Here is a 70909-nt window from a genome sequence, read left to right as displayed (position 1 = left end):
CTAGGAGTCCATGAAAACTTCAATGTAGGGTGGGCAGCTAGTCCAAGGCATGTGGCTGTAGCTGGGCCATGGACAGCTGGTCAGAAGCGGGTAGCAGGAGAGCTCGACAGTCAGTCGTCCATCAGTGTCCAGCTGGACATGTGGGCAGTCGTTTACTCAGAAAAAGGCAGGGAGAGGGAATTAGTTTTATTCTGTCTGTTGTATGTAAAACAGAGAATGTGAACATTTCCAGAGTGTGGCTAACGACTCCGGCAGATCTGACTATAACAGCTTAACTAAAAGGAGAGAACCAGAAGGACACACAGACACGGGAGCACTCTGAAACAATTGCCATCTCTCCGCTCCACCATCCACAGACTTGAGTGACCGCGTGCGAGCAGCGGGACGACAACACCAGCGTCTCAGTTTACTATAATTCCCTGTGTCCATGGACACCTAGATCTGCTGCCTTCATCTAAGGGGAACATTAACTACCAAAAGCTAAACTGAAGTGAGTTTTCAGCCTAGATTTGAAGACTGAGTCCCAAACATTTTCTAGAAGAGCATTCCAGACGGGTGGATCTAGAAAAATATTTATGGAGTGGCGACAGGGGGGCAGGAATTTTTGAGGGGTGCCAACATATGGCAGACATATATATACTGAATTTAATCACAGTTTGATGAGAAATAGTATGTACACACTAAAAAAGGGCACAGGCTGCCATTTACAAACTCATACAGACAAACTTAATATCATGCAATCAATGTCTTGCATTTGAGGTTAGGAATAAGTGACCATACAATGTGATCTCACTTAATAGGAGATAGAAGTACAGTAACACTACTATTGGTGGGGCATTATCAAAGGAAAGGCATTAAGGTAAGACACAGGTGATGAGTGGCAGATGTGTGAGAGGGAAAGCACACAGTTTTTCACTGTGTCAGAGTGGCAGCATTGCAGGCAGCATTTGAACAAGAAGAAACTATCCAAAGAAAAGCTTACCCATGAAGATCTGTGGGCTGAGCTGTACAAGTTGAGCATAAATACACTGTGGAAATAAATGGGTCATAAGCTTCAGCCAATAACAGAACAGCCTCGACTCTCAAAAAAGTTGGACTTGATGGATTTAGTGACAGGATACCCTGCAGAATGTTACAATTTGTGTTAGAAAATCTTCCTATTTCTCCAATCATGTTATCCAGAACTGGATAGTACACAGAGTTACTTGTTGTTGTTACTTTGTTGACATAAATCAAGTGTCTCACTCCACATTTCCTCAAAAGAGGCTTGACTACGCTACTGGACCAGCGTCTCTTTAAGTGCTTCAATAAGTTCAACAGCCTTAGCATAGTCCACTGTTTTAGACTGAAGCACGTCTGATAAAAATTTGGAGTCACTCAGGACCTTTCTGAACAGAACAAGAGATCCAGCAAAATTCAGATCAATTTGAGCCAATATCCCTCTTGCTTCAGCAGCTCTTTGTGGATGGTTCTCAGATGCGATCTCTTCAAGCACCTGTACTATTGCAGGCAACCTGTCCATAACATTGCGACATGCTATGTTCCTACAGGCCCAACGTGTATCACTTAGCTGGTGGAGTTCCCTTGGTGCACCATCAAACATCTCCTGCTGCACTTCCAGCCATTTGTTATGTACATAAGACCCAGGCATGAATACATACAGTTGTTCCAATAATGAGAAGACGTTTCCTGCATCTGCCACACTTTTTACAGCGTCTACTATAACTAAGTTCAAGCAGTGTGCGCTACAGTGAACGTAGAAGGCATCTTTGGCTAATTCTTTTATTTTTGCTTGAACACCTGCATGTGCCCCACGCATCACTGCCGTGCCATCGTAACTCTGGCCTACAAAGTTTTTCTTGTACTCCAGCCCATGCTTCTCAAGGAAGCATAAGCCGGCAGCATCCAGGTGTTCTGCCACTTCAAAGTCCAGAAAGCTCTCATGAATCACCGCTGTGAATATATCTCAGAACAAATGATATTTGCTCTTTTTTCTGAACATCTTTAGTTTCATCAACAATGATTGAAAACTGCTTGCTCTTGAAAACTTCTTGGATGATTCCCTCTTTGACCATTGCAGCCAATCACTCAAGTATTTCATTCTGTATTGTTTTACTGGCGTATTTTGCATTTTTAACTTGTTGTTCAAGTCTTTTTTTTTTAATGACGGGGTTATGGTTACCCAGCAAATCTAACATAGACAGAAAAACACCCTTTTTTTCTGAGTCGAGAGACTCCCTGTGACACTGCGGTGCTATGTTTTCTGTGGCTGTTAGAATGAAAATTTCAGCTAATGTTTTAATGTAGTATTGATTTTCAGCCACCTGCTTCTTTTTTTCTCATCCATTAGTCCAAACATTGAGGTATTTTTATCCATAATTTTCCTGTTCTCTGTCCATGTAAACATTGCATTTATATGGCCTTCAGATCTGGCATGAAACCACTGTCTTTCATTGTAGCCGTTTTCCAGTTACGATAACCCTCAAATGAGGTGAAAACAGTCCTTGGAACATTGGGGAGGGAAAAATGCCTACAAGCAAAACAGTTAGCTGCATCTTTCGATTGTGAGTATTCTAACCAGGGATGAGATTTGCACTAGTCGCTGGGGAAGCTTCTCCTGGCTCCTCCCTGGAGGGTCTTAGGGAAACTCTCTCGCATTGGCTGCACTGGCACCTCACACCTGGACTTGGATACATCTAGAAGATGGAGGGGAGGAAAGATTCAAACAGCATTACATCTGAATCAATTATACAATATAACAACTAGTAAAAACATAATCAATTTGGAACTGTCATTGATTAGTTATAACCATCAGACTGTGTTAACACACACTAACATTTTAGCCTGGGAGAGTATCTTTAGGTTCATTTCTTTAATTTTGGAATTTAACCTGAGCAATAGATGTAAAATACATTGTACACAAAATATTAAAACTCTGTCCCCATCTCATCATACTTACAAGTTTCCTTAATTATCCCTAATTAAGTCTAAGCAATGTCTCTTAAATACACCTTACAGCAAAATGTCCGTTTTTTTGTCACTGGTTGTTCTTATTCATATGTAACTTAGTATACCATACCATGTGGACCAGCCCAACTGGAGATTGTTGGTGAGGGCTCAGGCACTCTCCTTTCCCTTTCATTGTCTGAACCCTGCATGTTATCTTGTCTCTCGCTTTCTCCCTCCTCATCTTGGTTATGCTCTCCCTCCTCCATATCTTCACCACCGTGGTGTTCTCCCACACCCCCCTGTCCCTGGTTGTCTTGGCCTTGTATTCTATCTCTGTCACGTTTCAGTTGCCCTTCTCTCTCTCCGTCCACCTCATCTTTGTCTTCTCTCTCTCCTTCCACCTCTTTTCTCTCTCCTCCCACCTTATCCTTCTCTTCTCTCTCTCCTTCCACCTCGTCTTTGTCTTCTCTCTCTCCTTCCACCTCTTTTCTCTCTCCTCCCACCTTATCCTTCTCTCCTCTCTCTCCTTCCACCTCACATTCGCCGTTTACCTAGCTCAGTTGTTCATTTTCTATTTCTCTCGCCTTTCTCTTTGGTGAGAAAAAACAATGTATGCTATCTTTCCTCTTCATTTCTGTAAGATTCAGCGTAACTTTACAATGTTTTCCTTGACAGACGCTGAATCAATATTAGCTTTTATAGCTTACTTTACACAGAACTAACTACGGTTGCCACCTTTCAGAAATGAAATAAGGGATGCCCACCACAGCTCCTCTGGGCCATGACCACCACGGGCCCGACTCCTGTGGGGCGGGGCGCGCACATCAGTGGTATGTTTTATTTTGTGCCGGTGTCTTTTAGTAAAGGGGTGATCAAGAAAGCATTAGTCATACGTAAAGCTTGGAATGCTTTATTACCAATGAACACATTCTGTTATAAAGTGCAGTTAATTAAATCTTAAATGAAATATGTTTGTGCAGAGTGTGAAACAATGAACTTTTAAAACATAAACGAAATCAATTGAAACTTAATATAACTATCTAGGGACTATCTGTCACGATTGGCCCCTCCAAGTCCTGTCTATGTGTTCATGCTTTGGTTTAGCCCATGTGCGTTTGTTTTGGTTTAGCCCCCTTGTTTCATGACTCCGCCCCTGATTTTCTCCACCTGTTTTCCACCTGTCCCTCGTTTTCCATGTGTATTTAAGCCCTGTGTTTGCCCCTTGTCTTTGCTGGTCTTTGTTTGAATCTCTGTCTGTGTTTGGATATTTATGCCTGTGTTCATTTTGTCATGTCTGTCTCTCCTGCTCTCTGTATTGGCTATTTGAACCTGGACTATGACCCTGGATTTGCCCTTAATAAATCTCGCCTATCTCAGCACATGCGCCCACCTTCTTGCTCCGTGTTACACTATCTTTGAACCCTGGGGACATTTTTACTTAAAGAGGAAAAAAACAAACACTTATAAACTTATCTGCGTATTACGTTCTTACGTGTCTACAGAGTTGCTCTCCTGATGCATGCTGTCTGATGTCAGACAGCATAGCCGTAAACAAATTGTTCGCTAGCTAGCTAGTAACCTCCTCTGAATCGTGTCCTAAGGATTGTAGCGCGCTTCCTTCACCCTTTAGAAAGATAAAGAATACAGCGAGGTGCATAATTGAGAGCCGTCTAGCTACCTGGATGTCACAACTGAGCTAGCTAGTTGGCTAACATCTAGACAGGTATTCTAGAGTTGAGTTCAGTTATAATTGTTGACATACTCGCAAAAAAAAATACAAAAATCCTGAGCAACGTTTTTCTACATGTAGCTAGCTACTCAATGACGGCTAACTAGCTAGCTTGTTAATAACATAATGTTAGCTAAGCTAACTAGCTACATGTCCCTTGGGCACATGGTTAATTTAGCTAGAATGTGCAGAAAATTAATATGCATAACGTTGTCTTTTGATCACTATTGTTAGATTTAGTGCTGATGCGTGTGTGTGACAGACATGTGTATTGAACATTTATGGAAATACGGAACAACATTTAATTGCCAAATAAAGGACGAGTCCATATTTTACGGGACGGGTGGCAACCCTAGAACTAACCTCAGACGTAGCTAACATTACAGTTAGTGAAATAATGTTCTTTAACCTGATTTTTACCATCTCAAAATCAGCATCGCAACTATACTAGCACTGTGCTTTCATTATAATTTCATTTCTTGATAGACAGTTAATCAGTCTTTACCTCTTTCCTCCCATGTCTCCTTTCCTCGCGACTCCTGGCTCCCTACCTTCGCGCCACTCAGTTTTCCAAACAAATCAGTCTCTTGCCACTCTTACGTTATCATGTGCTGCTTTCACTGCAGTTGGATGTGCTCTTAAATGTGAAATTGACCATAACTTTTCTTTTAATTAGTTGCTGCCAACTGGGGTGGCAGAAGGGATGGCTTTCTTTTAGGGTAGCATTTGCCACCCTATGCCACCCCGGTAGATCCGCCCATGATTCCAGAGTTTGGGGGCTTTATAGGAAAAGGCTCTTCCTCAAGCTGCATCCTTCTGAATTCTGGGAACTATTAAAAAGCCAGCACTCTGTGATCTGAGTAATCATGGTGGCTTGCAATAGGAAATAAGGTCTTGCAGGTACTCAGGCCTTGTAGGGCTTTATATGTCAATTAAAGAATTACCTCTTATTTAGAAACAGCATAAAGGAGAAAGCAAACAACAATGAATAGAAAACCATATGACCCAATCCCCAGTGAAGACACTACAGCATAGGTGAACACAGCTGATCAATCAATAGTCTGCCACAGTTTTAATGTGCATTATCATATCTTCAGCCAGTATGTACTGTATCATGGTTGTAAAGTCAGCAATTCTTAAACACTAAAAGTCATTTGGAAACAATTGCTTACATACAGCTGTCATGACTGGCCCCTCCCAGTCCATGTGCTTTTGTTTTGGTTTTAGTCCTGTCCATGTGCTTTTGTTTTGGTTTTAGTCCTGTCCATGTGCTTTTGTTTTGTTTCCCGTTTCTTCCCCCATTGTTTCCAGACCCTGCCCCTGATTGTAACCACCTGTTTTCCACCTATGTCATGTTAACCATCATTATCCTTGCTGCATTTAAGCCCTGTGTTTTCCCCTGTGTGTTTGCTGGTCTTTGTTTCATATGTATTGTTTGATATGGTAGTGTATGTATTGTTTGGTCTATGTTTGATATTTGTTTCTTCCGGTTTCTGTTATTTGTTTATCCTGTGTTTCTTTCGTTATGTCTGTTCCCTGTTCTCTACGTGTTGGCTCTCTGACCCTGGACTGTCTTGACCCTGAATATGGACTTGCCCATAATAAATCTTGCCTCACTCCATGCGTGAGTAAGCCTCATCAACACCCCACAGCATTACAGAAAGACCAGCCAATTAAGGATGCAGTGAGAAATCGAGACTCTGGTATGTGGTTGTTCCGTTGGGACGAAACTCCAACTGTTTCGATGCAGCCTGAATTAGACATGACTCGACGCCACCAAGCCAGAGACAGCAAGTACCCTGGCGCTGAGAGTTCACAAGCTTTATGTCATTCCTGTAAAAAGGCTAAGGACAATCCCATCTTGTATTATGACAACAAGAGCTCAGGTAAGCGCCTAGGGTCCACCCATCTCGAGCAACGCTGCAGGGAGGAGCGACCTGTAGCACAAGATGAGGTGAGACGGAAGGAACATTCAGAAAGCCCTTTCTATGGCACTCGCCTCGGCACACCTGTTCCTGCAACTGCACCCTGCGGCAAGTCTCCTGGCATGCCTGTTCCTGTGGTCGCACCCTGTGGCACGCCAGTTCCCATAGCTGCACCCCACGGCACGCCCCAGCCTCTGGACCTGCCGCCATTTGCCACACCTCTGGACCTGCTGCAGATGTCGCTGCAGGCCCCCCTCAGAGAACATTGCAGCCCCTTTGTTCCCACCCGTCCCGCCCTCGCCTGTGTCTGCTGCCCCCCGTTGGCCTCCTGTTCTGCCTATGTCTGCTGCTCCCCGTGGGCCTCCTGTTCTGCTGTTATGTCCCCTGTTTTGCCCGCTCCTTTGTTTTTGCCCTCCACTGTTCCTGGTGTTGTTTTGTTCCCTACTGTTGTGTCTGTGCCTATGCCCGTTCCTGTTGTGGTTCCTGTTCCTGTCTCTCCTTCTGTTTCTGTCCGGATGTCTGTTTGTGTGTCTGTTTCTGTGCCTGTGTCTGTTTTGGTTCCTGGTACGTTGTTATTTTCCTCGTCCTTTTGTGCCTCTGGTCGTCCCTCGTTCTGTGTTTTCTGTTGTTCCTCCTTGTCTTCCCTCTCAGCATTTGTTTCATACTTGGTCTGTTTCTGTTCCTGTTTCTGTGCCTGTGCCTTTGGCTCCCGTTGTTCCGCGTTCTGCCTCTGCTTCTGTTCCTGTTTCTATTTCAGTGTCTGTGCCCTTGGCTCCTGTTGTTGTTCTGCATTCTCCTCCTTTGTCTGCTCCTGTTTCTTTGCCTGCCCTGTTTCCTGTGCCTGTTCTGTCCTCTGTTCCTTGTGTCCCGTGTCCTGTCTAGTTCTGTCCCTGGTTTTTGGTTCCTTGTGTCTGTGTTTGGTTTTGTTTTGGTTTTTTTTGACACACTTTGGTGCTGCGATATTGTCACAATTGGCCCCTCCCAGTCCCCCATGTGCTTTTTTTATTTTATTTTAGTCCTGTCCATGTGTTTGTTTGTTTTGTTCTCTACATGTTGGCTCTCTGACCCTGGACTGTCTTGACCCTGAATATGGATTTGCCCATAATAATTCTTGCTTCTCTCAGCTCATGCGTCCACCTCATCATTGCTCCACAGCGTTACAACAGCAATAATAATCCGATGACCACTGATAAGGGACTAGAGGACAACTAACAAACTGCATCAACAGATGAGCTTATTACATCCACAAGGACTAGCAAGGTAGGAGCATCTAGAGTGGACAGTGAATGGGCACATTGTTTAAAAACTGTTTATCCTGATTTCAGTGTAAGTGGTGTTTCTTGTACCTTTAAAATCTATCAGCTGTGCACACCCAGAGATGCATTGTGCAAAATATATTTTTGCCAGTGTTTTTGGTCAGCTTCTTGCATCAACCAACCCCTGCTCCCCCATGACCCCCTCCTCCATGACCCCCCTTTGAACAACAAGCTTTGGTACTTGATAAAAGCTCAGTTAGAACTATTTAAGCAACCATAAACAATGTAAACCACAGGCATTTGGGGAGCTTGTGACAGCTCCTCACATCATGCCACAGCAACGCAGTGATGTAATGTCGTATGCAAACAGGCTTAAGTATTTTAAGCAGGCATTCTGAGAAATAAATCTATTAAGCAACAAGAATGTAAGACCATGATGTGTATGAAATAGCTTACAAGAAGGAGGATGTTCTTGTGAACTGTGAAATGCTCTTGTTGAACTAAAACAGCTACTGCAAACTAAAGAAAAAGAGCAAAGCAGGTGAGCTTTTAAATACATAAAATTGTGCTAAAAGATACCGTAAAATATATACAGAATTATATACTAAGATTATGAAGAGCAGCACTGTAACCATTACTACAAATAAAAGTACCCGGGGCAAGCTGCAAGTTCTTATCAGTCGAGAACCAGAAGCAGCAGATGGAAGGCTGTAGGAAGACAACACATTTAGTCAAAGTTTAAAATACTAACTTTAATAATAGAAACAGAGGCATTTTTAAGTCGACTAAAGACTTAAAGACTTTCTAGAAGCACGCAAGTCTCGTAAATCCAGTAAAGGCATTACTTCCAAACCTGAGAAATACTGGTTTATGCAGACAGGGCTTGTTTCCGAGCCTCTGCTTGTAAGACAGGAGCAGCAGGGTGGACGAAGTACACAACCTCTGTGCTTTAGTAAAAGGGAAAATGCTCTGGGTAAAATATTACTTGAGCAAAAGTAATTGATCAATATTTATTCTTGCATTTAAACTACGTAAGTATCAGAAGTAAAAGAACTAAGCTATTAAAGAAGTTCTATAATTTTGATAAATACTTTGCAATAAGGAGAGGAACAGTTAACTATAATGCCTGCAACCACACAGGCTTCCTTAACAGAAAGTAATAAAAACAGAACTGCAATAGTTATGAATAAATAAAAGTACTTTTAGTTAAGATAACTTGGTGAAATACAAGCACTGTTGCCTCACAGCAAGAAGGGCCTGGGTTCGATTCCCCGGTCGGGCGACCAGCGTCTTCTCTGTGTGGAGTTTGCATGCTCTCCCCATGTCTGCGTGGGTTTCCTCCCACAGTCCAAAGACATGCAGTCAGGCCATTTGGACATGCTAAATTGCTCCTAGGTGTGAGTAAATCTGTCTGTCCGCCCCCTGCGATGGACTGGCGACCTGTCCAAGGTGTATCCTGCCTTCCGCCCAATGAGCGCTGGGATAGGCTCCAGCACCCTTCCGTGACCCTGAGGTAGAAGAGGCTTGGAAGATGTGTGTGTGTGTATGTGTGTGTGTGATGAAATACATTTGAAGTCAACCTGAAATCAAACCGGAACCTTACCTTTGTTAGTTCATATTTACTTCGGTTATCATCGTCATAGTAATTCACCACAACATAATTCTTATTTTACCTTACCTAAAAAGGTTATTACTGTTCCAAAAATAACCAAATAAATAAAGCACTAATACCTTTTTAGTGCATTACAAGGTCAGATTTAACTTGCTTTTGTACATTAATTCAGGTAAAATGTATAAATAGAACACGTCTACTTTAAGATTTCCTACTTTCACTCAAGTGCAGACGTTTTGTACTACTCAGCTACTCCTGTAGCTTAAAATGTGATGAGTTAATAGGGAGCATAGACGTAAAAGAGGAACAAAAGACAACGAAACTGACTTACAGTCAGTCAACAGGCATCATGAAAGGAAAGAGACATACTCATGTTGACATATGGCTAAAGTACACTATATTCGCTCGTCTGCCGTCACACGCATATGAACTTGAGTGAGATCCCATTCTTAATCCATAGGGTTTATTATGATGTCCACCCTTTGCAGCTATAACAGCTTCAACTCATCTGGGAAGGCTTTCCACAAAGTTTAGGAGTGTGTTTAGGCCACATCACAGCACTGACACAGCTCTAGTTAAGACAACTAATGATCTTCTTCTTGCCTCTATTCAAGGCTACGTATCCCTGTTAGCGCTACTTGACCTCAGCGCAGCTTTCAATACAATAGACCACAATATTCTCCTTGAATGGTTAGAAAACATGGTTGGAATCACAGGGACTATCATAGTTCAAATCTTACCTAACAGAAGGTTATCAGTTCGTCAGTGTAAACAATTTATCTTTTTATTTATCCAATTATTCAAATGTAAGATCTGGAATTCTGCAAGGCTCTATTTTAGGACCATTATTATTTACACTATACATGTTAGGCACAGTTATAAGTGATCATGGCATTAAATTTCATTGTTACGTAGATGATATGCGACTGTACATACCAGCCAAGCCTGATGAAAAATACAGATTAAAGAAAATAGAGGACTGTGTAAAAGACGTGAAATGCTGGATGTTACGGAACTTCCTCCTACTAAACAGTAATAAAACAGAGGTTCTCCTTCTGGATCCAAAATTGGCAAGAAATAAATGACCAGATTTAATTTTAAATCTCGCTGACTTTCCAGCTACACCTGGCTCAGCAGCAAAAAATCGTCCTATCCCTGCATGATGCAGAAACACTAGTACATGCCTTTATTAATTCTAGGCTAAACTATTATGATGCACTACTGTCAGGATGTACGAGCAGCAGTCTAAACAAACTTCAACTAGTCCAAAACGCTGCAGCCAGAGTCCATCATATCAGTCCAGTGCTATCATCACTTCAATGGCTGCCTGTTAAATACTGTATTGATTATAAAATCCTTTAATTGACTTATAAAGCCCTACATGGGCTCACACCTGAGTACCTGCAAGACTTTATTTCCTATTATGAGCCATCACAACTACTGAGATCCCAGAGTGCTGGCTTATTAATAGTTCCTAGAATTCATAAGGCTGCAGCTGGGGGAAGAGCTTTTCTTATAAAGCCCCCAAACTCTGGAATGATCTTCTGGAAAATGTTCGGGACTCAGACTCTAGACTCCTAGCTATTACTAATACTAATACTACTGCTATTAATATTAGTACTATAATCACTTGTAGGTAGTCTGACCAGAGGAGGATGGGTTTTTGACATGATTTGTTTATGGGAATTTTGACCGTTTTATCAGAAAAGCATTTGTGAGGTCAGACCCACAGTCAGAGGTCAGGACTCTGTGCAGGCCAGTCAAGTTCTTCAACACCAAACTTGCTCATCCATGTCTTTATGGACCTCGCTTTGTGCACTGGTGCACAGTCATGTTGGAACATGAAGAGGCCATCCCTAAACTGCTCCCACAAAAGCTGGGAACATGAAATTGTCCAAAATCTGTTCAAAGACTGTTCCATCGGATTGCCAGATGGAGAAGCATGATTCATCACTCCAGAGAACACGTTTCCACTGCTCTAGAGTCCCGTGGCGGTGCTTTATACCACTGCATTCAACGCCTTGCGTTTGGTGATGTAAGGCTTGGATGCAGCTGCTCGGCCATGGAAACCCATTCCATAAAGCTCTCTACACTGTTCTTGAGCTAATCTGAAGGCTACATGAAGTTTGGAGGTCCTTAGTGATTGACTCTGCAGAAAGTTGGTGACCTCTGCGCATTATGCGCCTTAGCATCCGCTGACCCTTCGGTGATTTTACGTGGCCGACCACTTTGTGGCCAAGTTGCTATCGTTTCCAATCGCTTCCATTTTGTTATAATACCACTGACAGTTAACTGTGGAATATTTAGTAGCAAGGAAATTTCACGACTGGTATCCTATCACGGTACCATGCTGGAATTCATGGGATCTGGGGATCTTGCCCTTCCAGCTATATGTTATTTAACGGTATTAAAATGAATCAGACATATATATAATCATTACAAGAGTTATTTTAAAATGTGCCACTGTGTAGATGTTCTTTTGTGCTTAGAGCTTATCTATTCGATGTTCAAGCCTGTTGAGCTCAAGGGGAAGATATCAGGACACACAGACATACATACACTCACACTCACACTCACACACACACATATAAGATGTACAAAACCTATGCGCAAATAGATTAGAGGGGCGACTATCACTTCAATTGATGACACTTCAACGCTTATTGACAATGAGGGTCTGTCTGGAGGGGGTTATAAAATTAGAGAGAGAGAGGGAGGGTGTCTGGCTTTGGAGAAGGCACAGGACTCAGTTGTTTTTGGACGGAAAAGGCCACGGAAAGGATTGACAGATGGTTAGCTCTCTCTCAATTCTGGGGTGATGGGCGCCCTAAAGGCTCTCAAGCCTATTTTTTCCATTTTATTTCACTTTTGTTAAACTTTTCATATTTAGCATGATTTTTCTGTCTTGATTTCTATTTTTCATATTTCCTTCATTATCATAAAAATTGTTTTGTCCAGCAGTTTCATCCAATAAACTGGCAAAACTCCTTTTTTGGACTCAGGCTGGGTTTTTTTTACACTTCAACAGACATTTTTTCGCAATCTTACAACAGACATTCTTTCCTTGGAAGATTACACTGGCAGAAAAATGAGTGAAAACAAAGCAGCAACCCAGCTGAAAAGGAAATAAAAGTTGTTTCCATACCTAACAGATGGTAGATGAAGGACATGCAGGTGACCACAAGAAGAAAGGAAGTAGTGACAGTCACGACAGAGTGAAATAGGATTTCAGAAAGATTCTTCTGGCTGAAGCTCTAGTCAGTCATGCAGTGATTTCTTGTATTAACAACAACTGTTTTTATTCTGCTTACTATACATACATTAATATGCTCAAAAAGTGGATGCTCAAACTTCAGTTTATACAACAATGGGGCAAGAAGTAGCCAAGTTCTAGCTCAGTTAGCATAATTAATAAAGGAGAATCAGGAGAAAAACTTCCTGAATAATGTAGATTGAATGTAGACATGTGGCTGCAGAGTCATGCAGAGTGGTTTGATGTGAAATGCTTCATTGTAGGGAAGTGTACTGACTCAGATTACTTTATAGTGCTGGTGATAGGAACCAGGGGTCGCCATGTCCACCACACAAAAAAAGCCTTTTTATTTACTACCCAAAACCACCCGTGAACCTATACGTGTGTTTTGTGTAATGTTGATGATGGTGCATGTACTCATCCACCAAAAAGGAATTAAAATGAATTGATTAAAATACATTAAGTCAAAACTTTATCACAAAACTACCATAAATGATGGTAGAGGGGCCTGATAGTGATGGAGCCTGAGAGTGGACGGGCCTCAGAGGGGAGAGGCTTGAGAGTGGAGGGGCCTCACAGGGGAGGGGCTTGAGAGTGGAGGAGCTTCAGAGAGGATTTTCCACTGGAATTACTTTAATGTCACCATAACACCAGTAATACCACAACCTTCTTGAACAACATAGCAACCACCTATCAATACCCTAGCAATCACCTCCAAAACCATAAAAACACATAACACTCTAGTAACCACCAACAGTACCATAGCAACCCACTAGCAACCATCTCTAATACCAAAGAAACTGCACCTTAGCAATCACCTCAAATACCTGAGCAACCATGTAGCTGTACTTGGAACTGCTTAAGCTGCTCACTGTATTTCCTTAGGAACATGTGCTTTTCTAGTTTTATAGCATTTAAAGCCAAATTCTATAAGTATTTAAATCACGTATTATAGTTGTATTCATAAATGATGACAATCAATCTCAATCAACCTTTATATTTAAGGGATTAGAAAGATGCCAAAACTCGATTATTATGCAGACTTTGCAACATTTGTTGTATTTTTCTGTATTGTGATGCTTGCCTGTATTTAATGCCCAAGTATGTTTTTGTGCAATTGTACAATTCAAAAGAATAGAAAAATAAACAAGCCAATTAGAGGTCAAATTAAACAGACAGCTTCAGCGACTTGTTTTCATTGTATTTTTGCGAGACTTCTCAGGACAGTGGCTCAGTCACTAGTTCACGTGCTGTTGTTGGATAATGCATGCTGTCAGGTTTTTTTGTTTTGGATTTTTACTCGAATTTTCTCCCCAGTTCAATCTTCTCCAATTCCACCTGCTAGTTATGACTCCCCCAATCACATGATGCCATCAACACTAGGAGGGTGAAGGCTAACACAGGCTTCCTCCAAGACCTGCCAAACTAGCCACCGCTTCTTTTCAAACTCACGCAACGTCACGGGACGGCCAAACACGCTCGGAGGAAAGCGCCAACCGCCAGATCTGTTATGTCAGCTAAAAGACGCCTGCACTGACTAGCAATGCGTTGAGTGATGGGGGAAAAGGGGGGCCATCCTACCCACCCAGTGAGAGCGAGGCCAATTGTGCTGTCTTGGACTTCCGGGTACGAATGGCTGTGGCATCACCAGGGATGGAACTCGTGATCTCCTGATGATAGTGTCGTTCCTCGACACTTGTTTAATCACCAAGGCTAAGTTCTATCTATGGTTTGTAAAATAAAACGAATTCAATTTGTTGAAAGAATTAAAAAGAATTGAACAAACTATGAAATACGGGAAGTACGAGAAGACTCTTCAGAATTCAGAAGTGCAGGTCCTTTATTTCTTGAGCATGGAGAATGTTTTCCAAAGGCCGTTGGATGACACACCCAAATATACAGAATTTGAACACATGTTTTATACCCTCGGTGAAGGTGGGGTGACATCGCTCCACCTCTTTTTTGTCATCTCCTGGTTTCACAAAACCACCATTATATTCAAATTGACCTTCATATGTCTATCAAATAGGGTCTTGTGTGAACCATTATCTCCCAGTCTTGTCCGAATTCTTTTTTTAAAAAAACATTGTGCCAAGCACATGCTGGTACTTTTCCATCTCGGCTTTTTGGCCTTGAAAGGTTCACAAGTTCATTCGCTCCTTATATAGTATCTGTTTCCTCTCTTGCACCCTACTGAGGTTATTTTAGGGCACTTATTCCAATGTGCTTAGGCCTTATTTATGATCTAGCCTGTGTAATACATGGCATTTTAATTTTGAGAATCTTTAATTTACATCAATAGGGTCAACGCTTAGACAGTTACGCCACTCAGGAGCATGCTCTCAGGTTTTAGGTGATGTTAAGGCTACTGTGTGCTGATTGGTTGGCGAGGTAGTCAGGCTCTATGACATCATTCACTGCTCAGGACGCCTTTACTCCACTACATCTTTGTATAGAAAATAGTTGTTTGCTGTTATATTAATGTTTGAAATATTGAGTTTAGACCCTTTAAAACGTGTTGCCAACTTAATGTAAATGAGGGGTGGGATAAAATTTCAATGCGGCGATTTATCGTCTCGCTTTTTCTTTGCAGTATGTTATTGATACACTGGTTAACGATGTATTTATTGAAACATGCACGCGCTGTAAACACTCTAAACAGACTCCCCCTCCAAGTTCATTTACCGGATTCACTAATTCATGACTCCACATGGTGGTGCTATGGTGATAATCAAATGAATAGGCTAAACCTGCGATGAAAAAGAAACTCACATGGGAGAAGTGGTGGACAGTCAGGGGGGAAGCAAATTAGACAGGCATCGTCCTCTTTCAAGTCAAAGGCCTGGGTCCACTTTGGCTTTTACAGCATTGAAGGGGCAAATGAAACAGACAAAAACTCTGCTGTCGTTAAAATACAGTATACAGGCAATATGATGAATGTGCATAGCCACCTTCATCATCATCCTGATCTGGTTGTTGAAAAAACAACTAACGTTGCCAGAGCTCAAAGTCAGATCATCACTGAGAGGCACATTTTAGTCATATTAAGTCATATTTTTATGAGACATCATATAAAATATGCGGAACACTTTGATGCATCCCACCCTCAGAACTCTCTGGATGCAGTACATTCAGCCTAATCTCTCTCATCTACACAGAGGGGCAAGTAGTCAATTATTCATTCTCTGCATATTAGCTGAGGTTTTGCTCTTGCACGGTTAAAAGGGGCATCCTGTCCTTAAACTAGAATTACATGTTATATAAAGTGACTCCAGTCACCCACACCAGTCTATTTGTTAAACAGATCACTTTATCTATAAGTCTTACGCATCATTTACGTCTAGCAAGTATTCTAGCTGAAGTTTTCAAAAAAGACTTTGGATGCTGGGTTCGGTTGGAGAAAAAAGGCTTTCATTTTTAGTGCATTCAGCCTGGGGATTAGGCTCTAGACCAGGGGTCGGCAACATGCGGCTCTTTTACTGCCCTGTTGTCGCTCCACATCAGAATCAGATTTGTAGGTTAAAATAAAATAATCCTCATTTGCAGTAAAATAAAGCTCTGCTAATCATTCTAACACAGTTTTAACAATTAATGGTGTTAAATGCTGGAGTTAATGTAGAACTACAAATTCACACTTTAACCCTGAAGACTGGCATGCAGACAACATCTTGCCTAGCTAGTAGTTAAAGAAAAGGCGTTGAGAAATAGTAAAGACAACATCAATAATTTGGAGACAAATGGACTTTTTTGCATTTATAATCACTCCAGCTGGTTTTCTGACACGTTTAAAAATTCTTGAAGCTGAAATCAGCTTCTCGTTTGCCAGCATCTTGTTCAAATTTAAGGTGGAACGGGAAAATTAGAACAAGTAGCTGGTGAATGAAAAGCTGACTTCAGCCTCTTAAAATGTCGAATGTTAGAAGACATTTTACAACAAGCTATTCTATTCGTGCAGAAAAGTTTCCTGCCAGAGATGTGAGAAAAGCAGCTACAGCTGAGCTAAAGCAGAGCATTACATTTACAGCATTTGGCAGACACTCTTATCCAGAGCAACTTACAATATGATTTTTTTTTAAAACATAGGTAGTGTTAGGAGTTTTGCCCAAGGACTCTTATTGGTATAGTATAGGGTGCCTGCCCAGGCAGGGATTGAACCCCAGTCTAGAAGGCAGAGGTGTTACCCACTACACTATGCCAACCACTGTTGTACAAAGAGCAAAGAAAGTCTGTGTTTCGTTTATAAGCCTACATTACCACATAGGCATAGACATATTTACAGCCAAGATGGTAAAACTGACATAAAATCTTGTGGCTCCCAAGGTGGTTTGATTTTTGTTGAAAGGACAAAATTGTTCTTACCATTTGGGTTGCCAACCCCTGATCTAAATCCAAATGCGAATACAATGTACAGAGTTCCTTCTTTTTATAGACTTTTCAGAGATGAAGGAATCCGCTCTTTCTCTTTTGATATGTCATAACCAGTTTTCCCCATCATTAAACTCGACCCATTAAAAAAGTCTAGTTATCTTTTTCTTATCTCATCATTAGAAAGGGCAAGCTGCATCTTTGCTCAGATAAAGATGGTACCCAGCACCTCCCTTGGTGCTTATCAAACACCTGTTTATATACTCGCCGCCTTGTTGCTTAAGACTCAAAGGGTTCACTTGAAGGCCTCTGCTGCTTAGAAAAACTCTGGTATTTTCCAACACATAGATAAAGTCTCAGGGGCTTTGCTGTCTTACGTATACTTTCAAATGTCTTATGTATGTACCTTCAATTAATGATGTTCTTTTTCAATCATAATGTTTGAATATTATGTTAGAAATGTTCATTTTATTCCTGCATTATGTAATATTCTGTAGTGCCACACTGCATCCCTCAGCCTCACTGGTTTAACAGAATGTATGATTTTGTATCCTTTTTCATCATCAGTGCTCTCTCGCTACAAAGCCCAGCATGCATTGATCAAATGCATTGGTGGGAATCCCTGCCATGGCCTGGGAAATTTGGTTTTCCTTAATATGGGCACTTAAATTCTAAGGGATAAAGAAATGGGGGTAAAATGGTCATGTAAAAATGAATAATAACTGTTTGTGGTAAACATAAAAACCACACAGAGGTGAAGAGTGGACCTCAGGGGGAAAAGTAGAACACAATAAAAGTGGCATATGGGCCCTTTAGAGTAGCTTGAATATCATCATCCTGCAGTTAGTCCCTTCACATTCACCTGTCACCATCACTTTCTGTCTTTGAGTCTGTTATTATGCAGCAGTGTCTGAGTTTACTGAGCTGTGGCAATAACTCAGCACGCTTATTGAAACTATAGCTTGGTCTGCGTGAGCTGAGTCTAAATCAGTCTTGCCATGTGGTTTGGACAGCTGTGAATGCTACAGGAAGAACTTGTACTTTTACTATTTTTATCTAAAGTCCATGAACAGAATAACAGAAACAGTAGCAATTTAGTTCTAAGAGCATCAGTCAAAGCCCTCCAGTGACAGTTCAGCCAGTTCATGTCATTTTGTCATTTGCTTGTGTTTTACTGCAACCGTAATAGTTTAAAAGTGCTGTTAAAACTATATTTTCAGCATAGAGGGGTTCATTTCTTTGTACAAACCCTATTCCAAAAAGTTGGGACAGTATGTGAAATGCTAATATAAACAGAAAGCAGTGATTAGTAAATTCTGTTTGATCTGTTTTAAAATAAAAAAGGTAAATTTCTAAATATACCTTCCAAATTTGATGCCTGCAGCATGTTCCAAATAAGTTGGAAGAGCATGTTTACCATGTTTGAACACTTAATAATTGTCTGAGGCCTTAAGACACAAACTGGTCCAGTTTTGAAAGTGTAATTTTTTGCCATTCTTTTGTTATACCAGTCTTCAGCTGCGCAACCGAATGGCCTTTGTTGTTGCATTTTAGACTTAATAAGAGACACATTTTCAATGGGAGACAGTCAGCACCCACACTCTCTGGTTATGCAGCCATGCTGTTTAAACACTCTCAGCATGTTCTTTGCCATTGTTATGTTGACATTCCTGAAAAAGAGGAATACAAACTGTGTTCAGTGTTAATGGTGCCTTCACAGATGTGCAAGTTACCTACTAATGCCCCCCATAGCATTACAAATGCTGAGTTTTAAACTTTATGCTGGTATCAGTTTGGACAGAGAACATGGCCTGTTATTTCCATACACAATTGGGGGTTGACTCATCAGAGCACAGGTTTCAATACAGGTTTCAACTGCATCAGTCCATTTCAGATAATCTCAAGCCCAGAGAAGTCGGCGGCGTTTCTGGATGTTGTTGATATATGACTTCCATTTTGCATAGTACAGTGTAAACTTGCATTTGTGGGTGCAGTGATAGACAACGGTTTGTTAAAGTATTTCCAATGCCATGTGGTGATCTCCATCATAGATGAATGCTGGTATTATTTAATGCAGTACTTTTTGTGGGGTCGGAGATCACAAGCTTTCAAAATAGGTCGTCTGCCTTGCCCTTAGAGATTTCTCTGGATTCACCAGCTATTTTGATGATCATGATGCGCGCTATAAAGGGTGAAATACCAAATCCTTGCAATTGCTTGCTGAGCAATATTATCTTTAAACTGCTGGATTTTTTTTTTGCTGTGTCCACTCACTGTCCACTGTATTAGACACTCCTATTTTGTTGGTCCACCTTGTAGATGTAAAGTCAGAGACGATGGGTCATCTGCTGCTGCACAATTTGTCTTGGTCATCCTCTAGTCCTTCATCAGTGGTCAGAGGACAGTGATGTCTGGATGTTTTTCTCAGTCCAGCAGTGACGCCGAGACATTTAAAATCTCCAGCAGCACTGCTGTGTCTGATCCACTCGCACCAGCGCAACACACACTAACACACCACCACCACGTTAGTGTCACTGCAGTGCTGAGAATGATCTGGCACCCAAATAATACCTGCTGTGGTGGTCCTGATCATTGAAGAACAGGGTGACAAAGTATGCAGAGAAACAGATTAACTGCATTCTGTACACAGTCCTATATGGTCAGTGGAGCTGATAAAATGGACAGTGAGTGAAGAAACAAGGAGCTAGACAATGTAGTGGCTCGTTGGTGTATTGTGTTGGGGGTGAAACAATTATTCAGAACAGATGGATAATCAAATTCTATATTATGAAAATGTTTAACAGTCTATTAGCATGAAGGACAATCAGCTGGAATAATTAACAATTAAGGAGCAGATTTACTTCCATTAGTCAGTGCATAAACACAAATAAGCACTATATGAGCTTCTGTTTTTACTGATGGCATGTTTGTTCATACAGATTCAAGTCTCTGTATTTTAATCACTGGACATTTCTTCTTATAAGGGAAATCACGGTCCACACATTTACATCTGATTCGGCCTCTTTAAAACCTTCTGGCTTAGTGAATTTTTAGTGGTCAGATGTTCTATTGTTATGCTAATCAGACTCCCCTCTATATGCCGTCGCGGCAGTGGGGGAGATGCTGACCCAGGGTCATCAGCACATAAACAGCAAGAACATGAATACAAGGTCTTCCTCGGGGTCAGAACGTACCTCATGTTCCAAACATGAATCTTTCATTCTATTATGAGCACAAAGAGAGACTACGGTTCTCTCATTTACATACAGCGAAAACACACTCTGCACATGTGGAACCTCGTTTACGCAAACATTCAATCTTAAAGTGATCAGATGTGAAATTCACATTTCAGTACTCTCTTAAAATGGGTTCTAATGATTCTACTGACAGAGAATGGGTTGTACATGGGTCTATTTCTGAAAAACGTTCTATACAGCACCGAAAAGGGTTCTGCTATTGTTGCAATAATCATACACAACACACTCTCCAGAAGGACCATTTCACCAGGCAAAGAACCATTGGTTCTATATACACTCTTAAAAACGATTTTGGTCAAGGGTTATTTAGTAGAAATGGTTCTATATAGAAATATGAAAAAAACCATACACAAATAGCCTTTAGCATGCTGAAATGGTTCTTTAGAGGCTGAAATGGTTCTTCAGACTGATGTAGAACCTTTTTAACCTTTTGTTTGTTACACACTTGACATTGTCACAACTGAAGAACACCTTTTGGTGTTACATGAGACCATTTTAAAAAGGTTCTATATAGATGTCTACACACTTAGAAATGATGGTTCTTCAAGGGTTCATTAGTAAAGAAATTGTTTCTATACAGAACCATGAACATTTAAAGAACACTTTCCAGGATTGAAGGGTTCTTTGCATCATGAAAGGATTCTTCAGATTGATGGAGGATGTGCCGTAAATGGTTCTATACAGAACATTTTTGAAAAGGGTTCTTCTGTTGGTACGATGTCAGGCTTGTTACAAGAGAAGAACCCCTTTGGCTGCTATGTGAAACAATTTTCAAAAAGGTTCTATAAAGAACCATCTACAGCACATTCCCCATCATTCTGAAGAATCCGTTCATGATGCAAAGAACCATTTAATCATGCAGAGGGTTCTTTGAGTGTTTGTGGTTCCATATAGAACCATTTTCTTTGCTAAAGACCCCTTGTAGAGCCAACTATTTTAAGACTGTATGGTTCTACTTCAATCCCTCGTGAAAACAATTCTTTATAGCACCCAAAAAGGTTCTGTTATTGTTCAGATATCAAGTTTGCATACAAAAGAACCCTTTTTGGTGCTATATAGAACCATTTACAGCACATTCTCCATCAATCTGAAGAATGTTTTCATGTTGCAAAGAACCCTTTAACCATGCAATAGGTTCTTTGCATCTTCATGATTCCATATAGAACCATGTTTTTACTAAAGAACCATAATTTGTAAGAGTATGGAACTCAAGGCCCTAAATAGAGCCATTCCTTTAACTAAAGAAGAACTGGTCTGCAGTCGTGACAGTGTTGCTGGTAGACTCTTAAAAAGGAAATAAAAATGTAATTAAAATAACTGTGTTTGACCCACCCGTGCAGTGAAACACCACATACACTCTAGTGAACACTCTCCTGGAGCAGTGGGCAGCCCTATCCACAGCGCCCAGGGAGGAGTTGGGGGTTAGGTGTCTTGCTCAAGGGCATTTCAGTCACATACTGTCAGATCAGAGGATCAAACCAAACCTTATAGTCAAAAGGCTGGTTCCCTAAGCTCCAGCCCATGACTGCCCCAAATGATGGATTCTTTGATCTTTAAAGGAAAACTCAAACGGTTCTCAACATAATCTCCAGCTGCAGCATCATATAAACCAGCCATAAATCCAGAATCCTGAGAACTTCAGCTTCAATCCTGATCAACCTCACCTGATCAACCTATTTACTGCCTTCAGAAGTCTCCAATTAGCTGACGGAGGTGTGAAACCTTTGGGGAGGTGAATGTCCAGGAGGAGGGTAGATGACCACTGGTCTAATTTGTTGTCTGTGCTGTGTCTGATCAGAAGGGCAATATGTAAGTGATTAGGTTGACATGAGTCTACCTTTAAAGAACCATGTATTTAACGGTTCCTCAGTGGACCAAAGGTCACTTTTGTATGGCACTGCTTTAAAGAACCCTTTCGGAGCCTAATTTATAAAAATGCATTGCATAAGTGGCCACACACTTAGAAATTATGGTTCTTCAAAGGTTCTTTCGTAAATGGTTCTATATAGAACTATGAACAGTCAAAGAACACTCCATTATTGAAGGGTTCTTTGCATCGTGAAAAGGTTCTTCAGACTGAAGGAAAATGTGCCATAAATGCTTCTATGCATAACACTTTTGAAAAGGGTTCTATTTTTCCAATGTCAGACTTGTTACAACAGAAGAACCCCATTTTGGTGCTATATAGAGCAATTTTCAAAAAGGTTCTATACAGACTATTCACAGAACATTCTCCATCAATCTGAAGAACCCTTTCATGATGCAAAGAACCATTTAATCATGCAAAGGATTCATTGAGGGTTCATGGTTTTATTTAGAACATTTTTGTTTACTAAAGACCACAATTTCTAAGTGTGTATATGGTTCTATACAGAACCTTTTTGAAAAGGGTTCTATGTAGCACCAAAGAGGGTTTTTCTATTGTTTACGATGTCAGTCTTGTTACAATACAACCCTTTTCAACAAACTTCAATACCCAACCACGTACAGCACATTCTCCATCGGTCAGAAGAACCCTTTAATCATTCAAAGGGTTATGTGAGTGTTCATTGTTCTAAATAGAACCATTTTCTTTACTAAAGAACCCTTGAAAAATTTTCATATTTAAGTGTGTACATGCAGAACATTTGTAGAGTTCTATATAGGACCACAAGTCCTACGTTAGAAGGCTTGTTACAATAGAACTCCTTTTTGAGTGCACATGGTTACGTATAGAACCAGGTTCTTTACTGAGGAACCCTCATTTTTACATGTGTAGTGCTGTCTTGTGAAATGTAGCACGGTGTTCTGGTGGAACTTTATTTTGTTCCACTAAACTCACAGCTGTGATCAGAAGTAAGCCACTCAATCTCAGTCCTGACCTCAGCGACCTCTAAACAAAGTAAACAAAGAGAACCTTATGAAATACGGTTCAACACATCCCTACAAGGAACCAACAGAGTTCTTTAATGTAGTGCTTGCATGTATTTGTTCCCTCTGAATTTTCTTCTGCTGTTCCGAGTTTCCTCAGCATAGCTTTAAAACTCACTATGTGACGGTAGTTTATATTCCCATTCTTGCTCTCCAGCTGCGAGTCCTGCTCTGTGAAGGTCTCTCGCCCACCAACTGACCAGAAAGTCACTGCATAATCATGAAAAAAATGACCAGATAAGTCATAACCAAGATAACTTATCTTGAAATCACAAGTCACAATTTAATTATCACGTGATCTCAAGATAGCTATCCTGACAAGAAATTATATTGTAAACTCAAGCTGTTGTTATAGTTATTTTGAGATCACGCTATAAGTATCCTGCAGTCTTGAAATAAAAGTTAATTAAGCCGTAAGATAACCGTCTCGTGATCTCAAGATAACATTTTTTTTAGTTGTTGAGATCATAAATGTTATCTTGAGATCACAAGATAAGTCCTATGATCACTTATCATGAGATCACTTTTTAACTATCCTGTGATCAAGATAAAAGTTGAGATCACAACACAATTAACTCATGCTCTCAAGATAACAATCCAGAAAACTAACCGTGGACCTCACTGAACTTTTTAGGTTCATTGTAAGTGGGATGTTCCAGCACCAGTGGGAAAAAAAACCCCCAAACAAACAAACAACAAACAAACAAAAGAAGTCACATTTACAGAGTGATCAAACGTTTGTTGTATTAGCATTTTGCAGATTAATACACAGTTATTCACCCATCCATAATAAATATCCCAAGACAAACCATCTTATCTTGTGAGATATAAGAATTCACTTCCCAAATACAGGGTGGTGCCCATCAATGATGGATCAGCTGAGACCCAGCTTGTAACAGAAAGACCGCTGTACATTTGAGACTATGAACTACACTTATATCCTCTCTGGGTACAACTCGGTAGACGAGGGACATCAGGTGCTTGTTGGGCCGTATTTCTTGACAGGGTTGAGTGGAAAAAGTGCTTTACAAGCTATGATATTACATATTTAAAGTCTTTTTGACGGAAAAGATGATATCCTTAATTTGCGGTGTGCTGTTGTCTTCCAGAATCTTGGCATACGGCATTGGGATGTCCACTCCAGTCACTCTGATAACAGGGGCATCTAGGTAGTTGAATGCTGGACCTACAGTTAGAAAGCAGACAAGACAGGATTATGTAACATTTACCGGACAGATGGAGGCCTAATGACCTTTCAATGCGCAATACTACTTAGGGCTGGGCAATTAATCGAAACAGTCATTCAGAACCTCTAACTGGCGTAATCTTGCCAATGACCGTTTATTCTGTTAATTCATTCCCTGCTCTGTGTGTTTGTGTACTGTCCCCGTAAAAACATACTACCTGAGCCGCATGCGCAAAAGAACAATGCTTCACGTGGTTCATCCAGAGATAAACAACTCACGACTATGAACGAACGCCTCTCTCTCGAAACTTCAGTTTCATCTTTGCCAGCATCACAGGAACCATGATGAAGCTTCATTGACCAACAGCTGGGTTCCTCACCCAGAATGTGTTCAAGCCATAAAAAGGGCTCAGTCACTTTTTTGGTTGGTGTCCTCGGATTCTTTAAACTTTGCTTTCAGACTTTTAACTGTTTGATGCTTAAGCTTCGTTCTCCTATGGCCGTGTTCGGCCATTTCTTTCGAAAGATCTTCAAACACAGGGGTGCTTCAGATAAATCTCTTCAAATTTTTGCGCAGAAATATCACCCCAAATGTTTTTAGGTCTCAGCAGCACGAAATTATGACAAAGTTTGAGTTGGGATTGACGTAACAGCCGTGTGAATTCTGATCTGGCTGTTGAGACGATTTACAGAAGATATGCAGAGCGTATTTACAGTACAAACCTCGTCAGTAAACTATGAAAAAAACCCAAATTAATCGCTCATTAATTGTAATCAAGGTACAGTATTTAATTAGTCGTGATACTGATTTGAGGTCATATTGGCCAACACTAATACTACTCCATAAAATTCAACAAAGTAAAATCCAGAATGACAGTTTACCCTCCATAATTCTGGCACAAATCTCAGCCCCAACACCAAACTGGGGCCAGCCTCCCTCCACAGTTATCAGGTGGTTGGTTTTCACCACGCTGGCTTCAATCGTCTCCACATCAAGTGGTCTGATGGTGCGGAGGTTGATAACCTGCAAGTAAGGTGCAAATCAGTCAAATCAAAATTAAGAAAACGAAGGCTAAAAGCAACTGAGCACAACATCCATGAAGCTCACCTCACATTCGATACCCTCTTTGGCCAAGACAGCAGCAGCATCAAGACAATGACCAACCATTCGGGAATGCGACACAAGTGTGACGTGATTTCCTGTGTGGACACAGATCTAATCAAGTTCTACTCTGGATGAGCTGAAATACTAAAATTGGACTTTTTTGCCTTGGTGATAGCATCAGACTTTTTACCCACCTGGTCTTTCGACCTTCGCCTTTCCAATGGGGATGGTGAAGTCTTTTGACAGGCCTTGTTCAGACACCTCAAAGGCCACTCCATACATCAGTTCATTTTCCAACACCACCACTGTTGGAGAACACAGAGGATGAAACTGCTAAACTGTATTGCAGTATGTATAAATAAACAAACAAACAAACAAACAAACAAACAAACAAACTAACTAACTACCTACACTTACTATCACTTCGTTAAATATTTTATGAAAGGCTGGCCTGAATTAAGTATGAGTTTATGTGATTGTTCCTTATGTTGATTTATGTTTCCTTGTTTAATTTTCAGAAGCGCTGCCTTTTGGTAACACTGTGAAACTTACTGATGCAGTTTTCTTTACAGTGGTGGTGATAGGAACCATGGGCTCACCACGTCTATAAGACATATATAGCCATTTACTATTCAAAACCACCAGTGAACGTACACAAGTCTTCTGAGTTTTATATGTAATGTTGATGGTAAAATAGTGGAAAATGTGGTTCAAAACAAAAAACAGCTCTGCATGGGGGAGGGGGAGGGTGAGCCATCTGGTTCTTATCAGTATCTAGAATAAACCAATTAACATCAAATCATTATTAATAACTTGCCTTACATTTTAATCACCTCATTATGTAGATTTATTTTGAAGAAAAAGGTTGATTTTCCCTTTAAGAATAGCTAATTAGATGTCTGTTTGGGCCAAAAATAGCCACGACAGACTAACGCTCACAAAAAATGCTCACTATGATCATCTAAATAAAACTGGTTTCTGTTGTTTGCATAAGGGGAGACGTGTCCCCTTCTAGAAAATATCATGCAAATCATTCCAGAAGACAGCAGCCCATCATGGACCAAGCACTACGTAAGCTAGCACACCAACGTCCTCTACCATCCTCTAACTGAGTAAGTGCAGAAAGTGGAGTGGAGAAAGCTGTGCACAGGCTAACGTAATTATCTGCCATGTTTCTTGTGGCCACATCATAACCTTCTCTCATTACCATATTCTGCTGTACTAGACAGAGACAAGTTCAAGCTTGTGTGTGATGTTCACAAGGAAGTTGATACAGAGCACTTTGTGAACTTTGTATTGTACTAACACTTCTGACATAAAAATATGATCAATATACAATAAACCGCTTGGAAAGTATGTTTTTGAGAGCAGGTGGTCTTTAGTTCATGAAGCGTAAGTAATCACGTCTAAACAACAAACCATTTACCCTGGAAGTGAGCAATGAACACAAGCCTTACAAAACAGAGCTTCTACTTGTTGAGTAATTTAACACAAATGATTATCTATAAATGAAAAATACAAACCCAAGAGTCTGGCATTCCCTCATGAATTAAAAAAAAAAAAAAAAAACTCTGCTAATTTTTTTTTTTAAAAGTTCAAATCTCTCAGACTCTCATGTTCTGTAGTTAGCCCTTTTGTTGCCAAATGAAGGCTAAAGCAGAGAGCTAATAGTAGGTTTTGCTCTGACCTGGCTGTGTGTTTGTGCTGTATTTCTGGGCTGTGAAATGTCAGAGCTGGTTTCTTTCACTCTGGCTGGTGATGTCAGGTTCCTCTGAGTGATCTGATGTGTGAATCATGTGGCTAATTTGAACCCTTTGCTTATAACGTGAAGGCTAAAAGCAGAGTTGTAGTATAACAGTAGCGAGTGGGGTTTGGGTGAATTTGGAGCTGGATTGCTGGCTCATGGATGGTCACAGCTGGATGAAATCACTCTGGATGGTGAGGAAAGAGTCTGCTGAGCGATCTGATGTGTGAATCATGGCGCTATTTTAACGCTCTGTTGGAACATGAAGGCCAAAAAGCAGAGCAATAATAACAGGATTTTAGGTGATCTTCCAAGCCGAATTACTCACTGATCCTGATGTCAGACCTCAATGACATCAAACTATCTAGTTAGGGGCTGGTCTGCTGAACGTCCTGATTTGTGGATCAGGTCTGTAGCTTAAAACGTTCTGAAGTTATGAAGACTAGAAGTTGCCAATGGTTTTGCCTATAAAATCGCAGGCTTCAGGTCCTTGGGGTTAAACAGCTTGTTTATAATTGGATATGGTGGCACTCATTCAAAAACTATTTTATGATTACTAATCTAATCTACCAATATCTAAACTAATATATTTTTTGCAGAATATTTTTTAAAGAAAGGAATGTTATGAATTACTAAGGACATCCATTTGCTGATGATTCTGATTTGCCTGAACACGCCTACGAAACATCACAGAAGGCAGCAGGTACCGATGAACTGACGAAGGAATCAAAACAACTATCTTTTCAAAGAAGAAAGACGATAAACGGATACCTTAAGCCTATTTATTATGACAGGGAATTCTGTCTTTGTGCGCTTACAATGTAAAATACAGCTATAAAATGAAACAACAGCAGAGATAAGCTGCCTAATAAAGTTACTCTGTAAACCTGCTATTTATCTGAATTGCTTTTATGGACATGACATGAAGAGTTTTGATCTCGTGATGGAAAATCAAAGTCCAATCTACTTAAATTTAATTCAACAACTGAATGCAATGGGATGATCCATGAAACAACGGTCACTGTCAATTTGCTAGAAATCAATTAAGCAAGCAATACAGAAAAGATTAAAATCTTCATGTTAAATATCAAGGCACAAGGTCAGACATACCTGGGTTGTCGTCTCGAATGGCTGATTTCAGAAGACCCCTGGCATCCTCTGAATTCCAAGGGCTTACAACCTTCAGACCGGGACAATGTCCATACCAGGCTGCAAAGCACTGGGAGTGCTGGGCCGCCACACCTGCAGAAGCACCATTGGGCCCACGAAACACGATCGGGACGGCCTGCAGACCAGCGGACATATAGCACGTCTTTGCCGCAGAGTTGATGACCTGGTCGATGGCTTGCATGGAGAAATTGAAGGTCATGAATTCACAGATGGGCCTTAGGCCAGCCTGAAAATGGAGGAAAAATAATTTATGTGTTACTTTATCATTAAATTTCACATTAGAAAAGACCTAGTGTAGTAAACAGGGTTGCATAATCCTTAAGAGAAAGTGGACCAACTCACCATGGCAGCACCTACAGCAATACCTGCAAAACCCATCTGTGAAAAACAAGGCAAAAAAGACTATTACATTTCTATAAATTGTATCACTAATATTTACAGTTCTGTTTGGTTCTGTTTAAGTGACCAAGCAGACATCACTGACTGCCATGCACACTAATACAATCAGGACTTCCCTTTAAGTCTAGCTCTGCAGAACCGACTTTATTGTCCTACCTAGCCAACTTTATACTAATTGGAGTAACTTTCTTTGCTGAAAGTCAGTTCTGATTGCATTTAATGAAACATTTCCAACTGGGGATTGAGAAAGTCCACTGCTAACTTGCAGGCAAGCCATGCAGGAAAGAAATGAGAACAGCTACTACAAAGATCTGCTGAAAATATTCTGTATAAAATGTCTCCATTTCTGCTGTTAGCAAAAATTAATGACAGAAATGGAAAAAAATGCAAAACAAATGACTGAATTTAATCGTGACCAGTTATTGCAATCCAATGGAAAAACAAAATATCACATTTTCCCTGTGGAAGAATGAAATATCAGATATATGACCTTCGTTAACATTTATCCTGCTGTATGCACATATATAAACTATCGTTCAAAGGTTAGGGATCATTCTAACATGGTCGCAGGATTCACATAATGAGCAGAAAAAAAGTGCTGTCCAGAATAATCTGTCATAAGTTTTGTTAAAATTAAAATCTAGAATATTTACTTTTTCAGAATTCAAGCTGACTGGTCGTAAATACATATTGGCAGTATTTCAATTAATAACTTACATGGACTACTGAATAAAATGTCTAAAAATTCATTTTAATGTCTGGTTCATAATATTTTAATCTATATTGAATTATAAATTTAACTTTTTACTGCATAGAAAATAAAGATTATCACAACAAGTGGTTATAAACTTTTGAACGGCAGTCAAAATTGCTCAGTAAACTTTATTTGCTCAATACACAAAAGATAAGCATTTCTGTCACTGGGTAAAAAAAATAACATTGCAAAATAATGATGAGTACAGTATGAAGCCATAACCTGCAGAGTTAAAATCTATAATGATTCATTGGTTAATTCTTTCTCACCTCACTAATGGGTGTGTCAATGATGCGCTTATCTCCGTACTTCTTCCAGAGTCCTCTGCTCACCTGTATTGAAACATTTGCAGTATAATTTGAGCACAACTTGAGAAGTACGAAAACACTGGAAAATAAAAATCTAGCAAAATTTTAAAGACTGAAGAGAGTCTCATAATTACAACACTTATTAACCTTGTAGGCACCATCATACTGTGCGACTTCTTCACCAAGCAGGAACACACGCTCGTCCCTCTCCAGCTCCTCATCCATCGCCTGGTTGAGCGCATCTCGAACCGTCACCTGCAGCAGTTGAAAATCTTTCATTTATTGGCCACCCGAAACCACCACTGAATGTATATAGGTTTGAGCTTGTCTTTTGAGCTTTGTGCCTGTCAAAATAACATTGAGTACTGTGCATCGTGAAAGAACCGTCATATATACTTTTCTCCAGATCATCCACACCTAATAGAGGCTTCCAATTGTTTCAAAAAATTTTAAATGGTTAGTGATCAAAACACAGCGCATGGCACCTTTCGTCATCATTTTAAGAGAAGAAAACAAACTGGACATTAAAAAAAGAAAACTGTTCAATCAAAATAAGCCATACCAGGTTTGAATTTAAAGGTCACAACACTGAATTTCACTGACCAGATAAGATACTGAGCGACTCAGTTATCACTATGGAAGTTGATTTCTGCCACTATGAAAATGTACAACCATTTAGGAAGTTATAATAATGTGAAATATTCAGTACCTCATCATTATGACTTGCTATCTCATAGTACTGAGACTTTCTCAGAATTATGACTTAGCATTTAATCATTTTGACTTCTTCTTCTTCTTCTTCCGGCTGCTCCCTTTAGGGGTCGCCACAGTGGATCATCTGCCTCCATCTTGCCCTATCCACTGCCTCCTCTACTTTTACACCAACCATCTCCATGTCCACCTTCACTACATCCATAAACCTTCTCTGAGGTCTACCTCTTCTCCTTCTACCCGGCAGCTCCATCTCCAACATTCTTTGCCCAATATATCCACGATTCCTCCTCAACACGCGTCCAAACCATCTCAACCTGGCCTCTCTGGCTTTATCTCCAAACTGCTCCACCTTCACTGTCCCTCTGATCTGCTCATTTCTAATCTTGTCCATCCTTGTCACTCCCAACGAAAACCTCAGCATCTTCATCTCCGCCACCTCCAGCTCAGCCTCCTGTCTTTTAGACAGAGCCACAGTCTCCAAACCATACATCATAGCAGGACGCACTACTGCTGCTATCCTTCTGTCACACATCAGCCCTGACATCCGTCTCCATTGCTCTGGATGGTTGACCCAAGATATTTGAAGTCATCCACCTTTACCACCTCTACTCCTTGCATCTTCACCTTTCCACCTGCCTCCCTCTCATTCACACACATGTATTCCGTCTTGTCTCTACTGACCTTCATTCCTCTCCTCTCCAGTGCAAACCTCCACCTCTCCAGATTCTCTTCCACCTGCTCTCTACTCTCACCACAGATTACAATGTCATCTGCAAACATCATGGTCCATGGAGCCTCCTGCCTGACCTCATCTGTCAACCTTTCCATCACCATTGCAAACAAGAAGGGGTTCAAAGCTGATCCCTGATGTAACCCTACCTTCACCTTGAAACCATTTGTCACTCCAACTGCACACCTCACCACTGTCTCACTATCTTCATACATGTCCTGCACCACCCTAACATACTTTTCAGCTACACCTGACTTCCTCATACAGTACCACAGTTCCTGTCTTGGCACCCTATCATATGCCTTCTCTAGATGCACAAAGACACAATGTAGCTCCTTCTGACCTTTTCTGTACTTCTCTACCAACACTCTCGATGCAAAAATTGCATCTGTGGTGCTCTTTCTGGGCATGAAACCAAACTGCTGCTCACTGATCTGAACCTCTCGCCTTAGCCTTGCTCAACAACTCTTTCCCATACCTTCATGGTGTGGCTCATCAACTTTATACCTCTGTAGTTACTGCAGCTCTGCACATCACCCTTGTTCTTAAAAATGGGGACCAGTACACTGCTTCTCCACTCATCAGGCATCCTCTCACTCTCCAGGATTTTGTTAAACAACCTGGTTAAAAAGTCCACTGCCTTCTCTCCTAAACATCTCCATACCTCCACAGGTATGTCATCTGGACCAACTGCCTTTCCATTCTTCATCCTTTTTAAAGCTGCCCTCACTTCCACCTTACTAATTCTCTGCACTTCCTGATCCACTATCTCTAACCCTAACACTAACCCTCATACTTTTGATTAGTGTCTCATAATTCTGAGAAACTGTCTCGTTACTACGAGATAGCTATGTATTATTCTGAGATACTAAGAGTTTAGCAAGTCATAACTATGGAAAGCGCTCTTGTTATTGTGACTAACAGACTGAATGTGTAGTATCTTCTTCTGTCCTGTGGCTGAAACGGGTTTCCACATAAATATGATATTTATCACTGAAAATCACGGAGTTTTACTGACAGCTCGAGCAGCTAAAGAGCACTGCTAACTTAGTTACTACTGCCAGCTACTTTAAGGCTGAGCAGCGCCGAGTTAGCCACACAGCTAACACAGCTCGGCCGGGTAGAAGAATAAATGACATTGTCGTCAGTCATACAACAAATATGATATTAATCGCCTCGTTAAAGTGTATTAGCTCTCGGTTTTCTCGCTACAGTCCTCTCAGGGCGTTCATTCTCCGCCTCTGTCTCTCCTCCTGTCCGAACATGTTAGCCTATCCTAACCCATGTTAGCTAACGAAGGTTGGAGCATCGCATCAGACCTGCACAGCAGCCGGTGAAGACCTGTGAAACTCCCTCCGGAGGACGCCCGAAACCGCATTCTGCGAAGGAGGAAACAAACAGAACGGGTCATTTAAAAACACTCACTCCTTTACTTTAAGAACCAGCTTTAAATAGATGATATTTACCTTTCCAGAGCGGAGAAAGCACCTCAGCGACGCCATGTCGGCTCTGTCCCTCCTGTCCTCTATTTTGGAGGCGTTACTACGGTGATGTCACGCGACATCAATGTCCAATGAGAAGATGGGGTGCTCTGAAACAGCCAATCATAGGCGCTCCCCTGTCTGGACGTCACCAAATGGGAACGGCGCGTTAGGAATCCAAGGGCAAGGCAGCAACTGACTTGCGGCTGCTGCCATTTTCTGTGAAGTAGTATTTAAAGAGAAATTGCCATCGCTTTACCAAAACGTCAGCATAATTAAATCTTTAAGATGTAAGCTAAGTCGTTCAGAGTGGTTTGGTATGAAATGGTCCGTTTTAGAGAAATTTACCGAGTCAGTATTGTCCACAGTGGTGGTGATAGGAACCAGACGTCCGCCTCTAAAAGCTATTACGTTAAACGGCTATTACAGGAAATGGTTATAATTACAGTCTGACGTCTGAGGGGGGGGGGGGGGGGGCTGGAGCCCATCCCAGCGGTCATTGGGCGGAGGGTAGGATACATCCTGGACAGGTCACCAGTCCATCGCAGGGCAGACAGACAGACAGACATACACATTCACTCAGTCCCCAAAGAAAACTTTTTTCAGATTTATCACCATTTCACCATCATCATCATATCTAAAACTCAGAAGACATGCAGGTTTTTCAATGGTAAAAAAACAGGATATATTTTTGCTGTCTGCTTCCCTTTAAAACTCCTCCTCAATTGCTTAAACTATACAAAATGAACAAAAAAATAGTTTAGTATGAAATTAAAAAGCACAACATGTGATCCTTTGGATGCCTATTTTTGCTGGAAGAATAAGACCTTTTGCTCAGTATTCCTTCATTTTAGCTCCATATGTACTATAATATAAAGGCTAAAGGGCCCATATCCTATATTCTTCTTGTATTTTATCTTCCCCTATGATGTCCTCACATAACATTTGTGCAGTTTTATGCCCCCAAAACTTCCTCTCTTCATCTCTGAATGAAACAGGTTGTTTTCGTTACTCTGCCTTTAAAACTGATGTAAATAAGCTAGGCTCTGATTGGCTGCCCTGTACCATGTCTTTAAAAAGCAGTCCAGGCTGCAAAACGTATTATAGTTAATTATTACATCCTTTCATGTTTTACAGACAAAACACAATCCATTTACTGTCCTTTTCCTTACATTTAAATACATTTTTTTAGAAAATATATTTCGTTTAATAAACATTTAAAATATTCATATTGAGAATACTTGTACACATTTATGTAATATTTGTTGAACATTTTGACCTCAAGGTGGAGCTTCTTAAACTGTATGCATATTAATTAATCATGTTTGATAGAAAAAAAAATGAAAAAAGAAAAACTGCATTTTGAATACAAATGATTTCAAAGATCAGATATTTTTTCTTCAAACTTTTCACAAATTGACATGGACTGATAACGATTTCTGTACTTTCAGTTCTGACACTCTAACTGGCTTGTTTTGGGCTTAATTTAACTTCTGTGTGGAGTCTCTTCATTACTGTACCCGAATTTGTCCATGTATTTATTTTTAGATTCATTTAGCTACAAGCTTACGCTTGTGATTGTATACAGTTGTGCCAAGTTTGGCCAAATTGCATATCTTCTAAAGTGAAAATAAGTGAAATCCTCAACAAAACAAATATGATGTTTGGCATTTCTGTGGACAATTTCTAGTTATGTGCCAAGTTCAACACATTGGGGTGGGGTGAATGTAAAAAGTTATGTGCCATAACTTTTGCACAAACCACACTTTATATATTTTCTTCTAATATGTTAATGTAATGTAATATGTAAAAATGTAAACTGTAAATGTGCATTAAAACGTGCAGGAGTGTGTTCTCTGTAGAGCAGGGGTGTCAGACTCAACCCCCCCCAAATGGACCAATATTAAAAAAATCTCAGCAAACCTGTGGGCCAGCTGTGGTTTTACACACGACTGTATATGGAGTTCACTCTGACCTGAAATACTGACACCATTAGTTTACATGACATAATTAAGTACAAGCATCTGTACGCTGACATTTAATACAAAACACACGTTCGGACAAACTGAACACGACAACATGAACATTCCATCATTTTTACTTGAATTATCACAACTGAAAGCACAAAAACACCATTCTGTTAAAATAGTGTCAACACGAGTCTTTTCAACAGGGAAAACAAGAACATGGTTCTGCTTGTTAGAAACTGAGGATGCACACCTCCAGTGCTTACAGCAGTGGCTGTGGCAAACGCACTGTCGGCTCCAGTATTAACCGTCTTCCCATACATTACAGCGTCTTTAATGACGTAATGAAATCTCGTAAACTTTACACCTCTGTTCAAAACCACTTTTTAACAAGCAGTGGTAAAGTGCTGCAGAGAAACCGATTTTCCTTCCCCAGTATACTTCACTTCTGAGCTCAACGCGTGGCCTACAGGTTCCATCAAACACCTTTCAGCTGTTTGTTTTGTCTACAGTGCAAAATGTATAGGCGTATATACGCAGACGGGCTGATAATTACATGAATGTGATTTTGCTGTACAAATTATTAGCTAACGTTCCAGTCCATCATTTGTCCTGAATAAGCGAGGATTCTAGGATTCTTTCAAATTACTGTTCCCCGTACCTGTGCAAAAATAAGGACGTTCTTAGTCAATATTCCCATTGGGTGAGTTTATTCAACCAGGCTCCGCCCACAGACGCCTTCTATTGTAGCTACTATGAGACAAATTAAATCAGAGAGACTACAGACAGTTGACTGCACTCTGCAAAATAGCTACATCAAAGGTGAGTTATTCATTTCAAAATGACATTTTTCATTGGTGTGTGTGAAAGATCAAATTTTTAGGATAGACTAGGAGTATTTTTTTTATTTCTTGTGCAATTGATCTAATGTGTAAGTTTTTTTTAAATCTAGCTAGTTTTGATTAGTTAAACCAACTTAGTCCAGCCCAGTTCATAAGTTTGTAACAAACTGTCATTATAGTAATGCTTTTTATTATATTGTACACAATAACATCTAAAATATAGATTGAAGTCTTATAAACTACATGGCAAAAGGTATTTTTAGACGTTTTAATAAATCTCATAAATGTTGAGTAAGGGTATAATAATTATTGCAATACATAGCGAAAAACGTGGAACAGTGGATTGAAGTTAAAACCACTGTTTGAAACCACAGTCAACAAATCAAAACTTAGCATTTGGATGCAGCCTGTCAGAGTTAGCTGGACAGGGAGGGTGCAGGGCTCATACCACACCTACACACAACTGACCAGGCTTTTATTTTGTTCCAATAGTTGTAATTTTTAAGTTTTATTTTGTTAGATCATCATGCGACAGGCTCTAAAAAAACAATACCATTTGAGAACTTTTACTAATCTGAGCCAAACCAATCTGCATAGTTCATAAACAAAGCTGGAATGAAGTTAAACTGATTCTTGACCTCAGAAGTAAAAATCATATATGATCCTGAGAAATCAATATGGCCCTAGTACAGATGTAGATATGCGGTGTGCATGACACAAACTTGAACACAAACATTTTTTCAGGCCATTCTTAAATTCTGATGTATCCAAAAATATATTGTATCTAGACACCACTGTATCATATTTAACCGAAAGGTTAAAGCCGTTTTATACTATAAATTAGAAGCTGTAATTATCTATTAACAATATTTTCAGTTTATTATTATTAACAAATCAGGCTATCTACCTTAAGACATTCTGGAATTTAAATTAATTATAACGTTATTCCTGATGCTATTTACATTCACCTTTTAGTCTGTTAGTCATTCTGGACAATCTACCATTTGTTTATTTTTCCTGAATAGGCAAAATCACATGCAAAATTTTAGTCCAATGACATGTTTTGTTGAAAATGAAAATAAATGAACATCCTCTACAGAGAACACAAGTCTGCACATTTTAAAGCTTTTTAAAGTTTATTTGCTAAATTTAACACTTATAATAAAACCTAGAATATGGTCTGTGCGAAAGTAAGATCTAATATTTGAATAGAAATTGTAAACTAAAATTAGCAGAAAAATGCCATATTTACTTGTGCTCTCCATAAAGGATGTGTTGACTTACTTTCACTGAGAAAATCAACAAAATATCATTTGATTAGGGCTATTCAAACTCCTGCATAAGACTGTAAATGTTTAAAATGTATTAAATAGCACACTCAATTCATTCCATGCCCAATGTCACGTGCTGCAGTAAGCTGAACGGTCATGAAACAGTAGATACGAAAGAAGGCGTTTGTGGGCGGAGCTTACGTCAACTGATTTCAAGTTTTTACAAAGTCACCAAATGTGTATTTGACTCTGATATTGGTATGTAATCCTGAAAACACAGACGGTTTATATGAGGGTACAGGGACAGGATAATCTGGAATAATATTATACTTATAATATAGGCTTGATTGTAACCTTGCATAAAAAAAACAAACAAACAAAAAAAAAACACTGTTGCAAAGAGGAGAATGAACTATATACAGCTCCTAAATCTGGGAACAAGCATCATACCACTTGTCTTGTATAGGCACAATGGTTAAATGTGGCACAAACCCAAAAGCTATTTTCTCCATTCTTTTCTTTAAAACAAAGCCCTCCATAAAGAGTATGAATGACTTAAAAAGACATGTGCACAATATATAAAGTAAAACTGTCCAAGTTAAATTCAGCCGGCCAAAGCATTTAAAAAAATATGCTTGTGCTTGGAAAAAAACCCCAAAACAAAACAAAAAAAACTTGTGTAGCTGCAGTTGTAGGGCGTCTGGTTTGCGGGGGTCAGTAATATGCAAGTGATTAACACGAATATGCTGGTCCAATTCTTAAAATCTGACAGCTGGAGTCCAGTTTTCAGGACTAGATTCTGTATAGCAGCACTGTAGACCCCAGATTGATTCCACACAATTACCCACACACTCCAATCTGCAGCTGATTTGGGAAATGAAAAACAGCAATCTTTCAAGCTTTCCACTGCAGTCCTGTTTTAAAGAACACTGCCAGTTTCTGCGTGACTGATGAGACCTTGGACGCCCTACAGGAGTCAGCCAAGGACGAATTGCACAATAGAAGTCGAATGAAGAGTCGTACAAAAACAGGCCGTCTCTCAGATGTGTGGATTGCTGCGATCGTTGGTCTCTGCCTTTTTGAGCCTGCCTTTGCTGAAGGTCTGGATGGAGCTGAGGAGGGCGCCGCGGCCCTCGCCGTTAACGGAAGGCGGGTGAAGGGAGGGGGGGCCGGGGACACTCCCTGAAGGTGGAGGAGGTGGAGGAGGAGGTGGTGGTAGAGGAGTCACTGGCTTAGCACCTGTGTTGACCAGACAACAAACATTAGCATGACCGAAGGCCACTGTACTCACAGGTGTTCCACAGGGTTTAAAACCTCTGCCTCAAAGGCAGGAGAACTACAGTACCAGTCAAAAGTTTGGACATGCCTACTTACAGAAGGGTACCTGAAAGGGAACCAACTGCAAATGACCTCAGTTCTTTTTGCGTTCACAATGAAAGCGACCTATAAAAAGATCTTAGACCATTTCTTGTTCAGACCAGAACTCCATTAGAATGCAGATCCCTTTCACAGCAGTCATAGTGTGCGCAGCGCTCGTAAAGTGGGCAGCGTTCTCTAATAAATCTGACCTTTCAGGTGGCGAGAGGAACCACCAGACCTGCCTTCTGCTCTCCTATTAGCCACACTGAAATAACTGGAATAAGTCCATCGTGCAAAATGGAAAAATGACCCTGCGTTTCTGCCACAGTATTTTGCATTTTTGTCCGGTTTCTGTTTTCTCGAGAGGTGGTCTCAGTTCGGTTCGCTTTTGGGGGTGTTTAGAGGGTCTAAGTTTGTTTTTCGTGGTCATATGCTCAGAAAACCATGACCACTATGACACTGAAACGGCCCAAGGGTGAGAATGTCCTTGGTGCATTTGTTAAATATTAATTAAAAAAAGGCAGAAAATGCATTCACTGAAACATGAGGTTGAAAAAACAAAGAGAAACAGAAAAAAAACATACGTTTTATTTTATTTATCATGATGCTGTTGAATTACAATTTAGAATTAAACTCAAACATTGGCATCAAGCTTTGCTATGTATTGACTGAGAGCAGAAAGCTTTAAATTATTATTAACATGATAAAAAACATCAGGCGTGTCCACATTTTTGACTGGTACTGTAACCTCTGTGGACTAAACGCAGCCACATGCCACAGCTAGGCTAAGCAGAATGGTGCACTTACCATAAAGATGGGCACACGCTACAGGATATTTTTTATTTTTTAGATGCTCATAAAAAAAAAACAAAACAAAAAAAAAAAACAAAAAAAAAAAAAAAAAAAAGAACAAAGCTTCTCTGTAATTACACAAGCGAATACCTCAAACCACAACATAATCTATTCCTCAGCCCTACTTGTGCCTCAGAGGAGCAATTTTCTACCTTGAAAATTTGCCAGAGAGGCAAATTAGGGCTAAAATTGGATCCTGCAGTATGTGCCCAGAATAAGGGGTAACATTTAAGCAGCAACAAAAAGAGACTGCAACAAAAAAGAAAACATGTCCACAGCTTCGCCATGTTTTCTTTTATAAAGTGAGCCCTTTATAAAAGTACTACAGAGCACCATGTCTTATAACCACATTATTAAACTGTAATCTTAGAGTCCAGATTTAAAATGACTTCGTAAATCAAATGCATGAATAAAGTCTTTAATGCAACCTGTAAACTAAAATATTAGATGAATGCTTTAACCCCTAATTAATTCAACAAATCACACTTCACATAAGTCAGTTTTGCCACATTTATCAATAAATAAATAAAAAAAAACCCACAGAAATAACTAAAGTGATCACAATCCACATGAAACCCAAACATCTGTATAATGAAGACTCCTGAATATTTAGAATGTGTATGCCAAAAATAAATGTGAAAAAGTGAGGAAGGAAAAAAAGGGAGAAAAATCCATGGACAGGTGAGCAGGCCATTGCAGACTGAAGTTTAAAGTTGCATAATCCTTTCTCAGTAGGCCAGATTTAAAAACATGTGATTTAATGACGTTTTATCCCAAAAGGAAACACTACTTCAGTCGATGGATAACTTGACAAAAATGTAAATAAATACTTTGATGTTGTGCTGGGCAACATATTGTCTGCACTCGTATACTGCGAATGACACAATGTGGTACTGATTTTGAGGTTCAGTAATATTTCTGACACAAAATAAACACTATAATCATGATATAGTGTCCATATAGTAGTGGTATCATTTCTCCACACAGCTTGTTTTTAGTTTTTTAATTCTTTTTTGAGTGCTTTACTTGTGGTAACTTGGACCTGAATGTTAACTACAGTTTAGTCATGTACTCAGTGCCTTATTTTGATTCGAAATAAATTTAAAATCCATAAAAATGAAATACATAGTAAGTTCCTTTGTGTAATTGTGCTTTCTGTCTGGCTGACGTTTACAACATGTACATTTTATTGGTGCAATTTTAAGAGACAGAACATTGTCTAAAACAAGCTGCGTCAGATTTGCAGTAGGGCCTCACCAATATGAATATTTTGTGGCTGATATTGATTTTAAGGGTCTTAAATTTTATATTTAACATAACATTGGCTGATATATTCTTCATTTATAGATAAGATTATAATGTTTCAAACACAATACGTTCTGCCATACAGTCATTTTTCCTTTGACTGTTACTGGATCCTCTGAAATAAAAGGTGATTCAATAGTCACAATATAACACCGCTGCACACTGAACTTTATAAGACCGGCAACCTCGACGAAATCCTCCACAGAAACCAACAGACTTTGTCAAGTGTGGTCGTCAAGTTGCTTTGGTAACAGAAGAGTACATCTGGAGAAGCTGTTATTATACAACAGTAATGATGTTTAATAGTAGCCTTACTTTCATGCCACACTATTTCTATGTGCAGGAGTGTTAGCTTGGTATTAGCATGTATGTAGCAAAATTCATATTCAGACTCATTAACAACCTCGTAATTCGGAGGATACAGTGACATTTGAAGAAGCAATGTATGCAAGACCAAACCTGACAGGTCTGGAACATTTTCGTATGCCACAGCGGTAATTTTCTAAAACCCCATTACTTTTTATCATAGAGAAATCAAGTTAGACCTTGAGTTCCTAATATGGGCATGACGCCGACTTCAGAATGATAGAGCTGCTCAGTGACCACTCTCGTACATGGTTTTCTCCTAACATCGGGAGTTCATGAGTTCGAATCGCTTGGCCAAAAAAAGCACAAATTTTTATCTTGTTTATTATTAAGTGCCATTGAGTCTGTTTTGATTCTGGTGACCATATGGACAGTGTTTCTCCAGAATATTCTCTCATCTGTTTGGGCTTCAGGCTTCCCAATGGCTGATTCATGATCCCTCTAATTGTATCCATCCATCATCCTCATCCTTTCACTTTCAACTCCTCCAAGCTTAATGGTCTTCTCCAATGAATTGGTTCTTTTCAGAATATGTCAAAAGTTATCAGCTGTATTATCAGCCAATAGGAATCATACCGTAGGTTAGTAATATCAGCCACTATATCAGCCAGGTCCTTGTTTGCAAGAGTGTCCAAAACAAGTAGCTTGGTACTTTAGTATAGAGTAAAGCCCAATCCCATTTTAGCACCTTGCTTCTATCACTTAGCCCTTTGCCTTCCATTTTGCACCTTCACACTTGGGGTAGGGTGACCTGATTTTTGTTGAGATGGAGGAGTAGGGTGAAGTGTTGGTGTCCTACTAACTTTATTAGTGCACACTTAAACATCACTTAATACCATGACACCAGGCTGAATTTGAAAATTACTGTGATCTTGAACTGTACTAATGCTGCCCAGCACTACCTTGATACCCTTATTGTTGTGGGCACACAGGTAGAAAGCTCACTACTGAGGAAGGGTGCAGTGCAACTTTACATCATTAAGAAATTATTATTGAATTACTTTACCCCACACATGTTCAAAATGGTGCATGCTCTACTTTGAAGACAGCGTAGGAGGGGAAAGAGAGGCAGATACACGTTACTGATCATTTTAGAATGAGAGGAATCAAAACACACATGTTGGACGTGGAATATGATGTGTTAAATACGAAGATGATTACAAATCATTTTAGAACACATTCAACACATTTGAGTTTTGTTTCATTATGCAGTGAGAAAAAAAAGATGTGAATTAAAGATCATTTGGATAACTCTTGCACATCAAAAGTGAATAAAAGATTAGCATCAAAGCATTCATTAAATCACTGAATCACTGAACTTTTAAATGTAGATAACATGTAATATAAACTCTGCATAAAACCTACTCAGACCATTTCACCTTTCACCACTAGGGGGATTTTTTTTTTTGAGCCCCTGACTGTTCATTGGCTTTACCTTCATTTACAGAAAGGAAGCTTGAATTTGCAAAAGAAATGTATTTTTTTCTATTACAGAATCAAATTAGATGACTGGTGCAATCTTGGTATGAGATGAGATGTTCAGAATAAACATAATTTACAAAGAGGTAAATACCTGGTGCTGGTGGAGGAGTGGGAGAAGAAGGACAAGTAGGGGGAGAACTTGCTCCTGAACCTGGCAAAAATAAATAAACAAATAAATAAAAGATTTGTGTGTGTGTGTGTGTGTGTGTGTGTGTGTGTGTGTGTGTGTGTGTATGTATGTATATATATATATATATATATATATATATATATATATATATATATATATATGTATATATGTATATATATATATATATATATATATATATATATAGTTCAAAAATAGCTTCTTCATTCTTAAATCATATCTTCAGAGACATTTAGACCTGTTCACAAGCAGACAGTTTCAAAACACCAATCAGAAGCTGAAGCTGTTCTGTTAAATTTTTCAGGTATGCTCAGTAGTGTAGTAGTGTGTGTATGTCCAATCAAATGCAAACGTAAGCACCCCAATATATTTACATAGCTGATGAAATGTTTTTGTTTAGTCTTTACTTAAAGTACCTAGTAATGGGAGATTATGAAAGTACTTTTTTTCACCGGTCATTTCCCCGATTTAACCTACATCAAGCACCTCTTCTGAAACTATAACAAAATAATGTAATCATGTACAACCCACCAGAGTTGTTGTTGTATTTCACTGAAAAATCTTCCTCATTTTCATAAGCAGACTGTCTGGATTTCTAAAGGAACAAAGTACAAAAAAAAAAAAAACTTGTGTCTATTTTGTTCAACACCATGCATACAGTTTTTCTGTTCATCATCATTATTTGTAAAGCTGCTCAGCCACCATCTTGTCTACCTTTCTAGCCAGAATCTTCCTCCTCTTTTTCTCCTCCTCGGAGCCGTGGTGAGACTGTGCCCGGGTCAGCCTCCTGTGCTGGTGAATCTGCGCAGAGGAAACACATTGCGCGACAGTGTCAGCATCAAGGTAGTGCCATAAAGGTCCAGTGAGCAAAATGCAAATTATCTCTGATTATACGTTTTTCCCTCAGTATACAGTACGCAAAGACAAAAGGAACATAAAACACTTACTGCTCTCTGTTCTTCTTGGAGACGCTTTTCCAAGCACTCTTTGGACGATTTCAAGGCATCCTTCAATTTGGAGGTTATCTACGTTTTAGAGAGGAAAGCAATACATGTTTACAGATAAGCTGACAGTATCATTCTCACATGATGTATATATGGATACATACACTACAGTTCAAAGGTTTTCAAAACAATAAAACCAGCATGGTTGCAGATAAATGCACAAAATGGTTCTTATATACTAGTCCTGTACAACTTTACAAGTTCATACAAGTAAAAGTACTTAGTTGGATGCTACTTTTTCTTGTCTTGAGTATCTAAACCTGCATTGTCCAAGTTACTGTATATAAAATAACAAAAATGATTCCAAATCATACGTGTTATCGTATGTTTTTTCCTTCTCCAGTTACCATTCAGGAGGTTTTGTTCTGACAAAAGTGATAAACAAGTCCAGTTATTAAAGTTACAAGTCAGTATATGGCATATCTATTAAGTCACTCATTAAATTAATCCAAGTGTTGTTGATGGAATTAAATAAATCTATATGATGTGCAGTGAGAAATCAAGAAACAAACTTGTGTATATGTAACTGTATTCTCTAATCAACCTTTTTTTTTATTGTATTAATGTTTATTGGCATTTTTTTCTGAAGTAATAGTTTTTTTCTGTCAATAGCCCACATACTGACAATGTTAAAACATTTCCTTTGCATTAATCTCATTTATGTAAATTCTGCACAAAACGCACATTACCTTGAACTGGGGCTTTTCAGAGTTGAACAGTAGCACATCACTGAATAGTCTGTAAAGCCAAAAATGACATTTACATTACTTTTTTTGTCGTAGTTACAAAACAGTGTGAAAAGCTGGAGAAGTAGTATCACTACTCACGGTGTTTGCAGAAGTTGAGGAACAGTGGGCATTCCTGATTTACAAGCCTCAGTGGACAGTATGGACTGCAGTACTGAGACTGAGAGAAAAGTGGAACTTTAATTACCAGGTTTACAGTACACAGTGTTCAGATACACTTGTGCCAATTAAAAAGATGCAATTTTTTTTTAGCCGACCCACCGACTGAGGTGTAGGGAGCAGAGGGATACTGGTCCACAGGTACAGCATCTGGAGGCCTCCCGTACGTCATTTCATACAGCAAGTGCCCAAAGGAATAGACATCAATGCTCTCTGTGGTCTGAAAAAAACAAGGTCAAATATAATTACCTCTCAGGCATTTAACCATTTACTTTCAACAATACTAAAAAAGAAATCATTAAATCATTATTTAAGCAAAACCTTTGATGAAAATTAAGCTGAGTGTTGAAGATAAATATACCCAAAGCATTAACACAGAACTGTTTTAAGTTCTTACTTAACTGTAAATCAAACATGTGAGTGCGTCCTAAAACAACATGAATGGCATGAAGTCTTAATGCCTGTGACACCAAACATGATATCATATCATTACAACTGTGTAGCCAATAGTCTTAAAGCACTACAGAACGGTAAAAAGACCAAGATCTTACGTTAACTTTCCTAAACTGTGTGACGTATGGGCGGTAGTAAGAGGGAAGTCCCAATAGAGAGTTCTCTATGTCCAGGAGTTTGCACGCATTGTCTTCAATTAGAACATTGGATGCATGGAGATGCCCATATGGAAATCCTTTATCATGAAGGAACTTCAGGGCCTAAATCAACACAGAAAAGAAACATATTCTAACAGTTGTAAAAATCAAACCAAAAGTTCACACTAAACTGCAGAAATACTATGTAGACACGTATGCACCACACTAGGCCATAGTATATATTAAAAAAAAAAAGAAAAAAGAAATTACATTAAATCAGGAGACAATATCACTGTTGCAATAACGTATTTCTGTAATGAGTCAGCGATGTTATTTTTCCCAGACCTCCAAAATCTGTCTCCCGTAAGTCCTGATTTGCTGAAGCTCCAAACCCTGGATCTTTTTTGGGTTACAGTACTTCTTTAGGAACTGCTCCTTTGGCTTGACCTAAATATCAACACAAGAGAAACAGATGAATGGAAAGACAGACTGCTGGATGGATGGACAGATTGACAGATAAACTGACTGATACATTTATAAATAAATTGATCGACAGACTGACAGATGGATAGATAAATAGATAAACTGATGGATGAATAGATGGATAGATGAACTGACAAATGGATGGATGGATAGAGGAATTGTACAATCCATGTATTGGGTCATTGAACCTTGTCATGATTCATGCAATTGCAAAAACAAAAACTTCTCTATGAATTTTAAAGAATGCCATTTACAGTTTAATGACACATACCTTGCAAATATGATCCCTAAGCGTGCCTTTCTCATTGAAGGTTCTGATCACTAAAGCTGAGGACTCACTAGTAAAAGCAAACGTGACTGGACAGATGTATGGATGCTGTAGTGAAACCAGAAACAAGAAAGAAAGAAAGGAAGAAATCAGTTAACAACAAAAACACAAACAAACAAGCAGATAATAACAGTAAAGGTGAAATATCAGAGGAAAACCTTTATTAGACTACAGGCACAACTGACACAGAAAAAAGGCACATCACGTCCAGTAAAGACAGCACATATGGTGTTCAAACATCTGGACTGTAGAAAAACAAACCAAATCAAGAAGGTTTCACATAATCCTCCTCTTTGTGAGGAGGACAGCATGACTGGGTGCTTTGCATCTGCATGATTGTCACACATGTGGTCATGTGGTCTAGTTTTTCTCCACCCCCCCCACCCTGTTTATCTCACATCATTAGCAGCTGCGCTAAGAGACTAAACAGAGGGAGACCAATTGGAGACTGTGAACATTTATCTAGAAGGTTCTACAGCATAACTATGGCTTAATGTAAGAAGTAGATTGAAAAGACCAGCTTAATTTAACAAATTCAGATATCTGATAGATCAATCACGCAACCAGCAGCACAAACTGTGCCTGGTCAGGTCAGATGTGCAATAACTGTGTATTCCACAGAAGTAGATTACAGTAAGGATGGAAGTATTTAAAGCAAAAAAAAAAAAAAAAACTCAAATAAAGGATAGAAATACAATAAACAAAGAAAATCCACCAAGACATATCTGGTATCTCAAGTTGGCTTCTTCAGTTTTGCAAAGCAAACTTAGCCAACAAATAATGGAAGTTTATACCTCACCAAATAGCACCTCGCTAACTGCATGCCTAAATCTTCACACCATCAAACAGCGCCTATTTGTAAAGTATAATAATTTCTAGAAAAGGTTTTGGCCTAAAACATATTCGTAAAATCAATTTACAGTGAAGTGAGACATGCAGGGTGTTGTATTGCAAAATAGCACCCAAAAACGTGTATTTTTGTCCAAAACCTATGACTATTTTAACACCAGATATATATATAGTCAGCCTCTGATTGTGCAAGGTCTCCTACTTAGAAAGATGAGAGAGGTCTGTAATTTTCATCATAGATACACTTCTAACACTTCAAAACTATGAGAGACAAATTGAGAAAAAAAAAAATCCAGGAAATCACATCGTAGGATTTTCAAAGAATTTATTTGTAAATTATGGTGGAAAATAAGTATTTGGTCAATAACAAAAGTTCAACTCAGCACTTTGTAACATAACCTTTGTTGGCAATGACAGAGGTCAAACGTTTCCTGTAAGTCTAAGTACACTGTAGCTGGTATTTTGGCCCATTCCTCCTGCAGATCTCCTCTAGAGCAGTGATGTTTTGGGGCTGTCGCTGGGCAACATGGGCTTTTAACTCCCTCCACAAATTTTCTATGGGGTTGAGGTCTGGAGACTGGCTAAGCCACTCCAGGACCTTGAAATGCTTTTTACAGAGCCACTCCTTCGTTGCCCGAGCGGTGTGTTTGGGATCATTGTCATGCTGGAAGACCCAGCCATGTTTCATCTTCAATGCTCTCACTGATGGAAGGAGGTTTTGGCTTAAAATCTCACGATACATGGCCCCGTTCATTCTTCCCTTAACACTTAATCAGTCGTCCTGTCCCCTTTGCAGAAAAACAGCCCCAAAGCATGATGTTTCCACCCCCATGCTTCACAGTAGGTCTGGTGTTCTTGGGATACAACTCTTCTTCCTCCAAACACGACGAGTTGAGTTTTTACCAAAAAGTTCTATTTTGGTTTCATCTGACCACATGATATTCTCCGAATCCTCTTCTGGATCGTCCATATGCTCTCTGGCAAACTTCAGATGGGCCTGGACATGTATTGGCTTAAGCAGGGCGCCTGGCATCGCAGGATTTGAGTCCCTCGTGGGGTAGTGTGTTACTGACAGTAGCCTTTGTTACTTTGGTCACAGCTCTCTGCAGGTCATTCATCAGGTCCCTCTGTGTAGTTCTGGAATTTTTGTTCACCGTTCTCATGATCATTTTGACCCCATGGGATGAGATCTTGCATGGGGCCCCAGATTGAGGGAGATAATCAGTGGTCTTGTATGCCTTCCATTTTCTTACAATTGCTCCCACAGTTGATTTACTCACACCAACCTGCTTGCCTATTGTAGATTCACTCTTCCCAGCCTGGTGCAGGTCTACAATTTTCTTCCTGGTGTCCTTCGACAGCTCTTTGGTCTTGGCCATGATTGAGTTTGGAGTCTGACTGTAGACGGGTGTCTTTTATACAGATAACAAGGTCAAACAGGTGCCATTAATACAGATAACGAGTGGAGGACAGAAGAGCTTCTTAAAGAAGAAGTTACAGGTCTGTGAGAGCCAGAGATCTTGCTTGTTTATGGGTGACCAAATACTTATTTTCCACCATAATTTACAAATAGTAGGATAACTTGCATGTATACATACATATATACATACATAGACACACACACACACACACACACACTAATATATATATATATATATATATATATATATATATATATATATATATATATATATATATATATACACACACACACACACACACACACACACACACACACACACACACACACACACACACACACACACACACACACAAATATAGAAGATGTGTAGATTCAAGTGGTGAACAGTAAATAAAATGTCTACACTCACCGGCCACTTTATTAGGTTGCTAATAAAAGGTTGGACCCCTTTTACCTTCAGAACTGCCTTAATTCTTTGTGGCAGACTTTCAACAAGGTGTTGCAAACATTCCTCAGAGATTTTGGTTGGTTATTTGAGTTATTGTTGCCTTTCTATCATCTCAAACCAGTCTGCCCATTCTCCTCTGACCTCTCACATCAACAGGGCATTTTCGTCCACACAACCACCGCTCATTGGATATTTTCTCTTTTTCAGACCGTTCTCTGTAAACCCTGGAGATGGTTGTGCGTGAAAATCCCAGTAGATCAGCAGTTTCTGAAATACTCAGACCAGCCCGTCTGGCACCAGCAACCAAAATCACTTAAATCATCTTTCTTCCCCGTTCTGATGCTTGGTCTGCACTTCAGCAAGTTGTCATGACCACCTCTACATACCTAAATGCACTGAGTTGCGGCCGAGTGATTGGCCGATTACCTATTTGTGTTAACAAGCAATTGAACAGATGTCCCTTATAAAATGGCCGGTGAGTGTATATTGGCGCTGTAGACATGGTGATCCCTGGTTCCTATCCCCACCACTGTCAGGAAATCTTTTGTACTAATTTCAATTAAATATAGGGTTTAAATGATCTCCACATCAATGCATTTTGTTTTTATTTACATTTTGCACAGCATCCCAACTTTTTTGGAAATGGGGCTGTATTTTTTTTATTTAGTGTCACTTTAAATATTCAACATGTGATTAGTTTGGTTTTTGGTGCACTAATCAAGAGGTTCAAAGGGAGCTGCCTGGAGGATTTCCTCATGGGGTTTGGGTGACCTCTTGCAATGAATGCACACATAGAATTAACCAAGCTATTACATAGAAGGACCAGGGCCAAGCACAGCTGTGGACAGGCTCACATGTATGGACAGAACAGCTTTCTCGTCTCACATCTGTACATTCTAATGAGGGGATTTTATAGACACAATCAAAAATCCAAAAAGGGAGACTTACAGCCAAAGAAGGCAGCAGCTTCACTGTGGACTGAAGGTCTTTATCTGACAAAAACTTATCAGGACCCAAATCAACCTGAAATCAGAGTAAGAAACAGAACAAAAACAACCTGTACATTAGACAAAAGCACACTTAGACTTCTCAAATGACTGCTAACTTTAGAGCATTCGAATGAAAAGAACTAGGCGGAAATAGCATATTAACTAAGCACTTCTTTAGTATTCCCTAATAGTGTGCTGTTTCACGCAACCAACCTCAGGAGGTGTTTGCTAAATCGAGGTTATGCAACAAGGAGAATTAAGCAATTCAGGGACACAGTACAGGATTACACTGATCTTACAGAAAGTGTGGCACCACAATGATAAAAGCATATTTGAGGTGAAAACACAACTCACCCAACTTAAGACTTGTCGCTCCTTAGGCTGCTCTTTGTTTTTGACTAAGAAGTACCGCTTTCGTAATCTCCAGCCTGTGTAAAGAACAGACAGTTTATTTAAACCCTCTTCTCGGTCAATTTTGGTTAAGCTTTGTCATTATAATCCTTGGGTTTGATGGAAATATTGATGGAAAAGGTTGATGGAAAAATTATAATGTAATAATAAACAGAAGAAATGAGACTAAGGGATAATTCTCAGTTAAACAATGTTTATACAATGGATTGTTCCACTTCTAAATTCTGATTTATATTGATGAAGGCTCAACCAAACACTCACTATACACACACCTACGACTGCCTTACATCAACTGAATTCTGTATATATGTTCCAAGTTATGAATAACCATTGTGGTAAATGATGCATACTGATAGACTGGACCAGGCACCAGCATGGATATGAAGTAAACAGTTTAAAACCACTTAAAGTTACTCAACTGGAAGCTGATAACTTATTTTCTAGAAGCTAAACTAGGCTGATCAAGCACTTAGCTAAGAAGTGAAAAGACTCCTTCATTAAAATTCAGCATTAGGCTCTGAACTGAAGTATTTACTGAAGAATTTGCTGTAAAATTACAGTATTCTAAGAAAACAATATTCCCCTTATAAGCATCCAATGCTGGTGATTTTGGCAAATTAGTATTAAGCCCAGTGTGAGAAAACAAATGCATAACATTTCCAGCGTGGTGCTAACACAACACGAGTAACCCATAGGTGCTAGCAGAAATGACTGAAACGGTAGTAATTTGAAGCAAAAGTTATTTATAAAGGTCTTGTATATTAACCACTGCTATATTTTAACATGCATGGCTGGTGTATTTATTATATGACAAATTTAAGCATTCATGAAATGACTGCAATATAGTGTGATGGGTGACCAACACCACCCCTTACCTCTGTCACTGTAACTCATGGCCTCTGATGGCCTTAATGCTTTTAAAAACACAGTTAAACTAGTTTCAAAAATCAAATGGTCCATTTAGGCTTATATTCCAAGAAATGTGGATGGTATTTTTACAAATTAAACAACAACGAACATAAAGGTTCAAGTCTTTGCCTGCAAGAATCCTAGCATGATGAAAAGAAACTAGTGTAATATGTTTGTGGACAGAACACTTAGTAGTCCTTTTCTTATACATTATACAGTGTTACTGCCAAAATAAAGAGTCTGCATATAATGTGCACTGCTTATGTGTTGCCTGCATATTGCCATGGTTACTGCCAAATAGAGCATATGTCTGAGTATATGCACATATGTATAATGTGTATATTACCACTGGCCACACCAACGACAGGGTGAGTGGCCACACCACTCACCTCATAAGTTTACTACGCAGGTGTACAATTTAAAAAACTGCAATTAAACATCTGTTGCAGTACAAATTATCAGCCGCCTTCACCCTGTTTATCATTAGCCAGTTTAGATTCCTGTGGTTTTTTACTTGCAGTAGTGTCTCTGCTAAGTTGATAGTGGTCTGCCAAAATTATTTAGTTAGGAGCGGTTCTGTGGTCAGAAACTGCCCATTAATGAAGGGTCAGAGGATAGCCAACACTAACTGTACATGAACAGATGGGCTACAGTTTTTTACTGTACACCAGCAAGGTAGACGTTTCTAATAAAGTGGCCAGTGTATGCTGTATTAAAACATCTTGTTTAGATACCTTCAAGAAAGAATTCCATTTTAGTTGTACTAGTGCACCAATTACAGCAATAAACCTGAAGCCTTGACCCACTAAGAACCTCTATTCACGCGTTATTTCAATTTTAATGATGACTTCCTTGAAAAATCAACTGTTTACAAATGTGTGCAATAAATACACATGAACAGTGACAAACATATTTATGCAGTTTTAAAGTGAACTACAGATAAGGGTTTTAAAAACACATGCATTCCCCAGAACAATTACAACCACAAAGAATATCCAAACAAAGCCAATGTAAACCATTAGCTGCCATACAGGTGCTACTGGTAATACTGCCCTAGCCACCTGGTCACTTTCTAACTCTGCAGGACCACAAAGTTTCCTTTCTAGGAACAAACACTGCATATCTTATGCTTGTAACTTGCTAACAACCCAATAAATACCCTGGTGCCGCTGATGAATCATGGTTGCACATGCACCGAATCAGGAAATGGCTTTAAATGATTTACTGATCCCAGGAGATGATCAACTTTTACTTACCTATGTCTTTCAATGGTTCCACCACTTCCCACTTTGGGTCAGATCTGAAGAACATGGACACTTGCTGCAAGGCGATTTCTGCAGATAAAAAGTTAAGGTAGTTAGAAAAACAAACATTAGTGTGGCAAAGCATATTGGGAAAAAAAAGCCATATACTATATCTGTGTTTTATTTCACGTTTTCTCTTGCGGTTCACACACACACACACACACACACACACACACACACACACACACTTTATATTATATACATATAAAATATACATATAAAAGTTTGTGTGATTTCATGTACCAAAATGGTCTTAATTCATTTTACAGCACCATTTTCCAACCTTTCTTTATCCCTTAGAATTAAACAGGCCATTTTGTTACTGTGCCTTTAAAACTGATTTTAGATAAATGATCTCTATTCTGATTGGACTGCCATGTATTGTGCCTCGTTCAATAAGCAAGCTGGGCTGCAACACTCCTTAGAACTTTAGTGTGAATGGGCATAGCTAGGCTAAATAGGCAGATACATAAATGTAAATGAGTTCTTTTAATATCACAGAAACAATGAAGTCAAAACAGGCGTTTTCTACTAAAGTTCTCTGCTGTACTAGTAACAGCATGTCTTTACTCAAACTCTATACACCATCAATTATTCATAAACATGCATTCAGTAATAACATGCATTAATGTTGGTTACAAATTCTCAAAGTGTTTTACATAGGAACACATGTAAAATATGTAAAGGATAAAACACTAGGGTCTAAATGAATATAAAGGCACAATTACAAACACAAAAATGAGTCAGAATACTCAAGGTATATGCTAGTCTAAACAACTATTTTTTTAAATCCGGATTTAAAAACATCTAAAGAGCTTGTACATGCACAAAAGCTCTGTAGTTGTTCTCTGTAGCCTTAACCTGAAATCAAAATTTGGCCTTTTTGACTTTGTTGATTCATGTTCCTAGTCATATTTAGCATGATTCATCATATAATAAAAGATAAAACTTGTTTCCTGTAATGATGGTGCAATAGCACGCGGTAAAAATGATTATGAATAATAACATGTGTCACCATTCCACCCACACCTCCACCCAGTATATTAAACTTGGAAATACATTGCATTGTGTTATGATTTCCCAATTCATGTCTGATTTCCCTAAAAACACATGATGTTTTTTTTTTGAGGTGGACAAAAGTTCTTATATTTTGATGGAAGACTACGGGAAAACAACTATTTCTGTTTTTTAAGTAGTATGATTTGATGGGTCGTGCTAAATATCACCAGCCACATTAACTAGTCAGATAAAAAGGTCCAGGTTGACGTCATCTTGCACGTTTAGTCTACTGAATCAATAAACTAACTAAAGTCATTTATCTTCCATCGTCCTATTGTGTCCCTTTTTCCTGAAGTCCATTCCCAAAATTAGTCTATAGAAGCAAGACCCCCCCTCCAAATCCTTGTGTCCTTAATCTGACTCCACATACCTGTGTAGTTCGCAGAATAATTGTTGGTGTCAAGGAACTTTTTGACCAGCTCGCAGCTGGAGAGGATGTGGTGCTGGGTCAGGAAGTTGAGATAGGCCTGAAGACCTTTCTGCCGCTCCGCTATGAACTCTCTGTCCATGTTCCCTATTAACTTCTTGGGGGGAAGGGGCAAGTTGAGGCCAGAGATCTGACGCATGAAGACAGGCAGAGAACCAGTGAGTGGGCGGGACAGACAGGCAGAGAAAAGCAGAGGAAAAGAAAGAACGAACGAAAGAAACAATGCGCCTGTAATCACTTTTACTGGAAAGTGGAGTTCCAGGATTAAGCGGGAAACGTGTTTGTGAAGAGTCAGCAACACACATCCTCACTTGTGCTGAAAACGCAGTGTAACTACAGACCACTTCAGTGGACATTCCAGTCATGTTTTCATGTACAGTGTGTTTCACTATGTGGCAGGAATTCACACATTTTACTCACCAACAGGCTATTGTTAAGCATGTCGAAATCACTGTATCTCCTGATGACCTAGAAGTATTAGAGAACAAAAAGCATTAAGTCATCAAACGCTCAAGAGTTCTCATTGTAGCAAGCTGGGTCACGTTAGTTTTTCACAGATTCAAATCAAATTTTTCTCTCCCACAAATAACAGATTTTCAACATCATGTCCTATACATATATATCTCGTTCAGGGCTGCCCAAAGTGTGGCCTGCAGTTTGGCCCATTAAGATGTTCAATTTTCCCATTTTATTTTAATACTATATATTCACATATTTAAATCCTATTTCAATTTTAAAACTGCATTTAAAAAAATATTTTACTAACAAAATACAGTGTAATATGTCACACTACTCACATAATCATCTGACTGCAATTATTTGAGCTGATCACAACTATTTTCCACAAATGGAACAAAAATTGCACTTTCATGAGGTGTACTGAAGCAAATACATAATAAAATAAAAACAACACACGTATTTATCGAGACAGGACGTGGGTGGTACAAAACACCAGAAGCTTGAAGCTCTGACATATGCCATAAAACCTTTAGAGGGCAGTGGTGAGTAACAAACTACAAAGTACAACAGCTAGTCAGCCAGTTTGGCCACTTTAGACATACTTTAAAGGTGAACTGCAATGATTTCTCAATTTCTGCATAATTTCATCATTACGATGTAAACAAATTCTTTCAAAGTGGTTTGATGTGAAATGCTCTGTTCAGAGAGATTTACAGTGAAAAAACTGTTCTCAGCAGCAGTGATAAGAACCAGACATCCAAACTGCTTAATGCCGCTTAAGGCCCCCTCACAGAAAGATAGTGGACAAAATTGTTATATATATGCTGCCTGATGTCTGAGGCATTACTTTACAATGCATTTGAAAAGGTCTTTGTTTCTAAAATACGTTCATGGTGGAGGGGCACATGCAGGATGTTGTGAGGCAAAATAGTTTATCATCATTCAATATAAAAACTCAGAAGACACGTTAGTCCACTGTTGGTTCTAGATAGTAAATAAAATGATTTGCGTTGTAGACATGGTGACCCTTTGTTACTATCACTACCAATGTAAAGAAATCCACGTCAAGAAGTTTCTCTAGAGTGCATGACTACATATTAATCCCCTCAGTCATCTCAAGGAGTATGTTTACTTGCACTCTAATTTGATCACAATTGGATTTCTGCAGTTATTCGATTATTCAAATGATCATGTAAACAGCGCCCTCTGATCTCTTAGGTCTAGAAATCAGATTAAGAAATCATAGAAAGAGAGCTGGGTTTTAGCTCAGTAATCAGATTTCTCAGTGTATGTGAACTCTTACTCTGATTTCTTTTGGATTTCTCAGTCTCCGCAAGTGCAAATCAGACTGTGGTCCCAGAAATAAGCAAGCAGACTTGCTGTGAGATGCAGCAAAATGCTTTTGGAGTGATGCTGAAACAAAACACATGCTTGACATGATGAAGGATTTAAATATTCTTCATCTTCCAGATGATGTGTGTTGATATTTTCAGGTAAAGTGGTGTGATGAAGTTTTATATTACATTACGTCACATCGTCTTCTGTGAGTTTACTGGCTGGTTGCATGTCATGTCACTCATGCAGTCCCATTACCTGATTACCTGAGCGCGTTGATCAGTTTACTGACTAAATCTGATTTTTTTTTTTTTTTTGCAGATTATTAAGTGCTTGTGCACACTCAGTGATTAGCCACAATTATTGAGATGAATTAACCTAAAATGTCATTTTAAATCCTGCCAAACTTCCATCTAACATCTATTGTTTTGTCTTTTAGCTTTTCGTCCACCACAAGTATTGCATTTTGGCCTCCCCATGGCAAAAAGTTTGGGCACCCCTGACCAAGTTACACATTGGGTTATTCTATTGTTCAGTGTAAATAGCTATTACACTAAAAGACCTTCAGGTTTCCAAACAAGGAACTGCATCTTTGGTTTGAATTAGCTAATGTCTTCAGCCTGCAAGCACTGGTGATTAAGCCACCTTACATCCTTTTACTGTAAGCTCTGCAGCTTTGGACAAACTTAGCAAAATGGAAACCTGCTTATGTGTACAGCCTCATCACAGACAGCATATCAGTGTAGAATACACAACAGAAATAACCAGATGCAACTCTCTTGCAGGAGTCGATGCTTTATGCGTGAAATGAATGAACAGATTTAAGATTTCAATGCACATGCTCACTAAGTGGGAGTTTGGATTGTGAAACATCATTATGAAAGCCTTGAACATGTGGAGTAAAACTGTTAACCGAAACGACTCCATTTACTACTTTTTATAAATCGCCTGTGTTTGAAAGACAGAGGTGATTCTTCTTGTATAACATATACACCCTGAATCAGAAGACATTCGCAGGATCTCCAGTTCATTAAGCCTCCAGCTGCAGAGCTCAAAAAAGAGAAGGATGCGCGTTGAACGTTTGACTAAATTCAGCTGATCCAAAACAAACACTTACTGTCCAGCTGTTTTCTGTTGAGACTCCCCTCTGGACACGAATGATGTATTCCTGGAGATAAAAAAGCAGCCTATTAAAATCCCTGAGAACAAACACCTCCACAAAATGACAACAATACATCACAAGACTATGTTACTGTATGGTTATTTATGCCCCTTAACCACTTCTTAGACTTATAAAGAGGTTTATTTACTGTGCTGATGCACTTGGCTTACTCATGTTGGAACTGGAACAGGAGAATAAACAGGGGTAAAAAAAAAAAAAGAAAAAAAAAAAAGTCCAAAGTCCAGATATAATACAGCCCAGTGTGCCAGGCCTGAGCTTAGCCTACAATTTACAGCATTAACCCATTACGTCAATCTGTATAGTGCTTAGAGATGACCTGGGTCAGCGGGTATAAACGGACAATGCTGGATCTGATATTTCTAAAGAAAAATGATTGAATCTGATCAAAGCATGTAACAAATCTATCCTGAAACAGCACTAAGTAGTTCTAAGTAGCACTAAGTAGATCATTAGGTAGTTTCAGAAGGCTAACCTGCTTTTAAAGGTTTGTCTTACAGAAGAACACCACCAAATTTTTTAAATTCCATTTTGTAATTGAACTGTAAACACTGTCATCCAGGGCGGCTTGATGTGAAATGCTTCACTGTGGAGAAATTGAATGACGCAGATTTGTCTACAGCGGTGGTAAAAGCAACTAGGGGTCAAGAACACACCTGTGAAACCACCTGTGAAGCTACATGTGTCTACGTTTTATGCTGAAATGAAAACAGTTGTAAATCAGGGTTGCATCATGTTGCCCTCCCCACCACAAACGCATTTGAAAGCACTGAAGTAAAAATAATAAAAACAAATAAAAAAAATGTCTTAAGCCAAAACCAAAACCTCAAACCTATCAAAAGGCAAAGCTTCAGGCATCAGGTATTCGTAACAATTTCTGTGAGATGCCTGGTTCCCATCACCACCTGTAAACAACTCTAGTCTGGGCCTGTTCACACCTCACATTAACATGTTTTGTGTGCAGACTTCTGGTCAAGTGAACTTCGAATGAGCGCCGATAACTGAAAACATGCGTAGATGCAAGGTGTAAACAGGGTCTGTCTTTACATCTTAATCAATCAGTTATGCAGAATTTTGAAAGATTGGTGGCATTTCTCTTTAAGCAAAATGCTTTAACTACAGGTAGAGCTTAGTGGCTTTCAGAGATACAATATCAGATTCGCTTCAGTATTGGTTGATGCTCAAGGTTTCAACATGGGTATAGACTTAGGGAAGAAAGAGTTTAGTTGTTTACTATCTCTTTAGAGTCACTGGCTCTCTTCACACACTATTGAAGCTCTTCTGCCACAACAAACAAGAGCATACACTAAAAGTAAACATTAAACTAAGGAGAAATCTGACTCTGAACAACACAAGCTGAAACCAGGCAGTTCCCTGGTTCATTCTGAGGCGTTGGCATTTCACAAACAACCATGGTGCTGACAGAAAACATAGGGAGGCCTGTCATTGTAATTTTACTGGGCTGTTTGCAGTCAACAAGAGAGCAGCTGTGTTGCTTTCTGAGTGGCTATGGAAATGTTGGGGGGAAAAAACAGACGTGCAGGCAAAAGGGAAAATGCAGGTCACGCGGACAATTAAGGTTAAAGGGAAACTCCACAGATTTTTCTAAATTTCTCCACGTTTTAATGGTTAAGAAGTCATTCAGAGTGGTCCGTACTGATGAAGAAATACTCACAGTGGTGGTGACAGGAACCAGAAAGTCATTCCATGAAATGGTTATAAATACACTGCCTGCTGTCTGAGACACTGTTACAGTTTGGGCCTAAAACATACTGCAACTGATTTATTTTCATCTATTTATGGTGGAGGGCTACGTGAACGGTGCTCTATAGAAAAATGCCCCCAAAAGTTACCACTATTTTATCACCATCGTTATAAAACCTCAGAAGACACGTGTAGGTTCGCTGGTGATTTTTGGATTGCGACCCCTGGTTCCCATCACCACCACTGTAAAGAAATCTGAGCGTGTAAATTTCTCTACAATGAAGCATTTCCCACCAAACCGCTAGGAATGAGTGTGTTTACATCTCAACCACTGTATTTCCCTTTCCGATCAGGGGAGAAAATCTCCTTAGTCTTAGTAGCCAAGTTAAAAATCACTAGCCTCGATGGTTTTTTTAAAGGGGGAAAAGGACGTGACAGATTATTTTCAACATGAAATAAGAATGTTCAAGTTTTAATTACAGCAGCAGCTCCACGTTACTGCCGAGGACTGACGAATTCAGCTGAAACGAGCCTCCATTTACTTAATCAACGTTAGCCTGCTGCTGCTACGCGTAGCCAGCAATTGATTTTACTAACAAATGTTGACCAGCTGGTTCGCTAAGCTACATAGCTACGCATATCTTGGATTTTAAGTACATGAATAATTAGCAACTTGGCCTGTGAGTTTTAAAGTCGTCTGGTTGTCCTCAGCTACCCAAACGAGGTAGCCTGTGTGTTAGCTGCGTATATGACATTCACATGATCCAGCTGGCTAGTTAGCAGTATGATAGCTGAATGTGGAAGCGGTTATTTAGATGAATAATTAGGCAGATTTTGAGACTATTTGCTCGCTGACTGAGATGAAAAGATGCTTAGAGATGTAAGTATAATATCTGGCTAATGTTTTCACTCTCAGGTCGGCGTAACAAGCCGCTGTCCCCGAAAATTTCCGAGTTACCGTGTGGGACTGGAGGCTCTGGCTGGTTTCTATCACCGCCGTCAGGGGGACCGTGTCGTCCAGCAGCAGCTTCCCGGCGGACGGTTTCTCCATGAAAGCCATTTCTGGGAATAGCTGTTCGAACAGCGGACGCGTCAGTAGCTCCGATGTCTCGTACCAAAAATATGTAGCGAGGAAAAGCAGGTCCTTCAGCTAAAAAGCTGTTTATTTGCCATTGTGGCGGAGGGAGGGTGAGAGAGGTTGACAGAAGCTTCTTCCTCTGAGCGGCTCATCAACGGCGATGCCGCTCTGATCCCGCCTCCGACGGACCGAGGGACGGGAACCGAGCAGGGGGCGGGGGGGGGGGGGGGGTAACTCATATGTGTTTACACTCAGTGAGTAGCGTAAACATAAACAGGCGGTTGGGAGTAAACACATAAAATGTCAACCTGTCGTCGCGAAGCTGAAGTTGGTTTAGATTCGTCAGCTTCTCCGTCGAATTTTCCGTTCCACCTTAAGCACTGCAGCAGTTACATTATGGCGCCTGTGTAGGCGCCACGATTTAACCCAGTTAACAGCTGTGCCATTTAAGGTGGAACGAAAAATTCGAGTGAGAAGCCAACTTATTACTCAGAGATTACTCAGAAATGAAAGTAAAATGTTTCAGCCTTTCGATATTTACGCAACAGCATAAATGTTTCATTGCCCCAGGGCAACGTTAAGCTATAAAGGTATTAAATCAAACAAAAATATTTAAGAATTTCTCTATGATTTAGCTAATCAGTAGTTTCAGAAATAACACATTTCAAAATGACAATTTGTTACCAAATGTTATGTACATATACAGTGGAGACAAGTGTTTATGAGGAGAGGGGGGCAGGGGGCTGGTGGTCCTCCATTTCTCTGGAAACAACAATTTATATCATAAACAAAACAAGGTTATAATTCACATACATTCTACATTAAACACGGCCTCTCCGAACAGTATTTTTGCTGTATAATTTTGCCCTTGGAACCTTCCAATGTATAAAAATCAGTCTTGTAAAATAAATCAATTGAATTAAATACAAAAATGTAAAGATATATACACGCTGGCCTGTTCTTAGACATGATTTAAAGCCTTTTGGTCAGTTGAAAACATGCGGTTTAAAAGCTTTTCTGTTGCCCGAGAGCGACAAATGCAAAAATGACCAAATCCCTTTACTCCTGCTGTTTACTGTGTGAACACAAACACAATATATTAATAGATACCTATAAAAACGTATAGATATGAACAAAATTCACTACTTCACTAGTCCACTGCGTGTGCAACCAAGATATAAACATAGCCAAAAGAATTTACACTGCACTTTACTTTGCAATACTTATGCCTCTGTGTGTTTGTGTGTATGTAAACACAATAACCAAAACCTGAATGGGGTTTAAGCTCCTTAATCTCTCAATTTTCAAAGAAATATGTATATTATATTCATTATTATGTCAATTTGTGAAAGATACTGCAAGGGACCCAAATCTCAGGCGACACAGTCACAACACACTTCAATGAAAAATAGACTGCAGATATTTTAATGTGTCAAGACACGTCAAATCCCAGCAGCACATTTTACTGGGAAACTGGCCTAAACCAGAATTACATACTGAAGATTCACAGAGCTGGTTTCACAGCACTACTGTTGGATACGGACTGCAACCAAAGCCAAACCACGCGTGAAAGAAAAAAGCACCCAGGAATATATACTGAATTGAAAGTAAAATTTTGTTTTGGGGAATGGATTCTGTTACTCTTTCGTTTTTTTCAGAAAGCCTAGGTAAGCTTTTAATGCATAATGCCTGCTAACGGCTCAACATGACAGAGTTCATGCATCTCACAGGGTGGGCCAATTTGTGAAAGAAAGAACATTTTGGTTCCTTTTTCTATTAGGCCGTGTTCCTTATACACTGCTCAAAAGCAGTTTGGGGCACTTATACCATCGTTTGTCTTTTAGAATGTTTTAATTGGCTAAAGCATTGTGGAAATTGCGCTTTACTATATTCATAACTACATCATTTCAGCTATATTTTAACTTGCATCAATACTTTTGGTCCAATATTTTACCATCCAACACATCTGACCAATCCACACTCTAAATGTCTTTCTAAAAGACAGATTGAATTACCATGGAGCTGAATTTAAAAAAGATCTCTATCAGAAATAAAGTGTGAGAAAGATCACAGGTTAGCTGAAAATTCCAAAATCAAAAATGAAAAATGTACTTTAGTTGTGAAAAGACACCTGCCATGCTCTGACCATCCATAAGAGAAGTGGCAAATCATAAGTTGTGCAAACTCAGGCACTCCAGGCCTAGAAGCCTTCAAGCTGTCATCTAATAGAATAGATGTACAACTTGTACACAAATGTACAAGTGCTTTTACTTGCCTTATTTAAGTTAATTAATAAGATCATTTTAAAATTTTGTTAGTAAACCTGGTTGTTATTGCTGATAACGTTTCTGATGGATATGAATGATTAAATGGAAATTTTCTTGGAAAGTAATAAATAAACAAGACAAACTGTATCCAGAGTGTGTCCCAAGACTACTTTAAGCTCTGTGTATCTGCATATTGCACACTTTATCAAAGGCTTTCTCTCATAAAGGATACATATAAACCTCCAAAATTATATAATAATGGTTTCTAAATAAATCATTTGTATCTCTGATAAGGAAACAAAACAGCTCTCCAACTTCCACAACAGGCAATTTATAGAATTTGGTGCTCAAATGAAGAAATTAAAGTCCCAAATGAAAGTTTCATATACGTCCTTCAGTCCTTTTCAAGGTCCTTGGGAGTCCTCTGGCATCATGACCATCACTTCTCCCTCCATAACCACTTTGTCTTTAACTGAGCAGGAAACAGAAATAAAGGCAAATGACATTTTGATCTTTTTCACCTCGGCCTCGGCTACCACCTCCTCCCCGATGTACAAGGGTGCTGGGAAGCGAATTTCCTGGTAGAGAAAGACGCAGCCTGTGCCGGGCATTTTAGTCCCCAGAACTGCTGAGATGAGGCCGTTAATCAACACGCCGTGAACAATGGGAGTTTCGAAAGATGTCGTCTTGGCGAACTCGGGGTCGAGATGAAGCGGGTTTGTGTCTCCGGTCAGCTCCGCAAAAAGAGCGACGTCTCTGGCCGTGAAAGCCTTGGTCAGTGAGGCCCGCTCACCTACGTGCAGCAGTCTGTGACTGTTTGTCTTGGGTAGGGTCATCTTCGTGACCCCACACACAGCCATGCCGACTGCACGGCGCATGGTCTTACCCAGCAGGCTCCTTCTCAGAACGAAGGTCATTTTCACAGGTAAAAGGTGGAGCGCTTCTTGACGATGACGGAGCTACTACACCTCCATCTCACGACTATTTCCAGAAAGGGCTAATAAAAATGGCGAAACCTGAAAAGGAGAGAGAAAATAAAGCTTAATTTCACCAGCAAAATTCTTGTTTTCCAATAAGTGATCCAAATGATCCAAAGGGGCTTGCACTTGTGGCTTGTAAAAACTTCAGAATACCAGCAGGACAGAAGTACACTCAGCAACTTGTTTACAATATGCCAACGCATAAAAAGAAAAAAATGTGTCGAGTCATCTTTAGCAGTGGTATGATTACTGAAAAGATTCAATATCGCCACCTGTTGATGAAAAAGTGCACTGTAGGCTCTGGGGGGAAAAAATAAATAAAAAATAAAAAAACAACTTCAGGCATTAGCCATTTGTAACCTAGTGCTGTATAAACTATCAAAAGTCCAATATTAAAAGTTCAAAACTTTATTACTACAACATTATAAATTACTCAGTATTCTAATTTTGAATACATTCCAATAAATACAATTCTTTTTAAAGGCCTATACAGTCACATGAACACATCCAGTCAAATGACTTGTTTTTTTTCTATTTTGCACAGGTAAAATAGTTATAATTGTTCAATTTGGCAAATAAAAGTAATTTGTAGAGGATGTGTTAACTTATTTTCACCCCATCACTTGACCAGGGGTGCCCCAACTTTTGGACGACTACCACTGAAAAGCAGATCTCTTTTTTTGAAAGAAGAGTTTGTTGTTGTATGAAAACTTCTTTAAAGTTTCTAAATATATTCTTTGCTCTTCAGTGCATACAGTCTATATACAGAAACTAAGCTTTTTGTGATGTCACAAAAACAAGCTCAGCAGTCTACAGCAGTTTAGCTCCTCTCATTAATACTGTTATAAGCAGTGTTTCAGCCCAGACTGCTTTCTGAATGAGGAGCAAGACAGGGCCAGAACAGGGATATTTACATACACCAGTCTTAATGGCACAGCCTGTTTAATTCTAACGGATAAAAAGCGGTTGAAAAATAAATGGTCATGTAAAAATGAATGGACTGTTTTTGGTACATAAAACTATTGTAAGTGAACCTCAGGGGAAAATAATTAAAAACAGGCAATTGCTAACTGTATTCTATGCTCTACTATGCTGTAACTAATTCAATAGTTTTCAGTGTTCAGTTCATTAAAATCCAGATGTTTATTGGGCTTCAGTTGTTACCACAGAACTAGTATTTTTAGTATTTTGTGCTACTACAATTGATATTGGTGTCAAAATTCTGGTATTGTGACAACCCTATTGAAAGCATAAATAAACAAAACATAGCATTATATTTCATATTGGAAGCCTACCTGGGTGACTCTGAAAGCGCACGGTTTATTTGCATATGATCCGGTCAGTGTTAGGGCACTCCACAATTTCACCAGACCACTGATGTGAGGAAATAAAATAGCATGTCATTGTAAACAGAGGCAAGTACATATTTCATCCACAGAAGACAGAATTTCACAAATCTAGTATCCACTTATTACACTGTGCATCCAAAAGTATCCAAAGAGCCCTTCTAATTAAAGAACTCAGCTACTTCAATTGTTAAGTGTTAATTAGTTAAATGACCCTTATTAGTCCCACAACAGGGAAATTTCACCTCTGCATTTAACCAATCAGTGCAGTGAAACACCACACAGACACTAGGGGGCAGTGAGCACACTTGCCCAGAGCAGCGGGCAGCCCTATCCACAGCGCCCGAGGAGCAGTTGGGGGTTAGGCGTCTTGCTCAAGGGTGTTGCAGGGTCAGCTCAGGGGTCAAACCAGTGACCTTTTGGTCACAAGGCTGGTTCCCTGACCTCCAGCCTATGACTGCCCCAAAATAATAGTTAGCAATGTTTAATCTCTATAGAAAGAAAGGAGCTCTAGAGCAGCAAAACATGAGCCTATGGTCACTAAGCTCAATGCCAAGACTGGGATAGAGGGGTATAAAACCCCACAACCTTGGGCTGTGGTGCTCCATCCACTACCTTTGGGGTGACATGGAGTGATCCAGAACTGACCATCCAACATCAGTACCTGACCTCACTAATGCTCAATCAAATCCTCACAGCAATGTTTCAATCTAGCGTAAAGCTGTCTAGAAGAGTAAAACAAAAAACTCGAAAATGAAAAAATGAATACCCTTCATTTCAGATGAAACACTGATGTCTACAAACTTTTGGACATACAGTGTTCATGAATTTTACAGACACAACAGATTACTCTGGGTCTCATGATGAGAAGCCGCTTGGAGAACAGGTTCTATTATTGCTCAGGAAAAATAATCCTGTTCTGCAGAATTATTACAGCTCACCTGTTGAACACTCGAAGTATGGCCGATAGTGCAGTCTGGTCAAAGGTCAGCACATCAAAGGGGATCGCAGCTCCAACCTACATGTTACAATGCACTGTGAGGATGAGCATGTTTAAGGCGAACTCAACTGGAATTTCCAACATTTCTGCACAATTAAATGGTCAAGATGTAAACAAAGTCATTCAGGGTGGTTTGACGTGAAACGCTCCGTCCTACAGTTACACTGGTGGTGACAGGAACAGGAAATCTTAAAGCTCCCTCACAGAAATGCATTACATGAAATGGTTATATAAATGCTGCCTGATGCCTGAGACACAGTTTTAAGGGTAGTTCTGAGGAGATCACCCAAAGTTGCAGAGAGATACATGCACGGTGTTATGAGGCAAATTAAAAACACAAAGAAAACTATATTTTCAGGTTTCACCATCATCAACACATACATATACACAGACACACACACACACACACACATATATATATATATATATATATTAAAAGCTCAAAAGACACATGCCAGTTCACTGCTGGTTTTGGGTAGCAAATAAAATGGCTATAATAGTCTTGTAGATATTGTGACCCCTGGTTCCTATCATCACTACTGTAAAGAAGTGTGAGTCAATGGGTTTCTCTGGAATGCACCACTTCACATCAACCCACTCTGAATCACCACAATGAGTGAATTATACAGAAATAAACAAACAAACAAACAAACAAACAAACAAACAAACAAACAATCAAAAATCACCTTAACTTACGTTTCATTCAATAGGCAAAAATACATTAAAACCAAAAAAATGTTAATCACAATTATTGACAAGTTTCTCTACAATTAACCATTTCACATCAAACCACTCTGAATGAGTCTGTTTACATCTCGACGACTGAATGATGCAGTGACCATAAAATAAAAAAAATATCGGTGCAATTCTCATTTAATCCCTGACCTTATTCATCACGTGACATTCCCGAGACTTTTAAGCATTACAGTGATGGAACTTAGCAGATCTTAACTGCAATGCTATTTACAGTAACACAAGTACTCATTTCAATATTGGCAATTTCTGCTGGAAAAAAAAGGTGTGGAACTATGGAGTCACAGGTGGTCAGCAGAAAGGTACAGGTGTAGCGACTAAAACCAATTATGAAGAAAATAACACTAGTAGTAGTAGTAGTCTTTTCAACCAATCAGATTGTGTGCTAACTGCTGTTTAATACAACAACTAAAATGAACAGTGTAACATTTGGTACGGTTCACCATTAAGAAAGCTCCCACCTCTCCGTAAAGGTCTTTGAGTCCAGAGATTATCAGGTACTTGAACTCTTCTGCGCTGATGCTCGTGTCTGCATTTTCAAGAACTCTGGATACAAAGAAAATCCAGAAATGAAACAAGGCTGCAGGCTCTCTGTGCTCATTACTGGAACACTTTAAAGGATTTCGATCAAAATAGTAAAACTGACAGATTCATTTTCTTTTCTTACTTACATGACGTTAAAGAGAAATGCCACCAATATCCCAAAAAAAAAAAAAAAAAAACTTCCTGATTAAGAATTGTTCACAGTGGTGGGTGATAGGAACCAGACGTTCACCTCTAAAAGCTCCCTCACATAAAGTTATTACATGAAATGCTTATGAATTAAGACATTTACAGTGGAGAGGTACATGCATGGTGAAAGAAAATTAACATATTTGGAAGAAAAAAAAAAATCAAAATGTGGCCTGTGCAAATGGTTTTCACACAATTTATATTTTTTCTATAAATTGTGCAGTAACATTTGCAGAGAAATGTCAGATTTAAGTGAGTTCTCTGTGGAGGATGTGTTAACTTATTTTTACTTACATTGTTAGACATAAAGGTTCCATGCAGGTACATTTTTCATTTATCAAGGTACAAACAATATAAATATTCCCTTTAAGGTACAACAGTGGTTTTAAGGTCCAATTGTGCCCCTTAAATAGGTTTTTCCCAGTGGAAAAGTACATATTGAAAAATACACTATATTGCCAAACGTATTCAGTCACCCATCCAAGTCATTGAATTCAGGTGTTTCAGTCAATTCCTTGGCCACAGGTGTATAAAACCAAGCACCTAGGCCTGCAGACTGCTTCTATAAACATTAGTGAAAGAATGGGTCGCTCTCAGGAGCTCAGTGAATTCCAGCGTGGTACCGTGATCGGACGCCACCTGTGCAACATGTCCAGTCGTGAAATTTCCTCACTACTAAATATTCCACAGTCAACAGTCAGTGGTATTATAACAAAGTGGAAGTGATTGGGAACGACAGCAACTCAGCCACAAAGTGGTCGGCCACATAAAATAACAGAACGGGGTCAGCGGATGCTGAGGCACATTGTGCGCAGAGGTCACCAACTTTCTGCAGTCGATCACTACAGACCCCAAAACTTCGTGTGACCTTCAGATTAGCTCAAGAACTGCGTAGAGAGCTTCATGGAATGGGTTTCCATGGCCGAGCAGCTGCACTCAAGCCTTACATCACCAACCACAATGCAAAGCATTGCCACTGGACTCTAGAGCAGTGGAGACGTGTTCTCTGGAGTGATGAATCGCGCTTCTCCGTCTGGCAATCTGATGGACGAGTCTGGGTTTGGCGGTTGCCAGGAAAACGGTACTTGTCTGACTGCATTGTGCCAAGTGTAAAGTTTGGTGGAGGGGGGATTATGGTGTGGGGTTGTTTGTCAGGAGTTGGGCTCGGCCCCTTAGCTCCAGTGAAAGGAACTCTTAATGCTTCAGCAGACGAAGAGATTTTGGACAATTTCATGCTCCCAACTTTGTGGGAACAGTTTGGGGACGGCCCCTTCCTGTTCCAACATGACTGCGCACCAGTGCACAAAGCAAGGTCCATAAAGACACGGATGAGCGAGTTTGGTGTGGAAGAGCATCCCGATGGAACACCACCAGTGTAAAGATGTCGGTGGGTTTCTCTACAATGAACCATTTCACCTGAAACCACTCTGAATTGCTCTGTTTACATCTTTAAAAATGATATCCATAAGGATGCATTAGTGCAGTACGTTAGTCTGATTTGCACTTGACTGCCTGTTTTCACACCTCTGCACCTGGCTGAGTACTTCATATATTATGCAGTCATATGCTGATGATTCAGCAATGAAATTGAGGGGGATAAACAGTATTAAGACGCTGTTTACTTACAGATGAATCTTCATATAGTGGTACTCGGAGGGGTTCTTGTACACAACACGCTCATAAGATGCAGATTTCTCCTCCATAGTATCTACACACTCTGCCAACACAGGAAACAGAATTACAGGCAGAGTAACTACATATGCTCTCTTAAAATGATAAACAAACAAAAAAAACAATCAAAACACAAATATTTACTCATAAGTACTGATCTGGCAACTAAAGTGAACATTTCATGAATGTGACGGACCTGAAAGGACATTTTTTTACGCAATTTTAGAATTAAATTTTGGTGGAAGTCCCCTTCGACATGAACGCTCTAATCAAGCAGCTACTGTTTTGGTGGCTTTTTGAAGGGAATTCACTGTTTGAGATCAAGGAAGGATACATGACTACAGAGTTAGTGACCAGGCCATGTGCAGATGAAGATGCCATCATCACAACTCAAGCCTCCAGCTCAAACTCTCCGCCCCGTAAGCGCTGGAACCCGGAGCTCCACTCCAGCACCACCACCACCGACTTACCTGCTGCACCATTCGAGGTGGAAACGGGAAAATCAGAACAAGCGGCAGGGAAACAGAAGCCAACGTCAACTTCTACCGAAATCCCTGGATGAGTAGACTAATTGCGTTCGTCTACATATAAGAACACAGGCTTAAAAAGACGGATAATCTCTAAAATCTACCCACAGTGTGTGCTTGTCGCCATGCGGCTCCTTCCAGCACAGTTTGGGAGAGCGCTGTAGTTATGAGCTTCAGGGGTGCGTTACATTAACGCATACAGAGTCCAACAAAACCTGCGCAGGAATCTGCGGACCCTGCCTTACTCGAACGCGCAATCTTAAAGCGACAGTGGCGTAGACGTCCTGGCTGCGCTCCAGTCTGCGCTCCTTTGCCCTAGAACGCGCAGCTGTGAGTGCGCCACCTGCTGGTCGCGTTCGGAACACGTTTGAATCGCACTTTTTTCACCATAGTGACACGTTTGATAACCAGTTTAAAACGTCGTTTTTAATATTTTAAACATTCTGTCTTTTACATGCACTTTATTACGGACCCCTGCGGGTGACATCCCGTGTGGTTGTGGCCACATCAGAGCCGGTTTATGAGGAGCCTGGCCACTTCCTATTCTCCCCGTTATATCAAACCAAACAGCAGAGGGCGCCCACGAGTGAGTCCTCAATGAATGGGAGTGAATGGAGCTCAGCTACTAAAAACAAGTTAAACTAATTTCTAATCACTCACCCAGGACGTTTCTTTAACTTTAGAAAGTAGCAGGATGTATTTAACTAAAAAAAAAAAGCAAAAAAAACCCTCACCTATATATTCCCTTTTCTACAGCAAACGGGTTTGAGGCAGGTGGAGGCGGGCTTTACTGCCAGAACGGGATGATTGATTGGCGAGCGGAGCAGCTCATTGGCTGTTGGCGCTCACTGACGTCATGACCATGCACGAGGCGCCGTTTTAAGCTCCTATAACTCGAGTTTAAAAGCTCTTAAAATATAACAGCGGTGTTAAAATGTTTTATGATATTCAGGTTCAGGAAACGACTGCTTTCATTTTTCATTAAAAATGCTTAAACACTTATAAACTATGATTTTGCTCAAAGGCTCCGTATCAAACCTTTACTTCTGGTTGGTTAGTGTAGTGGTTAAGACCTCTGTCTTCTACACTGTAGACTGGGGTTCAATCCCCACCTGGGCAAACACCCTACACTATACCAATAAGAGTCCTTGGTCAAGACTCTTAACACCACCTTGGCCTACCTGTGTAAAAAATTGTAAGTCGCTCTGGATAAGAGCGTCAGCCAAATGTATATAGAACTTTTGGCCCACTCGGGAGCGCCCGCTAGCGGTTGAGAAACCCAAAAGACATTGCAGAGTGGAAATTCCGCGTAATTCCGTTCTTAGTAAGACATGGGAATGGGATAATTAAGCCTTGACATCAGCTTTATAAGGCATGATCTCGGCCCCATGCCTTACTTAATCTTGGCTGCGACTTAATTATCTCATTCCCACGCCTTACTAAGTCATGGCCAACACTTAAGTATCTTGTTCCCACGGCATTGTTTTTTTATATGGGATGTCACTAATCAGATCATTAAGTGCATGTAAACACACTTATTGCGTAAAGGTGATAATGTGCACGAAGAACAAAGGAAAAGGAGTAAGAAACAACGCACGCATCATTTCCGGAGCTGAGAATTAATATATTCACTCAAAGCAGGAAAAGTAGCCGCTGCGTTTGACTGGAAATGGAAGTTTATATTCAACTAATATTAAGAATATTTCAGTCTTTACCTTCGCTCTAGAATGGACTAGCTAGTGTACCAGTACACAGGATGCAAGTGTGCCAATTGGAACACAGCTCACTGTCATATTTATGATCATTTTTCTGTTAAATATTCATTTTACAATCAGCAAACAGCCTAAAAAACATCTGCATTTTGTAATGTTTAAACAATTAATACTGAACAACTGTTTGTTATGGTAAGGAAAATTCCAAAGTAATTAACTGAATAAATATCTAACTAACTAAATAACTATCTATCTACTTAACCAACAATGCACATTTGTTTAGTTATATATTTCATACGTAATATTATAAAATATGAATTAAACCAAATAAATAAATTTAACGTTAAAAGTGTCAACTGGTAATAATGTGTTAATGACTTTTATGCTCACTGGAAAGCACCTGAACTTATTAACACAGTAAAAGCTGGAAGCACAGCTTTTGTTTACTCCTCAGTATAATACGTATACAAAATATACACAGTAAAACACTTAATAAAAATAAGTGTATAAATAAATGGAAATATAGTGCATCAATTAATGCAAAAATTAAGTAAAATTACAGAAGTAATAAATAAATAAATACACACTTAAATAGCA

At 39.6% G+C, this 70909-nt stretch overlaps 4 protein-coding genes across 7 annotated transcripts; all 4 read right to left on the bottom strand.

The window, feature by feature from the left end:
- Nucleotides 1–23974: 23974 nt before the first annotated feature.
- pdhb (pyruvate dehydrogenase E1 subunit beta) lies at nt 23975–32984 on the bottom strand. The gene is made up of 10 exons (XM_017704811.2): nt 32833–32984; nt 32686–32745; nt 30070–30177; nt 29884–29946; nt 28804–28839; nt 28402–28687; nt 25742–25852; nt 25551–25642; nt 25325–25466; nt 23975–24442 (listed from the first exon to the last, which is right to left on the bottom strand). The coding sequence occupies exons 1-10, from the start codon at nt 32866–32868 to the stop codon at nt 24297–24299; spliced, it is 1080 nt and encodes a 359-aa protein (XP_017560300.1). The 5' UTR covers nt 32869–32984; the 3' UTR covers nt 23975–24296.
- A 1945-nt stretch (nt 32985–34929) lies between these two features.
- Nucleotides 34930–59511, bottom strand: pxk (PX domain containing serine/threonine kinase). Of its 3 annotated transcripts, none has more exons than XM_017704813.2 (19): nt 59205–59510; nt 56480–56530; nt 53989–54036; nt 53512–53698; nt 52035–52112; nt 49813–49886; nt 49418–49492; nt 45693–45797; nt 45284–45385; nt 44900–45061; nt 44451–44568; nt 44271–44349; nt 44133–44181; nt 43387–43464; nt 43154–43240; nt 42971–43034; nt 42383–42442; nt 41816–41846; nt 38028–38166 (listed from the first exon to the last, which is right to left on the bottom strand). In XM_017704813.2, exons 1-18 carry the CDS (start codon nt 59304–59306, stop codon nt 41827–41829), a joined length of 1539 nt encoding a protein of 512 aa, XP_017560302.1. In that variant the 5' UTR covers nt 59307–59510; the 3' UTR covers nt 38028–38166; nt 41816–41826. The 3 variants fall into 3 exon arrangements, with proteins under 3 accessions (XP_017560301.1, XP_017560302.1, XP_017560303.1); XM_017704814.2 differs by having other exon boundaries at nt 41816–41843; XM_017704812.2 differs by lacking the exon at nt 41816–41846 and having other exon boundaries at nt 34930–38166; nt 59205–59511.
- A 1215-nt stretch (nt 59512–60726) lies between these two features.
- Nucleotides 60727–62538, bottom strand: LOC108431567 (hydroxyacyl-thioester dehydratase type 2, mitochondrial-like). Its single transcript, XM_017704816.2, has one exon. It carries the CDS (start codon nt 62506–62508, stop codon nt 61996–61998), a length of 513 nt encoding a protein of 170 aa, XP_017560305.1. The 5' UTR covers nt 62509–62538; the 3' UTR covers nt 60727–61995.
- On the bottom strand, nt 62471–68834 carry rpp14 (ribonuclease P/MRP 14 subunit). 2 transcript variants are annotated; one of them, XM_017704818.2, is made up of 6 exons: nt 68709–68834; nt 68029–68119; nt 66132–66216; nt 64859–64935; nt 63867–63945; nt 62471–62607 (listed from the first exon to the last, which is right to left on the bottom strand). In XM_017704818.2, exons 2-6 carry the CDS (start codon nt 68103–68105, stop codon nt 62554–62556), a joined length of 372 nt encoding a protein of 123 aa, XP_017560307.1. In that variant the 5' UTR covers nt 68106–68119; nt 68709–68834; the 3' UTR covers nt 62471–62553. The 2 variants fall into 2 exon arrangements, with proteins under 2 accessions (XP_017560307.1, XP_017560306.1); XM_017704817.2 differs by lacking the exon at nt 68709–68834 and adding an exon at nt 68544–68682.
- Nucleotides 68835–70909: the final 2075 nt, after the last annotated feature.

This window comes from Pygocentrus nattereri, chromosome 21 (assembly GCF_015220715.1).
Source record: "Pygocentrus nattereri isolate fPygNat1 chromosome 21, fPygNat1.pri, whole genome shotgun sequence".
Lineage (NCBI taxonomy): Eukaryota > Metazoa > Chordata > Actinopteri > Characiformes > Serrasalmidae > Pygocentrus > Pygocentrus nattereri.
This window is presented reverse-complemented; position numbering and strand designations above follow the sequence as displayed.

Excerpts from the sequence above, each read along its gene's own strand:
- pdhb (XM_017704811.2), bottom strand. The coding sequence starts at position 32,868 with ATGGCGTCGCTGAGGTGCTTTCTCCGCTCTGGAAAG. Across the intron at positions 25,853-28,401 it reads CATTCGAGACGACAACCCAG|TGGTGGTGTTGGAAAATGAA; the intron begins GTATGTCTGACC and ends GTTCTCCAACAG. Across the intron at positions 25,643-25,741 it reads GGCGAAGGTCGAAAGACCAG|GAAATCACGTCACACTTGTG; the intron begins GTGGGTAAAAAG and ends GTGTCCACACAG.
- pxk (XM_017704812.2), bottom strand. The coding sequence starts at position 59,306 with ATGGCTTTCATGGAGAAACCGTCCGCCGGGAAGCTGCTGCTGGACGAC. Across the intron at positions 43,035-43,153 it reads GGAAGATTCTGGCTAGAAAG|AAATCCAGACAGTCTGCTTA; the intron begins GTAGACAAGATG and ends TTGTTCCTTTAG. Across the intron at positions 38,167-42,382 it reads CACTCCTCCACCAGCACCAG|GTGCTAAGCCAGTGACTCCT; the intron begins GTATTTACCTCT and ends TGGTCAACACAG.
- LOC108431567 (XM_017704816.2), bottom strand. The coding sequence starts at position 62,508 with ATGACCTTCGTTCTGAGAAGGAGCCTGCTGGGTAAGACCATGCGCCGT.
- rpp14 (XM_017704818.2), bottom strand. The coding sequence starts at position 68,105 with ATGGAGGAGAAATCTGCATCTTATGAGCGTGTTGTGTACAAGAACCCC. Across the intron at positions 64,936-66,131 it reads TCAAAGACCTTTACGGAGAG|GTTGGAGCTGCGATCCCCTT; the intron begins GTGGGAGCTTTC and ends TGTAACATGTAG. Across the intron at positions 63,946-64,858 it reads ATACTTCGAGTGTTCAACAG|TGGTCTGGTGAAATTGTGGA; the intron begins GTGAGCTGTAAT and ends TCCTCACATCAG.